The 65250-nt window shown below is 38.8% G+C and overlaps 1 protein-coding gene across 2 annotated transcripts; it reads right to left on the bottom strand.

Moving 5' to 3' along the window:
• Nucleotides 1–4576: 4576 nt before the first annotated feature.
• On the bottom strand, nucleotides 4577–46586 carry ANKRD50 (ankyrin repeat domain 50). Of its 2 annotated transcripts, none has more exons than XM_085222791.1 (5): nucleotides 46390–46586; nucleotides 44353–45633; nucleotides 21837–22066; nucleotides 9855–13402; nucleotides 4577–7618 (listed from the first exon to the last, which is right to left on the bottom strand). In XM_085222791.1, the coding sequence occupies exons 2-4, from the start codon at nucleotides 44829–44831 to the stop codon at nucleotides 9858–9860; spliced, it is 4254 nt and encodes a 1417-aa protein (XP_085078917.1). In that variant the 5' UTR covers nucleotides 44832–45633; nucleotides 46390–46586; the 3' UTR covers nucleotides 4577–7618; nucleotides 9855–9857. The 2 variants fall into 2 exon arrangements, with proteins under 2 accessions (XP_085078917.1, XP_085078918.1); XM_085222792.1 differs by lacking the exon at nucleotides 46390–46586 and adding an exon at nucleotides 46309–46330.
• Nucleotides 46587–65250: the final 18664 nt, after the last annotated feature.

Below are 65250 nucleotides of genomic sequence, written 5' to 3'. Positions count from 1 at the left end.
AAACTGCCGGAGAGTGCTCAGGACACAAATCATTAGAAGTTTACCCTGTTCTTACATTCTTCTCTTTATATCTGGTATTGGTCATTGCTACAGACAGACTGTTGGGCTGGAGAGATCTCTGATGTCCCAAAGCGGTCCTTCTTAAATTCATCATTCCATCCTGGCAAAGAGAGACTCACCCTTTATAAAAACAGGCTTCATGTAAATGAGCTAGTAGCACAAGCCAAAAAGCACTGCAACAGCAATCAAGGAGCAGATCCTCCTACCTCTCTGGCAAATGTATGTGCCCTTCATGTACTGTGACAGAATCAGCAAAACTGAGTGTAACTCCAGGAAGGAGTTTCTATGCCATGTAATTAAGAATGCTCTTGAATAGTTTTCTTCATTAATTGCACATGTAAAAAAAGTAATTAACAGAATCTTTTAAAAAGCAACTTAATCCAGCCCTCTCTCAGGAAATCTCAATCAAAGGCAAGCAGACCAAATTAGCAGGTGGGTTGCTACTGGGCTAACACCACAACAGAGCCAGAGGGAAGGCATTTCTGCCCTGTGTCTCATCTGCAATGATCACCTTTGGTGGACAAATGGGGACTCTTGCTCTCAATTACTCACCCACTAACAATCCCAAGGTTTGTACTAATAAGGAAGTTACTGGATGTGGCAACGAGTGAATTGCTTTTTTGAAGACTTCTGAGATACCCATCTTGCCCTCAGCTTTTCTCCCATGTAACCAAAGCTTGTACCTCAATACCACTTCTGCTTTCTGCTCCCCACCTTTCAGAAAAAGTGCAACTGGAAAGATATGCAGACAACTCAGTCCTATCAGGCTTGTGAAAATAACTCTTTGGACATTGTACACAAAAGATCTCAACTAGAGTCAAGATGATGACCTTCAGAAATAGACTGACCCATTAGTTTGTCAAAAGATTGACAGTTGGCCAAGGGAGACATCAAAAGTTAGCAGACAGAATCACTCACGGTGCGTTATATTCAATTCAGAACATTACATCAGAGAGCAAAAAAACAAAAACAGTACCAAATATGAAAGCTGGGATGCATGCTGACTATTGCTTTTCACAGCATTTGAAAAGTCTGAATGTTCCTACAACTGTCAATCACGTTCCTGGCTAAGACTGATTTTTAAGAGGGATTTCTGAAAGAATTGCTTGTGGCAGCATAATAAATACAACTACATACAGAGCTCTCTCATGTGCTGTGCTTCTCAAGCACATGCCAGATCTGACCTCAATGTCCCATAGCTGCAGCAGTGCATCAGAGTGCCCAACCTAATACAAATCTGCTGTCTGAGAGGCTCCAAATCCAAGCTGACTCATCTCTGATGGCTGGCCAAAGAGTTAGAGCTGGCTGTGCCCAGCTGTGTGGATAGCCTCTAGTGGGTTATGCTTCAAACACAAAGAAAGCAACTAAAAAAAAGGAGATGAGTTAATGCTAGACTACAGGTTATTCAAGGCAGCAGATCTGCCTAGTGCTGGGAGAGACACAGCAGCTTTTCCTGGCTTTGTTTTTGGCCTGAGAGAGCAGGAATTTCTTTACCTCAATACTGCTCTTGTCTTTTCTGCAAAGTGTTTTGAGATTTACTGGTAAAAAGTAACATCTTACAGAAGAGCAATGTAGAAAATCATCAGTGTAATTATTACATCATACTTATTAGAGCAATCTCAAGCACCAGCATGGCATTTTATCTAGATAAGACTGCTGAATAGGCCTGGACTGTTCTTTAGTTGGGGAAGACAAAAGAGCAAACTGAATGTCCAGTATAATGAAAAATGACAGAATAAATCATAATAAAAGTCCACTTTATCCTTATCATATAGGAACAAAGCATAGAATTTAAAATAGTCTCCCTGAGAGGTTGCTTATTGTTTGTCAAGACACAGAAACCACAGAACAGCTGTGCATGAATCAAAACGGAAAATAACAACTATATTACTTGATTTGTATTATTATTTTCTTTCCCTCTAGGAGATGCTGACTGAAAACAGGATGCATTAAAGAAGGTAAAACAAACAAGCAGCCCTCCCCACTCAAGAGCTTATTATGTTTTGTCCCCAAATCTCTCCTCTGTGGAATTTCACTATTTTCAACTTCATGGAGAAGCCTTTAATTTCATTGGGAACTAAGTTGTTTGTTTTGCTTGCACACTCCTTTAATAAATACACTAAACAACTTGCAAAGGATTCTCCTCAAATCTCCTGCTCCCTTGGCAGTTCCAAACGTTGTCTTCTCCATACTTATCTGACAGTACATCATCACCAATCTGGCAATTTAAAAATGGAAAGTCTCACTCTAACAATATTGCATTACAACCCTCATCAGCTTATCTGACCACCATTTCTCTGTGATATGCTTTTTTCTTGAGAAAACCAGCTTTGCATGCAGAAAAATATGTCTGACTGTATACAAAACAAAGTGTCTACAATCTGCCCTAGGTCTGTAAGTAACAAGATTTAACTAGAAATACAATTACCTTTAAATTCAATCCTAACTCAACTGCCAGGTTCTGAATGGACAAGATGCAATAAGTGCCCAGGAGAGCAAATTAGTTTGTTCCTAAAGTAACTTGAGAATAAAATATTTCTATCCATAACGCCTTACCTTATTTAGGTGAAACTTCAGAGTTCTGGCTTTCTGGTTTGCAAATGCCTAAGGCAGGTTCCCTTATGAGTGTGAGTCTTTATTATCTTTTTATGGACCTCTAAAATTCAGTCATGAATCATGAGAATTTTGCAGACCAGTTTGAAAATCACTGTTGATGAGGCTGCACCTTACCCACAATAAGCAAGTCAGATTTCTTATGTCAACTCTGTGAACCATCACCCTTTCAAATGGAGCAGGAATAGTAAACAGAGTGAAACAAAGGTTTCCTCACCAATTTAGCACAGGCCATCAGCAAGGAAAACTGAAGAATGTCTGTAGGAGACTGCCAAGTCAAGTTTTTTAATGGTATGCACTATAAATGGCTGAAACCTATTGTGGCTCTGTTACCCCCTACACAAATACTGGACAAGCCCCAAAAAGAAAGTACAGAACAGATTGAAAAATCAAAGATGAGTTGATGAGACAGAGAAGAAATAAAGGTTGCAAACTACAAGATCCTTTATTGCATTCTTAATCCGTGTGAAAGGGTTTCAGAACACAAATTCCTCAAGATTATATCACAGGAGACTGTTAGAAGTTGTATTTCTTTAGGTTCAAATCTACCTGTATCTGTAGTTCTACAACTCAGCTGGTGTAATACAAACTTAGTAACTGATAAGCATAAATGTGAGAACAGTGGGTCTTTCTGGGACACCAGTAAATTAAATTTTCATCATAAAGGTCAATTTGTTTGTATTATTTCCATATAACTTCAGAGATTTTTTCAATAAGATGATGTGCCAAGTAGATTTCTCAGTCCCTTGCCCTATTACTGTGACTCTTTGTAGTGTACAATAGTCAGGATTTAGATCAATGCCAAATTCTCATTGCTGTCTACAGGGCCTCTGACTGCAAAGCCTCGCTCTTGTTCGCTGTGCCAACTAGTCCCAGATTTCTTTTGGAAAATATATATAATGCACAAACCAAACTGTTACAAAGACCTCACAGAAGATTTGAAGGATTATTCAGCCTGACTGCTTATATTTCATAGAATTAGAGATTAAAAAGAGGTGTTGAATAATCATATTTACATATTCCTGTGATTATCTGAAGAAAATGTCTCTGAAACATAATATAGTACATATTTGTCTCTGCATCTGTGAAAAACAGCCACTGAACGAATGCATCTCATACTTTGCCACTTCAGACATAAAGAACTTAACAGAAGTGTGTCAATAGATACAGTGGGAAACCACAAAAATACAATACAGAAAATAAGTGAACAGTCACCGACATTTTCGTTTGTCACTCTCCTAATCTTACGAACCAGTCTGCTGCTGGTGAGCAGCAGCAGCTACAGTCAACACGAACCAGCATGTGTGGAGATAAACCTGAACCATTCCCTCAGAAAGTACAGGCAAACCCTTCTTCCACACTCCAAACTCTCTGCAGACAGATCACCATCAGTATATGATTTGAAGTAAGACGAGATTACTGCAGTGACTGGAAAATCTCTCTCTTCTCCAAGTATTTCTACTACTTCTTAGTAACAAATTCAAGAAAAGATGGTGCTGGCAGAACTCCTGCAAGTTTTTGCTTAAAGCGACAATATTACAGACACTGAACAAACAGATGATTAATAAATATCATTTGAAGTGGTAAAGAACTAAGAACAAATGAAATAGTTAATTTATTGGCCCTCCTGCTACAGCTGGTCTATGTTGTCATTTTAACCAAAAGAACATGCAGTGAATTCTCTGCTGCTAATGTTGACTTGCTTTTAATGGGGAAAAGGGAAGGTCAGTAGGGTGATAAGCAGGGCTGTAGAAACTAATCTTGGTCTCTGAGTCTTGCTACCCCAGACAGACTGACGCATACATTGTGTTGTACTAAGTACCACACAAATGTTAATCAAGTTTAATAGCCTTTTCTTGAGATATCCCAGGAAATGAGGTAGTAAAAGTAAAACAGTTAGATGTCTGCTGAAAAGCAAATATATTTATTATGCACTTTCATATACACAGGGATTTTCACTTAATATAATACAAGGAATAAAATAAAAATTTTACAATGTGAAATTCATTCAATGTACATTAAAGGCTATTTACAACCCACTCCAGGAAAAAGTCTATCTGCAAACCAAGTTAACTGAGGAGTTCAGATGGGGAATATTAAGCATAACAGACGTTTGCATAGCAGAGTAACTGAGGAGGGAAAATACCTTTTTATTTTTAAATAAATGGTAATGTTTTCAATACTGATCACAGAGAGGACAAAAATGCATCATTGTGCCTCTATACTTCCTAATGCATTTCTCTTTTGAAGAGTTTTTCCACATGCATACAGTATTGACATCGCTGTCCACAAAACAGTCTTTTCCCTAGCTTTCCCACTACTAGGAGTTTCAGATGTTTTGTGGAGATGACCTTGGAGGGAGCAGTGAAATATGATGAAGAGGATTCATGTTTTACTCGTTTTCTTGGGGGGGTTGGGAGGACTGTCACACTGTCAGAAGAAAACGTGCTGAGTCACGGCTATGCAACTCCACTGACCTCCGCCGGACTGTACAGATGTGAAGGAGCACAGAAGAACAGAGAGAATAACGGGGGAATAGCGACTTGCCTTTGGATGCAGAAACCTCACAAGCAATGAGATTAAAAACTCACAACAGCAATGTGGAATTACACAGACCTTCTGAGAAAGTAGATGTTTTAAAGCAATTCATGCTCTGTTCCAAAGCTATGTTCAAAATCTGTAAGAATTGTTATTTTCTTTCTAAAAACATTTTCAAGAGGTCTGCTTTCTGCTGATTTGGATACAGGATTTCTTCAACAGCTGTTTCAAATATTATTCACACAAAAACCGTCAGGCTATCTATAAATGGTGGTCCCTTGTGAAACTGACCACATTTTTATGTCCTCTGTCCACAAGGTGCAATTAATAACACAATAAAATTAAATAAATATAATCCCAATGATAGCCAAGGTCAGTAGAAAAATGTCAGCATTCAGGGATCCCTTTCTACAGAACAAAACATACATCTAACAACCAAGAAAAGTTTTACTCTTGCACAGCATTGCAGATGCACTGTACTTGAGGTTCAGAACAATTGTTGAGAACATTTTGGTACTCTCCCTTTACTGAGCCACTAACTCTCTTAAGGCTGTTTTGCAAGACTCTTGTTATGTTTATGTTATAATTGTCCCACAGGGACAAGAGATTTAATGCGTGAAACATACAGAATAATCAATATTGCTGTCTGTCAACTTTCAACATTTAATCTTACTATGCACTGAATGCCTGACTATAAAAGAGTCTTTTTACATTTAGTAACAAGTGAATAAGAATGGAGGTGCAAGATATAAAAAACAAAAACAACAAAGACAACCCACAAAAAACTAACTTCAGAAAATGTTCTGACTATTGTTAATTACGATAACAAAACACAATGACCTTTAGTGCTTCAGAATATGCACTACACATACATCCAGGGGCCACTGAGCAAAGTTTAACGATAGCCACACATCTAATCAATCCTCTATGAAAAAATAATGCCAGGTTTCTACCATCTTCTTTGTGGAATGATCAGAATCAGAGTATGAAAAAGACGAATCTCAAGCCTTTAGAAGAAATACTGACTTACAAAAATAGGCTTATTTTCTAAAGAGCAAGACCGTGTCAAGGTGAATAGTAGAATATAGATTACATATTTAGGAGAAAATAATCAATTGTTTCATTCTATCACTCAGAGCTGTGCAAGTAAGATACACACATTCAAGGGAAAAATTCAAAGTGTTTGCTTTCACAGCGACTGTCTTGACTTTGCTCTCCCCTATATATGTAATTCTTTTCAGCTGTGAGAGCAGGGAACCAGGTCTCCATTACCTGTAGAGGGACGAGCCATGCTGCTGATTAACCACGCTCTGTGTCCAGAGAAACACTGTCTCTACCTAATCCATCAGAAGCAGTAACCACATTCATACAAGTTTGTGCTTTAAAGAGTTACTGTCCCAGGACAGGGATAACTCAGTAATCTTTGTAGTCCACAGACAACGGTATTCTTAAGTTTTTCTTTCTCCATTATACTCTCATTGTGTATTCTTTCAGCCTAACAAAGCTTCTGTGTTTTCCACATTGGTTTTATTGACATTTTCAATGCAGTCCTTTACTTTGGAAAAATAAAGAGCTGTTTCTAATGTATAAAGACATACAGGAAAGCAGGATCAGACCTTCTACTTTAGCACCTAAGAAATACCCATATTCGGTTGCCTCATTATTGTAACAATAACTGAGGCTATTGAAGACCAGGAGTCCAAGACAAATTCACCTATCACTTTCAGTGGTCACAGTCTGCCATCCAGATTTGGCGCTGTAGTACCAGACACTGGATTTTGTTTCTTGAAAATTCCAAGGATACTGCAGAGGGCTGCAGTCCAACTCCTTTGCTACCACTGACCGGCTATTACATAGACAGAACATACAAGTACAGTATTTATAAAATCCCACTACAAGGTTTGTATTCCTTGAGACAACTTTTTGAAGCACACAGAAAAGACTGACCATACACTACATCAATGCAAATGTGACAAAGCGTTTGCATTTCTTTCCTTTAGCCACAGGAAAATAAATACAGAAAGCATGGCCTTCTCATACACAGTTCACTCTGGCACATGCACCTTTGCTAAGCATTCTGGAAGAGGAAATCACAATTCCTCGTTCTTACTATTTTCAGCTGTTGTCAGGGAAATATCACATGTATCTTTCTGCAGTTAAAAAAAAAGTGCTCATTCTGTGTATTAAATATGAACTACACAAAATAAACTTTTGAAGCACGGAGGGTAATATGGTGGAAGGCAGCCCGAAAATGTAGGCACGTTACAGTAATTAAGGTAACTGTACTGTAGTATTCACATTCTTGAGTTTTTAGGTGGACTGAACAAGAACTGTATGCTTCCATCCCAGCCCGCTGATAAATCACTTGGAGCAGAAGTGCTTCTGTTCACGGCATCATGAAACTGACCTAGAAGTAAAAAACAAACACACCAAGTTTTGAGATATTCCATAATAGATGCAGTGCTGTCAGCAAGACAGCTGTATAACTTCTAATTAGAGTTAAAAGCACACAACAGCATACCAATGACGAAAAGCATTTCCTGACTAACTCAAATCACATGACGGATTTCCTGTGCTTGCAGACATCCAAAGCAGCAACAAGGTCCCTGCAGCAAGAAAGCTTCTGAATACAGCTTAGAAGCAGCAGCAGCTGGGGAAGGAAAGCTGTTCCTCAAGGTGCTCTGGCAGAATATTGCTGATGTGATTCTGTGCAGGTGACTAATGTACTGTGGTCAAGGAAATAACTGCCTTTTTGCTCAAGACTGGGCAAAAGAGGAGGTAAATTACAGCCTGCACCAAGCAATCCATAATGCACACAATTGTTTTACACTTCTAGATTTAAAGTTATGTGAAATCATTAGAAAAAAAGCAAAAGGAATAATTCAGTTATCCATCACATCACTTGTTTCTTCCAGAAATAAGTACTTCACACAGGAAAACTGGCCTTTCTAAAGAAGTACTGTTTACTACTGACAAAAAAAAAAGCCCAGCTTGAGTTGTAGAATTGTATGTAGAGTGTTAAAAACTCCCCATGCTTTCTGTTTTAAAATCTAGAGAGGAAAAATGCATCAAAACTAACATCTTGATGACAAGTCAGGTCAAATCAATACATCTTTGGTCAGAAGTATAAACAATATGTCCATATGAGCGCCTGCACTGATTATCAGGTGCAGGTATGTAGAAGGGGGAAAAATGACATTTAAATGCTGGTTTAGACATGATGTAGAACTGCAAGAATCTGAAGTTGTTTTTACTTTTCCTAACATCCAGGGCCTGTCTCTTCTCGCTTACTCCTCTCTCTGTTTCTGTAGTTCTGCCTCTTTGCTATTTTTCCTTCACTGTTCATCCATGACCTTTTGGAAAACAACACTAGCATATGCATGTTAGGCTGCAGTATATACCTTTTTGAAACACGGTATTGTTTCAAATATTTTGATTTAACCAAGATACCAGCCTCACAGTCCAGCACTCTGCAGTTCACAAGAGACCACTGGTACATCTAGAGAGATGAGTTCCATTAAAGTGAATTCTATTCACCAGATACTTTTTTGGGAAAAAAAAGCCAAACCAAACCAAAAAACCTGCCAATACGTTTTTCCACAACTCCAGATCTCCATCTGTGGATTCTGCACCATCTGCAAATGACCTATAAACATGTAGCCTTTGATGACCAACAGCAGAACTGAGTTGGCTACCAAGAACATTCTGGTTCTAAGTAGCAGCAGTCTGATCTGGAAAAATGGCAGTATTTATACAAACAAAAAAATTGTTTTCAGAAATAAGCAAATAAGCAAAGAGAACTGCATACATTTCACAAAGATGCTGCTCGTTTGAAATTCAAATAGTACATATTAATTATTAATAATCCAAATACGCTGAGATAAACAAACTTCATCAGGATTAGGCAGAAAAATAGCCCTGTTTTTGCTGACTTACTGACAACTTACGTTTGAAAATGGTACACAACACTTCTTTCTCAGCATAAAATTCAATACAAGAGAGTGAAAAACCAAAGTGAACTAGGCTGATTTGCAGCCCATACTACAGAATGGTGAGGAAATTGATAATAACAGAGACTCTCATTTTGCTATCAGGAACGCCATCTCTTTCATAGGAGATTACGGTAACAAAAATACAAATTTAAAGCCTTACAGTACTATGCAAATTTGTAGATATATCTGAGATTTCCCATTCAAAATCCAAATTCACAGAATTTTAATGCCTGTAACTTGTGAGAACCTTTATAAGCTTCCTGAAAAACATCTTTACAAATATGAATAGTTACTCAATATAGGTGGAACTACACGAAATAATGACTATGCCTGAAAATACCACATATTAGGACTCCAGCTATTCTTATCTTGGAAAATTCCAGATTTATGCTACATGAAGCTTTGTATTTTTTTCTGTTGCATATCAAGAACAGTGGGGCAAGATTTGAGCAATCACTATTGAACAGAAAATATAGCCGTGAACCAATTCTTCCAAAGCTGACGCTTTAAATTGCAACAAAACAGTTACTCAACATGGTTTTCATTAAGAAAACAATTACAATGTTAAGCTAAAATGAAGTGCATTTTCAGCTTATTTAAAACGCATGTGATGAAATACACGTTTTACTCCTTTGTGAATGGACTGATTACCTTTTATAATGGTGTTTCTTTCTTGTAGTTGAAGCTTGGATCACCACCTTCAATCTGCAGTTTTAAGGCTTGCTTAAGGCTGAGTTCTGTCTCTGCAGAAGGGTAGCCTTCCAACACCTCCTGATGCCCTCGATCCTGCACTGTTCGTGGGACAGAAACCCTACCAAGAAAAACCTGATTGCTTTGAAGATGATAATTCGGATTTGTCATGATTCCATTCCTCTTCTTCTGTTCTCCACTCTGTTGGTGAATTAGGAACTGCTGCTGAGATCGACCGACCTCTTGCTGAGCTGGCGGCACCAAGATTTTGCACTGAGGCTCTGGTGGCATGGATTTCAGTGGCACGCTTGTCCCAGATTTGGCAACAGGTACTCGTTTATCAAACTGAGTCATTTCATACTCTAACACTTTTGGTTGGGAGGAACTATTTTGTTTGATTTTTTTTCCAGCTGACCCAGACTTGCTGGAATTGTCTGTTTTCCCCCCCTTGTTAGCTTTTGTTGATTTCAAACTAGGTTTCACTTGGCTCCATTCAAATTCACTACTTGGAGAATTATGATTTTGACTTAGGGAGTGGGTTGTGGAAGAAGGAGAAACAATAGATTGCCTGCTTCTGCTGCGTGGCAGGGAATGCTGCTGTATTTGTTCTGTAAAGGAGAGGCTGTGGAAACTATCAATGGGCACAGTCTGAGCAGTTGCTGTTGACGATGTGGTACGGAGAGAAGAGTTTTTGGAACTTTTCAGGGAATTATTTGATAAAGATGACTTCTGACGGTCAACCGTAGAATCGGGGGACTCTGAAGGAGAACTGAAGGCATGAGCAGGTCCATTAGATAAGCCCCGCATGCTAGGCTGCATATCTCCACCAGTACTCCCTGAACTATTTGACTTCATTGTTAAGGACTGCATTTTAGAAGAGACCGACTGTAAGGGTTTTTGCTCCATAGTGTGGACAGGAGATGGAGTGCAGCCATTCAGAGTAGATGCACCATATTTTTCCAGTAATTTAATAATCTGAGTGTGCCCATTTTTAGCTGCAACACGCATTGCAGTGCGCCCAAACTGATCGGCATGATTTGGATCAGCACCATGCTCAAGTAATATCTGGACAACATCAATGTGCCCTTCTTGGGCTGCGATGCAGAGTCCAGTAGCACCTTGGTTACATGTATGATCAACCAGAGCTCCATGCTCAATGAGAAGCTGCACTACCTTCACGTGACCTTGCCATGCAGCAGACTGCAAAGCAGACCTCTTCTCATTATCTGCAGCGTTCACATCAGCATGGTATGTTATCAGCACCTGTACCATCTCCAAGTGGCCCTGCCAGCAGGAAACATGGAGCGCTGTTCTTCCTTCAGCATCACTAGCTTCTACATTTGCACCATTTTCTAAAAAATACTCAGCCATTGTAAGCTGGTTTTCTAATGCTAAAATATAGAGTGTTGGCCGGCCATCAGCATCTTTATAGTTTACATCTGCTCCATGGCTGAGCAGTAGTTCAACTATCTCTCTGTGACCTTCTAAAGCAGCAACACGGAGAGCGTTTCTCCCATCATAGCCTCTCTGATCAACGTTGGATTTATTTTCCAGCAATATCTGCACACAATCATAGTGACCTTCTTGTGCAGCTAATATGAAAGGTATACGTCCATCGTTATCAATCTCATTTGTTCTAGCACCTTGTTCTATAAGAGCCTCACATATCAACCTGTGACCTTCAAAAGCTGCCATATGCAAAGGTGTCCAGCCTGCATCATCCCTGTGATTTTCATCCAGCCCCCTGTCCAGCAGAGTCCGTACTACTTCAACGTTGCCTTGTGCAGAGGCTATGCTCAAAACCGTTCTCCCTTCACTATCAATGCTATCAACAGCTGCACCCCAAAATAAGAGAGTATTTACAACCGAGGCATGGCCCATGGAGGCTGCAGCCAGGAGTGGTGTACGACCATTGTTATCTGTGTGATCCACATCTGCTCCTCCCTCCAGGAGCAGGTCAACAACATCCACATGTCCTTCGTAAGCAGCCACTAGCAGCGGCGTCATGCCATCCTTATCGCAGTGGTCAACTTCAGCACCTCGGTCAATGAGAAGGCTGACCACCGAGGCATGCCCTTTGCTGGCTGGAACACAAAGTGCAGCAACTGACAATGCCGTCCTTCCATCCACATCCTCGTGGTTCACTTCTGCACCATGGTCCAGCAGGTGCTCCACTATCTCTTTGTGCCCCATATATGCTGCTGCAATTAATGCTGTTCTGCCTTCATTATCAGCCTTATTCACTTCAGCCCCATGCTGAAGCAGATTCAGCACAATATCTTCGTGCCCTCCCCAGGCCGCTGCTCTCAATGCAGTTCGGCTGTCAGCATCTGCACAGTCCACTTTGACTCCAGCGTAAAGGAGCGCAGAAACTACCTCAGTGTGCCCACCCCATGCTGCAGATCTCAATGCTGTCCAGCCATCATGATCCGTGTGATTTACATTGGCCCCGCACCCTATCAAGCAATTCACCACTTTGGTGTGCCCCTGCCGTGCAGCTAAGGTAAGTGCTGTTTGACCATGAGTGTCTTCTACCTCTAAATCTGCTCCCCTGGAAACCAGCAAGTTAACTACATCGAGGTTGCCGCTGTAGGCAGCGTTGGCCAGGAGTGTTCTCCCGTTTGAGTCACACTGGTTGACTGATGCCCCATTGTCTAGCAAGGTGCGGATGGAGTCCTCTCTTTCCAGAGCCTGCCTCACAATGCAGGATGTACGGTCATCCTCACTGTTGACATGAGCACCAGCTTTCACTAGGAGCTGTAACACTTCTTGTTCTTTGGGAATTAAGGTTGACAGGGATTCTTTGACAGGTGTGCCATTCCATATCATCCACAAGGCCAGCTCAGAAGTCTCTAACTGTAAATTGGAGTTAATTAGATGCAACGCAAATTCTTGAGCTTCCAATGGTGTTAAGTCCTTTGCTCGGCAGGTGTAGCTCATGGCTAGCATTCTGTGCCCCTCAGCTGCATTACACAGGTATTTCTGCGTGCAGTGCTTCACATCCAACAACCATTCAGCAAAACTATAATGAAACAATATTTTTGTATTCCCAAGTCCATCAATAAGAACTTTGGACAGGACATCCAATTTGCGCTGAAAGTCTTCCATAGTCAATGTCATGTTTTTGGTCCACACCGCATGATACAGTTCCGTTGTGGTTAGCGGCCTACAGGCTGCAAGAATCACATTAAGAATAGGCTGCACCTTTGCAAATTGTTTTCTCACAAAAAGTCTCTGGCAGAGCCAAAGGTATAGGCCATTCAATGTTCCCGGAATGTCACGGATCTCTCGTAACATAATAAAATTCTCCACGACTCCATCTAGGACACGTTCCAGATACAAAAAGCAGCCGCTGCTTTTGATGTGAAGCTGATTCAGCATTTCGGCAGTTTCTTTTGTCAGATGTTGTCTCAGCGCTTCCTCCTGATCCAAACGATGCAGAATATATTGCTGCACGTCCTTCACAATGTACGCCTTCCGCAGATCATCCAAACTTATTTTTCTAAAACCTAATGGAAGAGAAGAAAGTCATTAGCAAAAAGACACATTTTGAGGTAGGAAACACTCACTTATATTTTGGATGCAAACATACTGAACGTAAATCATTATTAATAACACTTTGATACAAAAGAAAACATTTTTATTTATTATTTTTTAATCATAATCTGCTACAATGAGAAATACACATTAATAAACAAGAACATTTAAAAAAAAACTTTGAGTCAGACACTTTGTGTCTGCCATGGATAATACTAAACACCTAAGTAAGACTAAAAATAAAGTAAAATCAAAACTGCAACTTAAGATTAGTAAATCTTATATTATTACGGAATAATCATTTATCCAACGTGGTCAACAGTGAAATTCCAAATAATTTTCAGCTACTGAGATTAAGACAATCATTATCTTAATATAATTATAGAAGATATTATCCACGTGTGGTGCACATTCATGAAGAAATGAACATAAATCACTTTAACGAGATTACCTTTGCTTCTTTTCAAAACTCCTATGATCTAGGAGAGACACTCAAAACTACTTTAAAATACCTATATATCTGCGTGCAATGACTAGTACATATTTTTTCAAATAAGGGCTGATTTTTAGATAAACAGCCCAGTTCTCTAACAGCTGGCACACTGCATAAGGAAACAGGTTTTCTGAGACTCAGACAGTCCCATTGTTCTTTCAGCCTGTTTACTCTTAAGAGGAAAAAGGGAAATTATTTCATCTGTGTATGCTGTGTACATCTCCTCCCTGCATACACATTTGCACACTCCCACAGCTCACAAAGTACAAGCTCTTGAGACCAAGCAGGAATGTTATTTACGAATGATGTTACTGTGCCATGGTATACACAGCTATCTAATTTAAAACATTGGTCTCTGATGAAGACCTACTGTCTATGTTTAATGAAACATTACGTTATTTGAGTGCTGCTTTTTTGGAAGCTAGAGGAAAACTGCAGAGGATGCAGTCACAGTGTCTGGAATGACCAGGTTTATAACTATTTTAGGCCAGAATTGCTCCTCGCTTTTCCAAGGACAAGCTCTCATCTCTTCCTCTAGCATAGCAGTTTGCATAAATTTCCTTTAGAGTCAGCTCATCTAGTCCAAAAAAGCTTTGCAAACCAAAGCAGTTACTAATCCCCAAATTATCCTGAAGGAAAAGAAACCATAGAGGGCAGCCCAGTCAATGCGATCTTGGCCTTAGCTTCATGGAACAAATAATTGGAAGTAGCACCCTGAAGAACGTCATTTTCAGTTCTCTGTTTTTATTATATTTGAACATTCTGTGGATCAAACTGCTCGGTCTGGAAGTTTGCTCCAATAACTGAGCTTTGCTTTTCGTTCCCAAATGTCTTCAGCAGCGACTCTGAACAGGATATTCAACAACTTCTGCTAACCATTTAGAGTGATATTACTAAAAAAATATATATATCTTCTTCCTTTATTAATTATGGTAGCATGACAACTCTGACAGAACTAAATCAGTAGAACACTTAAAAGTATACTTCTCAAAATAAAATCATCAGACAGGATATTTTTGGCGCAGTCACTTTTCATGCTAAAAAAACAGTAAGACTCTCTACTTGTAGATATTTGCATTTAGTGTCAAGAAGGCAGAAAATAAGATTTGGAAGGATTTCACCGTTCTACAGGTGCATTTTTTTTCTAGCTTTCCAAAATACAGAACTGCCTTTATCCACTGCAATTTGTCACCACAACTTTGAGCAATGTCCTAACTTGACCCACAGCACAGCATAATTCACTGATTGACTATGCATTTCATTAAAATATTCTGTGCACAATTCTGCAGAGCCCATAATTCACACACATAAGCCAAGAGACGTTGCTGAGTAAGGATAGCTGGTGCCCTCCAATTTTGCAGATGCCAAGACTTCTTTTTGAGCTCTCAGACTATGACCATTCAGAAGACAGAAAAGCAAACAGTGAAGTTAAAAAGAGAACAATGCTTGATGTATGCATTCACAGCCATACCTATGCACAGGGCTGTCCTCAACCAAGCGTCACTTAGATTAGCCCATGTCATGCGTGCAGGGAACAGCTCAGATTTACTCAATTCAGAGCAAATGCCACTGTCATTCACTCACCTGCTAGTTTCTTAAGCCTCTCTCATATGAGAGAAGTAAGCATTCCTGATAGTCAGATCTATACCTGTCACATGGCTGAAGAAAAGCAGGCACAGAGCTCTGCAAAGTTCTTCCCAGTGCATTTAGCCCTAGGTGACTCTTCACACCAGAGCCCCATCTCCCACAGCCATCCAATGCCCATGTCTTTCCATCCAATACGTATCCACCTAAGTTACTTCTATTTTTTAAATAACTCTGCTGCATTTGCAATTTGTAGAGCAGCCGATATCATATCAGCCATGCCAGAAAGCCTCTGACAGATCCATTGGACAGCAACGCAGATACATCAGCCAGTGCTCAGGGATGGCTAATGACTGTTCCTCACATCCCTCGTCTCCCAGCCTTCCATGTCCCAAGGACAGTATGTTCCTTAAGGGCTGGGATTAACACACTTCCTTTGTAAGCGCCTTTTGAGCAGAAGTAGGCTTTATATTAAACCACCGTACCATGCCATAGTACAATAAGTAATCCAAAGAAAAGTTTTACAGATAGAAGATATTTTAAAAATACAAAAACCTAATATTCTCCTTGTGAAGGAGCAAAACAAAAACCGTGGGTTTTTTTTTTTTTTGGCCGAAGCTTTTATCTAAATGAGTCATTTTACATTTCCAAACAAAGATTATGCAAACTTGCTTTCCCACCCAACTACAATAATTTATTTTCAAGGACAAGAAGCATCAAAACACTAAGAGAAAGTTCATTTGTTTCAAATGCATTCCCATGAACTACTTCAGCTCAGCAGAACAGGAGCATAGCAGACAGAACATGCAGTCCCACGACACTGCCTTTTGCATTGTTAAGATTTTTCTTCCAGCACATCACTTTCAACCCAATGGGTGCTCCAGTAAGGATTTTCCTGATTTATTACATTCCTGGCACTTCTGTAAACAAATCAGTTCCAAATGTATTTCTTGGCAAGGTCTGTGGTCATTTAAAGGGAAAAAAAGTATCTAGGCTATATAAATACTTTTGCACTATATCAACCTTTTCAAACTTTAACAATAAAAAATAAACTATTAACAACCAGGTTCCACTAAATAATTAGAAATCTCTTTCAATTTCTGTATCTTTAATTAAATACATTTAATTACCCTGAAGGTTTAAATACTTTAATATACCTCATTTTAACTAAACTGATAACTTTTAAATAACCTAAATGATTAAGAACATGGCAACGTTTTGACATTATTGATTCACACTGGTGATCTAAACATACATTAAGTTAGGTATTTATTGGCCATTTATGCACACCCACTCAAAAAGAATAACATATGCAGAAAAGTAAAAAGCACTTGAAAACTGAAGCAGCATGCTTAGTCTGTAGCACGTTTGCAGTGTACAATCCATTACAAATTGTATCATAATGTCCATCACAGACACTAAGAGACATAGGACCAGTCTTGAAGCTGAATCCTGCTGCTGTCATTGGTCCACTTTGTTGTATAGAAAACTTGCATGCAACCTTTTACTAGGAAGTAAGAAAATCCCTAGCATCACATTCTTGAATTGGTAATCCAAAGAGTAAGAAGAAAGGAAATCTTAAGTAGAGTCATGGCCACAACAACAACAAATTATTTCACAGCTTTAATAATACTGAAGTAAAATGTACAACTACATATTTAAACGTATCTAAATAACCTTTTATTGTCAAAAAAGACTTTAAAGTAATGTGAAACTGCCTACATAAATTCTAAAGCATGGTGAAACTTAAGATTTTCTTTTTTTAAAGCAATCTCTACTAAAGCAGTCTCATGCTATTTATTCTCTGGAATGGGCAGGTTGAAGAGGAAAGGTGCAGTTCAAAATTTGGTAAGTGATTTAAGGATTCAGCAATACAACTAACCATGCAGCTTGACTTTTCTGGTGCAGAAACTGACTTGTTATTTTAGTACATTTTTCTTAGGTTTTCACATTTTTGCTCATTATTTAATTTTAAGAAAGGCTACAAGAACAATCCTCTATATTTATTCCAACCAGAGCTGGCAAACTAAAAACATCACAGGAAGACTGATGCTCTCAAGATTGTTAATTCGGAGTAAATCTGGATGAATATCTTATTATCTGCACACTTAGAGCTGAATAACAGGCAAAAGCAAGAGTGAAAAAGGACAAACGGTCTGCTTCTGCCTGTGGATAAGTGGGTGAATGAATTATAAGGTGCCCTGATGCTACAGTGAATGCTTGCATGACCATTTTTCATTCTTTTTATTCTAGTTTCTAGTATCTAATATTATCTATATATTAACTACAGCTCCCTAAGACGTGCCATTCACATGGGCTGCATGACTCTGGTGCACACGTCTTAGGTATGAAAAGGAACTATTTTGATCAAGAATGGCCGTGCTTAATTGAGTGGTATAACCAAGCCAGATGCAAAAGTCAATTTCTTCTTTTGAGCAACATTCATAAAACAAATAAGTGACTATTAAAATGCCTCTTCAGACCAATGAATAGAGCACTTGGACATATGCAGTTCTGTTTGCCTTTATGCTATCAAATGAGGAAATACCTCCTTTTATTCCAGCTTACCCAAGTAAAATTTCCAGAATTTAAAATGCCTAAAATCTTTAACTTTTATGATAGAACTTCAGTAAAAGAATTTAGAATTTAGTTTTGCAAGAATAACTGATATACTTTTAATATTTAACCTCATTTTGGAAACATTTCTATTTGCCAGTTAGCTGAAACATAAAACCTAAACAAGTTGCACGCCTATGCAACTTACAGAGGTTTTCTGAAGATATTTAGATAAATAAAATTTCTTCTACAAATAATAAGAAGGTTGGGAAGACCGTGCTTAATGCAGCTGCCTGACTGTTCACACTCGCGAGCAGATGATGTCGCAGAGGACTATCGAGATAACATGGACACAAGAAAAAGAATAGCAAACTTTAAAAAAGATGTCTGTAAGAAAAGTAAACAGGCATGATGTGACAGTTGGTGACAGTGCATTCAAGAGGAGGCAGGAGGACATGCGTTATCTGTTCTCTTCCTTTTCTCCCCAGCTGGCTGGCTTTTGCTCATTGTGGAGGGTGACCGCAGACTCATGCAGGCATCAATTTACATTTGGTTCATATTTTTGAGATTGTCTTTGCAGCCACAAGAGGCAAAAACTATTTCATTTTTAATTATTGAAAACTTAGAATCTGCTATGAGAGGAAGAAAATTTGTAGTGCTCTGTGCTATTACAGAAACTCTCAATACACCCATGAACACGGGGCTGCAACAGATGCAAGCACATCTATTCAGCTTGCATAAATAAATCACTAGCAAAAGGAAAGAAATGAAGAGGACTAGAATAAATCTCTTCCTTTGCTTGGTATCTGGGAGTGGGGATGATGGATTCACCGCTGGCAGCAGCAAGATGACAGCAAGATGAAAGGCTGCGCTCTTTCTTCCATGTCCATGACTATTTTTGGCTGGAGAGATGCCTGCAGAACTCGTCTGTATTCAACACCCAAAAAAGAACATTGTCAAGGCCACACTACTGCAGCAATCCTGCTCCCAATCACTTACACCACATGCTGACAAATGGGTTTAGCTCTTATTTCAGCACATTTCTGGAAGAAGATTTCACACATCAAAATTTTAAGTGAAAGCCAATAAAAAACGACTTATTAAATAAATACTGGCTAGTACATACATCACGTCTAATTCTAAAACTTCTAGCACAAAAGCCTACAGATGGACTCGTTTTCCTAAAGTAATGCGAAAAGTATTCCAGCCTATCTTACTAAGCGTGAAACTGATTTCTTTGTTCCAAATGGAAGAAACACATCCGAAGAAGATGTGCAGTGATTACGCTGTTACGCTTGCAACCATTTGCTGAGAAATTAGAAAGCATTAGAAATTCAGTATAATGGTGTTCCAGAGTGCATTGCGTATTATTACTGCACGCACCAATACAGGCTGGGGATGAGCTGCTGGAGAGGAGCTCTGCAGAGAGGGACCTGGGCGTCCTGGTAGACGACAGGTTGGCCATGAGCCAGCAGTGTGCCCTCGTGGCCAAAAAGGCCAATGGCATTCTGGGGTGCATTAAAAAGAGCGTGTCCAGCAGGACGACGGAGGTGATCCTCCCCCTCTACTCTGCCCTGGTAAGGTCTCATCTGGAGTACTGTGTCCAGTTCTGGGCTCCCCAGTACAAAAAAGACAGGGATCTCTTGGAAGGAGTCCAGCGGAGGGCCACAAAGATGGTGAAGGGCCTGGAGCATCTCCCCTATGAAGAAAGGCTAAGTGAACTGGGTCTGTTTAGCCTTGAGAAAAGACGACTGAGAGGGGACCTGATCCAGGTTTATAAATATCTGAGGTGTGGCGGCCATAGCGGTGAGGCCAGTCTCTTTTCAGTGGTACGTGGAGACAGGACGAGGGGAAACGGACATCAGCTGCAGCATAGGAAGTTTCGCACGAATGTGTGCAAGAACTTCTTCACGGTGAGGGTGACGGAGCACTGGAACAGGCTGCCCAGGGAGGTTGTGGAGTCTCCTTCTCTGGAGATATTCAAGTCTCGCCTGGACGCCTACCTGTGCGACCTGGTGTAGGGAACCTGCTTTGGGAGGGGGTTGGTCTCGATGATCTCTAGAGGTCCCTTCCAAACCCTACAATTCTGTGATTCTGTGATTACTGTGCATGTCATCTCTTCAGCCACAAGTGCAAAAAATGCTCCTCATCAATCTTGAATTCTGCATGCCCATCAAATAAATAACTTTAAAAACAAATTTGCTTGGCTAGAAGTAAACATCTACATTGTGCAAAGGGGAAGAAGAGTGTACCCCAAAAGAAGTGTTAACAACAGCCTATCCTTCGCAGGTTAAAAAAAGAAAACCAATATTATTTTCAAGTTTTACAACACAAGGTTCCAATATATTTGAATTTAACAAAAGCTTCAATCATACCCCTCACATCTTCGCTATATTTTTCACATACTTGAGCATTGGCTGTAAGGAGGAAAATCATCCAGTAGCGTACTGTGGGATGTAATATCACAGTTTGCTCTCTTTTTGAAAAAAAAAAAAAAAACAAAAAAAACCAACAACAAAAAAAAACCAACCAGCACCACCAAGACAGCAAAACACCTACACTACAAATAGGCCCTAAAACTTAATCTCATTTTGAGTTCAGTTACTTTGGTAATAATTCTTTTTTTGCACCTTTTCTCACAGCAAAAATAGCAAAATAACATCACAAGCCAACTCTCTTTATGCTATTCATCAAATCATTCACTGTGTAAATGAGAAATTTACTCTTTCAAATTAAATTTATTTTAAAGGCATACCATTAATTCTGCTGATTTCTCCTGTCAAGAATTCCATCTGGAAGCATACTTAGAAGACAACAACCATTTTTTAGGACTAGTCTGAAACATTATATGATTCAGTGGAAAGGAAATAAAGCTGCTCTGAAGAAAGTTTTGTCAGTATTTTTGGCAGTGACAACCTATCTAATCAGCCAAGCTCTGACGAAACTATTCCCATACGAACATCCAAAAGAGCCCTTATGAAACTACTCCAAAGCTTCCTTTAGTTCTCACATAACCCTAAATACCAACGTTCATGTCTGCTGCTGATTAATAAAGGACTACATTCCAGAATGCAATTATCACATTGACCTTTTGCCACGGTGGAAACGAGCAAGCCTATGGGTCTATGTTCTATAATCACATTTTTGTCCTAATCGTTGCCTTAATGCACGCAGGCTTTACACATAGGCCTGGAATCCAGTCTAGATATTGGCCTTTATTAAATTTCAGAGAACATTCAGAAACAAAGTGATTATAGTGAAGAAATGTTCTCATGACACTGTAAAGACTGGACGAAGAAGTTGTAAAGAATTCTTTACCAAGTAACCTTTGCCAAAAGTATACACTAAGAATCCACATTGACAGTATTACCCTCTCAAGTTCCACCTTCAAAGGTTATTCACTGTTTTCTGAATATAAGGGGAAATATTTTAATAATCTTTTGAGGTTGTGAGGAATGGGCGTATACAGCCAACATACTTATGTACTTACACATCACCTACATGGTTTCAAAGCTTTTTAGAAGCAGCAAGGCAAAAAAGAGAACTCAAAGCCACCAACAGCTCTATTGCAGAGACATAATTTACCTCTAAATGCCACTTTAGGCTTTTGATAGGTAAACCGGAATGTGAGGTTTTTAGAATTACCATTTTTGCCATTATCATTTTTTAGAACTATGCACTCATTAGTGCTTTCAACCATCACCAAGGGTTTTGTAAATACCAGTTCCTCATTGTAGACAGAGTTAACGATGCTTCCCGGGGTTTGCACTCACCTGTAAACATTTTTGTAACAGCTTTACTCTGCTTGCGGGCAGAACACAGAAGGAGCAACCAGGGAGGGAAGAACTCAAAGTGGCCAGCTAACAGCTCTGCTATCGTTCCAGATAGACTTGTAGAGGTCTGTTCACCCTCAGAGATGTTGCAGCCCTCATCAACTGAGTCTACGAGCAGGAAGAGGCTCTGCTGAGGGGGCTTCATTCCCAGAAGTGGAAGCAGAATGCACCTGCAAGGAAGGAGGAACAAAATCAATCTTGTAAATGTAACAATATATCAAATGCTTGAATAATCATGCATTTTTTGAATAATGATGCAATTTTTGCTTAGGCAAGATTACATTTTAATGAACTTAATGTTTCTAACAGTACTTCAGTACTTTAAAACAACATAACATTGTTCAATGTTCATAAGAATACTTCGAAAAATGGTGGTTTAGTATGCCAGCATCTACTTGGCCTAAAATGTAAAAAGTTCATCAATCTCTTTTTCTGCCAAACCTGCTATTATTGCTTATCAGAAGCTGGTAATGATACCAAACCAAATAAAAAGACATCTGAAGTATCAAAGCTCAAAAGTTTAATGCCGAGTGAACAAATTTTATAAAGATCTAATTTCTGCACTTGTACCATACTTAAACAAAATGCAAATTAATTTCTTAACAAACTGAGGCTTTTTATTTATATTGGAGTTGCCAGAATTATTTGCATTCTTAGAACAAGGAGCTGAATAAATGCATTGGCACAGCTAATAACCAGAGTTTCTGTCTCATATTTGCACGTACTGTTGTCATTTTTAGTAGTACTCATTAAAAGATATCTAACTCTGTGCTTATACGTAACTGCCACATGCCTTCTAGTATTTCTATGCAACACTACTGATTTGTGGGCAAGTTTCACTTAGGCCCTTAAGTTCCACTGAGTACATCTCCCATCTCCCATTCCTGGAGGCATTCAAGGCCAGGCTGGATATGGCTCTGGGCAGTCTGGTCTAGTGGTTGGCGATCCTGCATGTAGCAGGGGGACTGAAAGTAGGTGATCACATTGTGGTCCTTTTCAACCCAGGCCATCCTATGACTCTATGATCTTTAAATATATTTGACAAGTAATGTTGGCCTTTATAGCAGTAAGACTCAGAAAATGAAGCAGGGTGTGAAATGTATTCATTTTCTGAGTGTATAAATACATACACGTGCATGATAGTTCCCTCTTTCTGCAGTCTTTATGCTTCTGTCCAGATAGCACAGATGTAACAAGTATTTTTGACTTAAGGCCACAATAATCTTCTTTCATTTGTTTTACTGAACAAATTTATCTTCAGTACACTTTGGCCAATGACTTATTACCTGTCAAGCATGCAAATTAGAACAACGGCAAATCTTGCCTGTTGATGGAAAAACACACCCAGAGTCAAAAATGATTTGCAAGCACCACCAGTACAACGTTGCTTTCTGGTTTTCTGACTGAGAAAAGTGCAAAATGGAAATGTAAAGTGACGCACTGTTGACAATAACAGCAGGATCTAGCAGAGCCAGCTGGGCAATCTATTGCAGGTGGTGACATCTTCCCAAAGGAATAGAAAGGATGAGTTCTGAAAGCTTTCAGTATTAGTTGCATTTAAATAAATACTTAACTCTGGCCCCTCACATTTCCAGAAATGCAAGACTATTTTGGATTCTTTGTTACTTCCCAAAGCTGGTCCCTCTTTCAGAAGATGCTTGCAGCACAGCAAGAATCTCTGCTCCCTAAGCTAGGAAGTTAAGCAGCTTCTAACTTACATAGCAGGAAATGAGTGTAGCCATAAGGCTAAAATTACTTTCCAAAGTGGTATCAACCCCACAACGAAAGGAGGCAGCTTGAAATTGCATCATTTTCCACCTCTTTCCCCAGCAGAATGCAGTGTTGTACCCTCAGCTATTTACATTGCTTTGAGATGTGAATAAATAATATCTGAAAGCAAAATCACACCTAAAATCTGAGTGATTGTCATAAAACACCTATGAAATACCTTAGGTGAATCTGACAATGCTCTTGCATGTTAGTATTTACCCGTAGGAAATACCAAGAGAAGCTAATAGGTACGTCTGGGAAAGAGTCCCAAATTATTCTGCTGAATTATTCTACAGTATGCAGTAGTTGGCCACAGTAGGTCAAACCAAAAGGTCATCTTGCCTCCAAACAGAGTTGAAAGAAAATGTCCAAAGAATAATGTATTAAAAAAATAGTGCAAGCACTAAATCACATTCTTCCATATCTCTAAAACTGCAGTGGTTGCAGGAGCTTTGTAAAACAGATTTAGTTTTCCACTTGGCATCCCTTCCACTTCACAATACTTTCACTTCTGAGTGGTAGCATAACTTCCATTCAATTGGGGAAAAAAAAACCCTATGTATATAAACATACACATACAAGAATATATTCAATGAGGCAAGATGACTTCTTCCAGCTTACACCTGTATTACTCAAAGTGTGCCACTGACAAAACACTGATAAAGCTTTCTCTGAAAGTGCTCTTAGGAACCACTCGATAACCTCAGTTCTGTCTAGACTTTTCTATCTCTGAATTCAGAGTAGTGCCAGATAACATAATAGGGAAATTTTTCAGACGTTCAAGTTTGAGGCCAGAATTCCCATCATGTTTACCTCCATAACATGACCTAGTAATTCCCACTTTCCCATAACATCTTTCTTGCATATGGAAATCACATCAATCAACATGGACTAAATGTCTCAAATGGACTTCTGTAAATGGTGATTCCTCTACAGAGCACTGTAACAGATTGCTTGATTTGCAGTGTGCCTTTTGAAAGATGAGGAGTTTTCTTTACCTTCTGAAAGGATAATAGCAAACAGCCTTATCTCCAGTACTTTTACAGCCAATACAGATATAAAAACGGTTCTCATTACATAGTAGTTCCTTATTACAAAATAGTTCTGAAATAGAAATTGCTAAGTAAATTACAATATCTTTTAAAAAAACAGCACAATTAGGTATCTTAAATGATAGGATTGTTAAACAGGAATGTAATGTAATGACTTATTTATGCAGAGCTAAGATGTTTTGTATGCTCTCAAACAAATAGAGAGTCCTTACAACAATGAACCCTCCCACAAAATTCTTCAGACTGCTACTGAGTTGACTGAACCCATGCAAATATGATTTTCCACATATGGAAGAAATATATAACAGCAAGTCTGAAGTTCTGCAAATGATTATCCCTGAGATTTTTAGATTGGATCCGCAAAAATGCTGAAACATGACAGAATAAAGTAGAGGGATAGCAGCAGTGTCCACAAAGACTGAAAGTCACAGTGGAATGCACATACTTGTTAAAAAATAAAAAAAAGCAAACATGCCATATAACAATGAATGAGCAGTGCTAGAAGCAGAAGGATGACAAAGACTACTTTGTTATAAACGCCCCTCATGTGACTGATTCTGGTGTATAGGAAAGTCAGAGTTACATCCCCAGTTAAATTCTCTGATGTCTGTTAAGCACAAATACAGCTTACCCCTCAAAAGGGGTCCCTTTCCTCTAGCCAGCTGCTGATGTTCACTACTGGCAAACACACAGAACAATTGTATAAAACTCTCCTCCTAGACAAAGTAGCATGAAAAAAACAATTAGGAACAGAAATCCAATACCTGTCCAAGTCCAAGCACTGCTACTTTTAGGAAAATGCAAAATATTTCAAATTTCATAATGATACAAATGCATTTGGAAACTGTTTAATTGCTACTACTGTTCTTGCATTTCATTTTCTATATCAGTAGGACATTTCTTTAACAAATTGCCTTTAAGCCACTTTCTTGCCTATATATTACGGTTCAGCATTTGAATTACAGTCACTGTTGTCACAAAGAACTACCACAGCAATACGTGTGACATATATAATACACATTACATAACATGCTCATTATACATTTACAATGTTTGTTCTTTTAGAACAGAGTTGTTTTAAGAAGCAGGCAATAGACTTATCCTTCAAAGAGAGCAATGACTGGGCACGCACACTGCCCCCCAGCACTATAAACTTACTTCTGTGCAGGCTAAACAAACCTACTTTTCACGAGGGGTAGAGAGCCTCCTGCTTTATCCCAGGCTTTGCTGCTACTTTTGCCAAGTGTGCAATGAGCCTCCAAAATGGTGCAAATGACATTAGCATAGCACTGGGCATCTTTTGCTCAGGTGGAACAGCAGGGACACAGAGGAACACATGCATACACATACACAAAATGACACTACAGGAAAAGAGTACAAGAAAAAGCAATTCTTCTCCAAGTGATGCTGAGCTAAATGCTCAGCAGTGATGTTTACTGTCACCTGGCAGGTAAGACTTATCCGCTCCTTTAGCAAATCTGTCTCCTCCATTCAGTTAGGAGTTGTAGAATTTTTGTAATCTGTCATTCTCCTACATGAAATCACCAGCACCTCACTACAGAGATCTCTGCATACTCTTCTTTACCAAAGATATCTGACATTTCAAAAAGGAAGACGACAGTCATTGCCACTGAGGTGGTTTATACGTGGTACTTACAATTAACACCAATGCCACATTACTTGCAACTATTCTGAATTGCAAGAAACCACACTCCCAGTAAGTGATCCCACTAGGTACTGGAAAATACCAGCCAACTTCAGATAAACAAGTTTGAGAACTGCAAACATTCATTGAAAAAAACATTTAATCATAATACCACAGAAAAATAAGTTTAGTAACTACAAGCAACATAATGGAGCTGATTATCTGGTATCAGCAATCAACATCACGTTGAATTTCACCTGAATTTATTGTTATGTTGGCGAAAAACATACCAACAGAAACTCATAAAATGTTCTCCTAACATGAAAGAGACTACACAGTGTAGTCCTTCGCAAGAGATAATACTGCCTTGCATATTTCCTACAAAATTGCACATGTGTACATTTTATCTGAAGAGTTATTGAAGATTGAAATAATTATAAAGGATGCCTATATATATATAGACAGATATATACAGATATAGATATACATAAACTGGATGGATATATACCTCCCTATACAAACACACACTTCAATAGCTAAGTAGACGTTTCTTCAAACATTAGCGTTCATCTCTGGAAAAGCGAAGAATCATCATTCTTCTTATGGATGACTTACTACATGGTATACCACAGCAGTCTGCTATGCTACTTTTAAGACACTCATTTTCATTTATGCCGTATCAGAAAATCCAGGAAGACAAAATACATAAACGAAACTTTAAGTAAGCCAATTATGCTTACTAAGTTAACACTATAACAATCTTTTCCAGCAACGTAAGAATTACTGGAATTTTTGCCTAAAAATCACATGCAGAAACCTGGTAGGCATCCCAGCTCTGCTCCTGCTGGCTCTATCTGGTGGAAGAGAAACTCCATCCTCTCCAGCTCACAGCTGGAAGAAATTATTTTATAAAATCATTTCAGGGAGAATCCCAGGTCAATGCACCATACTTAAGGATAGAAGTACCAAAAGACATAAAGCTCTAGGCAATGAGGTTTTTATTAGTTCATTGGAACTGGAATAATCATGTTTTAAGCACTCTGATTAACAGTTTCAGAATAGAAGGCAAAATTCAGAATTCCAGATCAGTATTCTTTAAATTTCTACTTAAAAAACGTTCACATGTGACAGCAAGTGTCCCACCTCTCTTCCCACTGTCTTCTGTACCCACTTGTATATTATATTTCAATGGTCAACTAGCAGAATGTAAACTTGCGAGGTTGTCAGTATTCTAGTTTCTAATTTGCACTTACAAGACTGAAGATAGGGAGGACAAATATTATATATGTTAAATATTGCTAGACACCTCAGCAAATGCACCCATAAACCAGGAGCTGAGTTTTTCTTTTTTTTTTTTTTTTTTTTCTCCAAACTGTATAGGGGACACGGGTCACAATAAAAGAGGCAAGGGGAAATTTCACTTCTAGTCAGACAGTTTTAGCCGTTCAATTGATGAAATATTAACCCCTTCCTGAAAATACTTACAGCAGTTGAACTCACTCAGAAGAAAAAGAGTATCTTCCCAAATCACCTATGGTGTTATTTCTAGATCAGTGCACATTTTCCTCTAGGTCCTACGGATCACAACCAGCAGCAGCTTACTTATCTGGATCATCACGCCTGCTGACTAATTGTTATATGGTTTCTGAATTACAGATTGAGGCTCAATCTAATGGTAAAGTTCAACAGCTGCCTTCCGTAGAAGTAAAATTACCTGGCTTGATTTTGTATGCACACCTGTGTACATACTTATGCACGTGGTCAAGTTATTGAGGTGGCTGCTCAGCCATATTTCAACGTGATAAAATTGCATGCCTGCAACTGATTATGACTTTCTGACAAAGCACAATACTGGAATTATACACACCAAGGAATGATAGTATAATACACGTGATTGTTTCAAGTGAATTGCTAATTCACAGACTGCACAGAAAGATAAACCAGCCCTAGCGGTTCTAACCAACTGAAGGGAGACTTAAGAAGGAAGTCTTATGAAGCAGAAAGAAAGAAAAAAAAGTGCCGAGAATCACCCATTAAGTAAGCTCCAATGTTTGCGTGTAAATTTCAGGTTCAGGCTTTTCAGATTGGCAAATTAGAAATGGCAGGCAAAGCTTGCTGTGCAATTCAGCACCTGATCCTGCAGTTACTCAAGAGTAACCTGAGTTCTATCTGCCATTGTAAAGCAGAGCTGCAATCCCACAAGGAGAGCACAAAAGCTAGCTCCAGGGTACAGAGCCAGACAAAAGCAGAGTTTATCATACAACCAGCACCATCACTCACACAAACACAACATGCTGGACCCCTGCATATTCATTAGAGACCTCCCACTGTCTCATACAAATATATAGGCAATTTTCTTCTACACAGCTCCCAGGTGGATCTACTAGTAGATTTACTAGAAAACTCAGAAAAAGAAGTCTTAAAAGCAAGTATTTTGGTTCTAATAGCTGAACTGCCTAGAACAGTTTGCAAACAATTCAGCTGTATTAAGGAAAGACTAGTGTGGCTGAAACCCACTCACACCTGCTGCTAGGAGCGGGTTGAGTCTTTACATACTTTTTTTTAATCTGAAGGTATTTGCCTTATGTTCTTACCTACACAATATGTTCTAACCTCTCAGAGTCTAACATATAAAAATCTGTGCCTCTATAAAAGGGAAAGAGGAGGAGAGTATGAGAACCCCTACAAAGAATTTCCTGAACAAACAGTATAGAATTGTTATTTATCCTACGCAAATTCTCCCGGACAATGGTTCAGTGACTGAGGTCACTTAACTCACTGAAGGGACGGATGCAGGCCAGATGGCAGCAATGCCCAACACGATGTGCAGTGTCACTGTGAACTGCTCGTAGTTACTCCCATGGTACCCAAACTCCTCTGAGTGGAGCCAAATGCTGGTCTACCTAGAGCACTGCCTGTTTGCAGCAGAATCACGTAAACATCCCCAGTGCCTATCTGAAGTAAAATGACATTCACGGTTACCCCTTACTCACAAGTACTATTATTGTCTTTTACAGCAAGAAATTAGTTAGATTTGTAAAAAACAAATCATATCATGCCACGTTAGCTGTCATTTCACCTCTTATTTTCCAGCTGCTTGCAGATAGCTTGATTATTTGTTCCAGCATTTTTTATTCAACTGACAGGCCTACAATTCTCTAACATCTTTTTAACCCTTTATAAAGCAAAACATTAAGTATCTTTTTCTTTCAAGACCACATTTTCTGCCATCTTGAAAAAGATAACCCGTCCTTTGAAGACAACAGTGACAACTCAGACTGTTTAAGGTCATGTCACCTACTCTGTTTTTTTTGTTGTTGTTTCTTCCAGGCTGTTTTTCTGCAATCTTAAATTCATATTAAGTAGCTGATCTACTTTCCTGATTTTGCTCTTAGGTTTAACATATGAATGATGAGGAGCTTGGTCTCACTAAACCGGCTATTTAATACATTGGGATTTGAGACCTTAGTATTCTTTCCAGCTAATTCCTTCCTTTCTTTATACTTGCAGTCACAAGACCTCACCCACAAATTATCTGAGGGCAAAGTCCACTGCTTTTAGTTTGTTCTTTCTCTTCTAAAAATTGCTCGTTTAAGATTATTTCACAGTCATCATCAACAAAAGCTGCTCTTCATCTTCTCATCTGATTCTTTCCAATCTGCTGGAAGCAGATTTCTGTCCTTCTATTCATTATTTTCTCCTCTCTCACACTAGAGATCTAGTCACTGACACACTCTTGTTTCCCAAATGATGTTCATCTCCTACCTATTACGACAATCCAATATTTTCCACCACATAGACATTCTCATCCAAATCCAATGCTATGGACAACCCATTTTTTTGTTCTCTTAAAGAAAGTCAGTTTACTTGATCTTGCTGGTTTGATAGAGTAAAACGTTTAGATTTTAGAAAAACACAGTTTAGAGGTAAGGGAACTTTTCAGTTACTGACCACAACTACACTCTGCCAGTACAGATAATCTTTAAGATAGACAAGATTGTCTAATAGGGTAGGTCTATTCTTTCCAATAAAAGTGCTACCTTAATCCTTTAAATAGATATACATATGTACAAAAATATCCCCACGTGCAATGCATTTCTACATTCACAGACTTCACAGTAGTTTTAAATTTAGTTTATTCTAGAACTCAAAGCAAGTTTACAATACAGAAAGCAACTCCTAAACAAGTTTTTTTTTTTTTTTTAAAACACCAGTCACACAAGTTATCCTGAAAGATCTTTAAAAGCATTTAAATCAACCTTGACTCTGTGTACTAAGATTTCCAGTTCTGTCTCTTTATACCCCATACCTTTTTTTCCATTAAAGATATTCATGACAGTTGATTAACGGCCTCATCCTCTTTGTCTGTCCCATGACCCTACCTGAATACCCTTCATTCCTCCCCTCCTCCACCTCCAGTTTTTGAACTATTGTCCAAGTTACTGTTACTTATATTTATCCCCAGGATTTGTCATCAATTGTGTGTGGTTTAAAAGACGTCTCTTGTTAGGGTAGAAAATCATTGCTTTTCTTTCTGAAGAATCAATTATACTCTCATTGTCTATATGAATAACTCACTATTTTATTTTTTTTAAGTGTATCAAAGAAACTGTGTTTTACATCAAATGCATGAGAAGAAAGTATCAAATCAGGCTCACTATAAGTTACAAGTTGAAATGAGAGAATTACCCATAAGGCACATTATTTTTTTATACCTGTGAAGTTATGATAATACATTTGTATATACTCAAATCTCTAGTTGAAATGCAAAAGGTAGCTATAGGGTACCATAATAACAAAAACTAACAAGCTCATATATGCAAGAGAACATATTAAAATTGCAAAGTAAGATTTCAATCATTTATGAAATGAAAGGTACAGCAAAGTAAAAATATAGTCTTCTCAGTTCTTCTAATTAATCATTTGGTTCTTTAGTCATATAAAAATTAACCTCTATTTGTTAATCAAATCTAGCTTCAACTAAAAGTAGTGTTATCTATAGAGGTTAATGTACAGCTGAATACAAATTCTTGCAGCCTAACAGGCATTTTAATTTGTTGGCATTATTCTGTGTTTTGGAAGCAGACAAAATCCATTTCTTCCTTGTACATCAACTTACGTAGAACAAAAACAGCTGAAGATACAGACTTTGCTTTCCATGTATACAATTTTATCTGTTGACATGAGAGAAGTGTTATCCCTAAAAACTGAAACAAAGAAAACAAGAGGATACAATTAGAAAACTAAACTGGATACACTCAACTGAGTGGCTTTTGTCAGGCTACATCCTAGTTTACCATCCAGCCAGATTTATTTTCTGCTACCCCATGACTGTGTGACAAAAGACAACAGCTTAGCATGGACAATACAAAACCAGTCAATTACTACTATAGCTAACAGTCACCCTGACAATCCCAATGTTATTTTTCTTACACACCTGATTTCAGAATAAAAAACGCATTATTAATTGGGATGCACAAAGAAAAGGTGCTGCAAGGGCTGTAGGGATGAGCTTCTAAAAGTGGGGATCCTAAAATGGTGGAAACTGGACAAACAGTGAAAACTTTGAAGTCTCTGCCATTCCCTGGTACGCCTGCTATATACCCACCTTTCTCATTTCTTGCGTCCCATACTTCAGATCATTGTACTGATCACAGGATAATACTAACTTATTTTGAGAAAATACTCTGCACAAATATTAGATGAAAAGCTGTTTTTACCTTATGAGTCATGCACTTAAGACAGCTTTCCTTCTATACGTGCATTATCGTGCATCTTTTTTCCAAATTATTTTCTCAAGTTGAAGGGATTGTCCTAACCTTTAATTGCAGTGTCTTATCTGAAGAGGCAGCAGATGGAGCAGCTTTCATGTGCCCCAGTCAAAACTACTCTACCCGCACTCCCAAAAGTAGAATACAAAGCATATGTGCCTCCTATATCACTCAGAGTCCATATTAATAACAACTTTACAAGGTTAGGGTTTTGTTTTTGTTTGTATGGTTGTTTTTTTTTTTTTTTTTTTTTTTTTTTTTTCCCTTCTTTCTCACCCACCATCCTCCAAAAGATACAGCTTCTCTTGACTTTATGCCTCCTATGGGTCCTTTCTAGCTCTTTGTAATTTGCTTTAAAAACACACTGCCAGATTAACACCATGTTCACCTGACTCTATTACCTCACAGCAGTGGTGCATTTAGCTTTGGAACCAATTCTGGAGCTGTATATTTAATTAGATCTATTTTTAGTCTTAACCACAATAGATCAAGTAAAATAAACTATATTATCCTCTTTTATCCATAACATTCTATACACCAAAAAGAGTTTACTGTCAAAGGTATCTTTAACACAAATTAAAATACAGGGCACTAAGGAAAAAAACAAAGTACACCTGAAGTTTTAAAAATTGAGGTTAATATTAATGTGTAGTACATGCTATAAATCTACTGGAGGAAAAAACATCCTTCTTTAAAAAAAAAAGAAAAAAAACAAATTAAATGGATCAAAGCCAAAGCAAAGAACACGGCAGCACTATCTAATACGAAGTAAAGCTACTGAAACCAAACTGATGCATACAATTGGCAAAGGAATGCTGTAAAAGTTGGGAAAGTTCACCCAAGCTTTGGCAGGTTTGTCAAAGCTAGGATGTGTTGGTACAATTCCTATAACTTACACCAAGATAACTATAAGGCAACTTAACCGAACATTTTTTGCATTGCTGACTACTTAAGTGTATATCTAGTAGAGAAGGCAGAGTTAACGTTCCTTCACTTACATAGCGTAACATATAGTCAAAAGACAATTCCTCTTACCACACATCAGCTGCACTTGCCCTACAAATACAGCTTTTTTCCACTGTCCTGCTGAACTGCACTTCTTGAAAGCGCAGAAAAAGGATAGACTAATGATTTATATCATTACAAGAGAGTTAATCCAGTTGATCCAAGATTTGTTAATTAGCTGCTTTAAGACTGAAATCACGTTGTAATCCTTTTCTCAGCAGTTTTCCCTTGTGAGGTTCATTCATATCTACTTGTTAAAGCCATCTCTACACAGGCACTATTTTCACTAACAAAAGTTTTCTTTTTCCAAGACAAATCCATGTCCTGGATGCTGCCATAACCCCTTCCTACAAACTTTTCATGTATCAAGACAACCACAGAATTTTAGCACACAAACTTGCTTCTGTTCAAGGTCGTTGGCACTTTTTTGTCCTCTGTATGTGCACCACTATAGCCAACTCTCTATAGCATATGACAAAAGAGAGAGGAAAAAAAAAAGGAAAAGATGCCACGATGACCACTGACCTGGAAGTCTACGCACATACAATCCTTAATTCCCACTTCTGTCCACTGAAACAACAGCAACCAAAACTGTGTGTGTGTTTTCAATCATTATTTTTAAATCACTTTTTTCCTTATTTCTTTCCAACCAGTGATTCATCAGTCCTGGAGTGTTTCTGCATTAAATATTTAAAAGATACCTTCTCTTAGCATTTGGAAGGTTTCTGAACATTCCCAGTGCATTGTACACATCATCGCATAGAAGAAACTGAAACCTCTTCAATGCACTGCTTCACTAACACTTTCAAAAAGAGATATTTCAATGCTATCTTTTCCCAGTATATTAGACACTAAATCCTTTCTGCTCCTCAATCCTCTAAATCCTTTTCATTTTTTCGTTAGAAAGGAACAAAAAAGAAACTTAAACCCTTGCACAAGCTATGAACATGTGCATAGAGAACAGGAGGGAAGGGAAATAATTAACAAGTGAGAATTGCTATGAAGGTCCATCTAACTAAACAGCTTATAGGGAAACCTGCAAGGTTTAAGACTGAGCCACATAGATTAAAGGCAAAATGTTAATGCCTATAGAAGTAGAAGACAAAAAGGCCTATGTAAGTTGTCATTATTAAAATGCCTTAGGGAAACTTTCTTATGTTAATTCAAACTGAAAAGGTTAAAACCTTAAATGGTATTACGTTCACCTTATATGCAGTGCTTCCATACAGAGAAAGAACATACAACTTACTCTTGCAGAAACACCAGCTGTTGCTACGTGACCCACTAACTCCACAGATTTAAGAGAAAAGCCTAAAGAGAAACATGCCACAAAGTACTTAAGCTTCAGGCAATGCTCAACTTTCTAATAGTGCGGAGCATGCGAACACAGCATTTCCTATGAAACCCAGTAACAGTAAAAGCCCAAAGTATCAGTTAAACACGACATGGACTACAAGAATCAGAAATACTTTTAACAGACTGAGCTTCCGAAACACCAACTAACCTTCCAGAATGTCAATTTCAATGGAAATGCAAGCTGAGTTAGCAGACTGTTTTAACCTCTTGTGCATGTTCTTAGAAAAACCTTGTTTCTCCCTATACCCATAAATTGCTACCATTTTCTGTTAGCATTCTGCCTATAGCATTTTTGAGAATAAAGTTGTGCTACTGAGTAACTGAAACATAGACAGATCTTACCTTTACTGTAAGTCTCCATAAGGTACATGACGAAAGTATGTAAATACTTCTAAATTAACAGATTCTTACTACACAAAACTGATAATTGGCACAGAAATTAGTAATTGCTTGAACTGCTGTAACCAGTAAGCCATACACAGAAGACCAGCAGCGTTTTACCACACATTTCACATTCATTCATTGTAGTTGCTTACATCTTCAAAGCACACCATCACACAGGAGATTATACTAAAGTTCCGCCTAAGATTTTCTTATGCTGTTCCTTACTTCTTTCATACAAACTGTCTTGTTCACTATTTTTCTTCATTAGATCTCAAAAGATCTTTTAATCTCGCAGATATCAGCTTACATGCAGCTGCTTCCTATGAAGAGTAATAAAAGACTTCGGGCTGTGAAGGCTGTCTGCTGTTTTTAATATTTTACGTCTCCTACTACACAATCGCTAAGTTTAAGCCCCCACAGTATGAACACTAACCTACTAGGGAGCTAAAGTCAGAAAAAACATCCAGACTTTCTGATGAAACCACAGAATTTGTGCTGTTTAAGCAGATCTTTAGTAAATATTTTAATTAAAAAGTCCCTTAGCTACTTGATTTTGAAGTTAGATACTTCTGACATTAAGTTCCTTCATCAGAAATCAGGTTTTAAAAGCAAGATCTAATTATGGAATCATAGAATTGCTCAGGTTGGAAAAGACCTTAAACATCAACAAGTCCAACCACAACCAACTATAATATCCTAACTCTAACAACCCTCCACTGGGAGGGTGACTCAACCACCCCCCTGGAGAGCCTATTCCAGTGCTTAACAACCCTTTCTGTAAAGAAATGTTTCCTGATATCCCACCTAAAGTTACCCTGGATCAATTTGAGTCCATTTCCCCTTGTCCTGTCACCAGTGAGAAGAAACCAAGCCCGCTCTTGCTGTAAGCACCTTTCAGATATTGGAAGAGAGCAATAAGGTCTCCCCTCAGCCTCCTTTTACCCAGACTAACAGCCCCAGTTCCTTCAGTCACTCCTTATATTCTCCAAACACATATTCTCCAAGCCCTCCACCAGCCTTGTTGCCCTTCTTTGGACCTGCTCCAGCACCTCAACGTCCTTTCTGTATTTATTCCGTTATGGTCGAGTACAAAATACCAGCAGTGACAAAACAAGGCATCTTAAATTTCAGCATAATTATATTTGGTAGTCTCATAATCTTCAAAAAGTAGAAAGACTTAAGTATTTTCACTAATTCAGCCTTTAGTCACAGAGTTGAGAACCTGTCATTCCAACACCCAACTTTCACAAAACTTCAAAATTAGACTACATGGGACAAACCACCAAATTTAAATTTTAAAAAAGGATAGAATTCAGAAGGTTACTCCAGCTGCCTTCCTGCATATGCTTTGCAAATTAGGAATTCTTAGCCTAGAACTCTTTTCCAGTCTTTAAGACCTAATACCTATATTTTGAAATACATAGGGGGAGAAAGATGTAACAACAGTAGTGATGCCTTCTGGGAAAAAAAAAGCAAAAAAAAACCTTCTAAAATGCTGGAGGAGCAGCAAGGGAATACATGACTATCTGCAAAGACTCAATGATTAGCTGTAATCAGTTAGAATCAATGCAATGACAGCACAAAGGTTTCAGAAGACAATGTTTTCCATCACATTTATAAACTTTATCACCATTAATTAAAAAGTCTATATCCCTCATGGCAGCAATCAAAATTAATTCTCCTCCAAATTCTCTGAAAAGTAGATAGAAACAGTGCCATATTGTTTCCTCTAGTTGAATGAGGGAAAAAGGTACAATTTCAAAAGAAAGAAAATAAATTTGTTGAGCTCCACAACTCTTACAATCACTGAATCACCAAGGTTGGAAAAGGCCAAAATCATGTAGTCTGATTATTCATCTACCACCACTATTTCCCCATGTCCCACATCCCCATGTCCATCCCGAAGTACCACATCTCCACATTTCTTGAACACCTCCAGGGACGGTGACTCCACCACCTGGAGCCTGTGCACCTGAGCCAATGCATCACTACTCTTTCTGACAAAGAATGATTCCTACTATTCAACCTGAAGCTCCCCTGGTTATCGCTAGTTATGAGGGAGAAAAGGTTGACCCCCACCTCACCGCAACTTCCTTTCAGGTCATAAAGAGCAATAAGTCTCCCTTGAGCCTCCTCTTCTCCAGACATACAATCCCAACTCCCTCAGAGACTCCCATAAGACTCATGCTCCATACCCCTTGCCAGCTTTGTTGTCCTTCTTTGGGCACGCTCCAGGGCCTTGATGTCTTTCTTACAATGAGGGGCCCAAAACTAAACACAGTACTCAAGGTGCTCTTCTTCCACTACCTCCCGGAAGGCAAAAACATAGTAAGAGGGCATGTAGTGACAGGACAAGGAGAAAAGTTTTAAACTGGATGAGAGTAGATTAGTTATCAGGAAGAAATCCTTTACTATAAGGTGGTAAGACACTGGAAAAGGCTGCCCAGTGAGGTTGTGAATGCACCCTCCCTGGGAGCATTCAAGGCCAGGCTGGATGGAGATTTGAGCAACCTGGTCTAGAGGTGCCCCTGCCTATAGAAGGGGCGTTGGAAATAGATGATTTTAAAGGTCCCTTCCAACCCAAACCATTCTACAATTCTGTGACTCTTTAGAGACTTGCTTCTCCTTTGGCAAGTTGCAGGTGCTAAGATCTTGAACAATTCACAGATGTATCAATCCTTAGATGATTACAAAAGGTACCTAGGACAAAACAAATAATCTCTGAGATGGCTTTTAACTGAAAATGGTTATGGCCACTATTTTAAGCGGAATTCAATCTTGTACCAGTTCAAGCTTCTCTGGGCTAGGATCCAACTCACTTCAGGATTCTAGTCAAGCATAAGGGAATGATATAGGAACAGACATAATTCTGAGAAAGTATAGAGGTAATATGATATATATGTACACATCTAAAATTTTGTTAATGACATTTCCATCCAGATACAAAAAAAACCCTTAAATTAGCCAAGGAATTTTTTTTTAGTGTCATATTCTTAGGTGTGACCTTTGAGGAAGCTCTAACCCGCGAGCATTATGGAACTTAATTATGAGATAAAAGAAATTAAATGGTATTCAAATAGGTAAAAAGCTGTCACAAAAAGAAGGAAGAAGGAATCTATTCTCCACATCTCTGGAGAATACCATAATTAGTAACATTAGTAACAAGCTCAGATTAGAGCAAAAAAAGCTTAAGTTAGGCATATGGGAAACAAGCATATCTCTCAGACATGGCTGCTTCTGTCTGGAACAAAGACATGGATTTCATTTTCTGAGGTCACCTCCAACCCTCCCTTCTCTATCTAGGTGGAAGTCAGTTACTTTCATGTTTGAACTTTACATGTGGTAAATGAATAAACACACTGTGAAGTTCCTAAAAGGATCCTGTAAATTAATTCATTATGCATTCAGATTTTCCACTGAAACAGGACACAGTTTTTGGCTTCGTTTCTACAGTTTATAGCTCCACAAAATTAGAGTCTGACAAGATCCACGTTCATGGTACCTTGCAATTGCGGCAAAGCTATAGCTACAAAACTGTACTGGTGCCGCAGAGGCAGCAGGAAAGCCTGTGCAGCAGTCCCTTGCAGCCAGCAGGTGATCAGAGCAAAAACGCAGATCACCTCCAGAGAGTCTGAAACTTGGATGAAAAAAGTCCAGCAGCTCTTTTACTTATAAGGATTAAGACTGAATTACTAATGTTTTACAGAATAAATTAGCAGAAATTCCAATAGGTTCAAGTCTCCCAAAAGATGAGCTCAGACACCCGAAACTGTCTCCAGTATGCTGCCTCTCCACGTACCTCCTAAGCTCGTGGTAGAAACATATTTTTACTAAATGCATTTACAAAAAAACCCCCACAAAGTAAGTACCACACTACCCCCCTCACTACCTTCAGAGTAAAACAAATACTGCTTATTTGAACAGGCTGCCCAGAGAAGCTGTAGATGCCCCATCTCTGCAGGCACCCAAGGCCAGGCTGAATGGGACCCTGGGCAGCCTGATCCAGCGGGGGGCAACCAGCCCACAGCAGGGGGTTGGGACTGGATGATCTTCTCCAATCCAAGCCATTCTATGATGCTATGATTACTTCCACAGAAATCACAAATTTTGTTGTCAATAAAACTACAATAAATTACCAGCTACCAACAGCAGCAGAAGCATATACTTACCACTAGCAAGAAAAACACAAAGTTTAATATTTTAGAAAGAGCAACTCCTCTTGTTTTCATGAAAGTTGGGATGCTCTAATTAATCTCTTGCCTCAGCCATCAAGGTGGATTTGAAACTTACTAGCTAAAGACAATGTAAAAATAAATAGATAAAAGAAAAAAAAGAGAAAGTAAAGGAAAGGAGCTGGCCCTCAACTTTTCCGATTTACTAAAAAAAAGTTTTTACAACTAAGAATAGGCTACTCTGAAAAAGTGGCCCACTAATTAATTGCTCCATCAAGTCCACACAATCTATGATAATTTTGATTATATTACTGGCTTCAAGGATCATACACGGAGTTTCAAAAAGAACAGCTTCTACACGGAGTTTCAAAAAGAACAGCTTCTACACGGAGTTTCAAAAAGAACAGCTTCTACACGGAGTTTCAAAAAGAACAGCTTCTACACGGAGTTTCAAAAAGAACAGCTTCTACACGGAGTTTCAAAAAGAACAGCTTCTACACATTTCATCTTATCACATAAAACCCATTTTCTAAACCTTTACCTTCATCTATTCCAAATAAATTGCAAGAAAAATCGCATTTCATACTGCAGATTTAAAGACCTTGGACAACTATCATAGAATATTGTGAAACAAACCTGTGTTTTTCTACAACCACCTAGAATTTCCCCTTATTGAAAACTCTCTTGAACACCTGAAATTTACACCCTTCCAACCATACACAACTCTTGGCAGAAAACAGAGTGGTAGAAAGAAACAAAATTGGGAACAAGGAAATCCAACACAGGTAAGGGAGTGGAGGGGGGATAAAAGTGCCTGTTAGCTTTGACTGAGACTTCCAGAACTTGGGTTGGTATATGGTATGGGTGACTCTTTTCAGCTACTCAATTTAGTTAACTCTTCACAGAGACTACTTTTCAAATAAGTAGAACAGACGAAGGTGTAAGAAACACAGAGGAAGACATTACTATGGTGTACTTTCTGCTACATTCATTTCTTGGTGAAGATACAACATGGGCTTGCATATGCTATCGCATAAAAGCTTCACAGAAGCGTACTCAACATCTTTTAAAATTATTGTTCTTTTCTTGGGTCCCTAGTGATCTAGGACAGCTATCTACATGAGAATACCATTTCAGCAATGCAAATAAGTAAAAATCAGAATTTTCAGCTTTACTTTTCTAGTATGTACATCCCTTTGATCAGTCCATCTTACATTAAAGTAGTTGAATAGATATCTCTTAATACTAAAAGTTCTAGGGCAAATAAAAAAAATCATAACAGAACTGTAACATGATAGACCAGCAATGACAGCAGAGTAGCAAGGTGCCAGGCTACAGCAAGTAGGATTTGCTCAAACACAACAGCCATGGGCACAGAAATTAAGAAGCTGTTTACCTTCAGAAGGCCTCTAGCAGAGAACGATCTCCAGCAAGATCTCCTTGCCTCCAATGCCAATCCTCAAATGAGGGCTGGGAAGGGATGGATCCTGGCTCCATCCCTTCTGGTCACTCAGATACACTGCATGCACCTGAGCTCCCCTGGGTTAGCCCTGCCTCTCTGCCAGGTGCTCAGTCACTGTTTCAAGCCATGATTCAGCATTTGTGCAAAATCTCACAAGACTTGACTTGTAGTCCCTTAAGAAGAGATGCAGAAGACAGCAAGTAACTTCATTATGAGAGTAAAACAGCTCCATCCGCACCAGCCTTCCAAGAGACACGGTAATTCACCATTTTGAGGTATTTATTCATTTCATCAATTCACCCAAACATTACACAACATCCAGACTTTTCCTTAAGTTCGTACCAGACCAACACACACACTACAAACTTAACGATGTGATGTTATTTAATACACAGATGTTCTCTCTCTGAAATTGACTCATGAGCTCTGGTCCTGGATGTCTTTCAAACTCAGAGCAACAGGTTGGAAAAGAAATCAGCTGTGTGGTGTAAACTGGCCCCACACTTCCAGCACAGTCCAGTTTTATGGGCTGGGAGCTAACCAATCCCATTCTTCTGTCCTTAATACCAAATGCAACCCAACACGCAGCAGATGCACATCCTTCCCTACTGCCTGGTTTAATGCTATCCCTTTTTTCTGAAAAACAAACTAAGACAAGTGTTATTTTACACCGAAGCTTAAACCATTTCCGTACTATCCACGGTTTGTATCTGACTTCCACTATTTCCTTATGGCTTTGAACAACTGACAGCTGCCTGTATTCCTACCAGTTATTAGAAATGTAAGATTGCTCTAAAATAACTGAAAATAACCCCCATTCACAACTCTAGATGTAGTCTGGCAAAATCTGGGGGTATTCTGGTACTAATTTTCCTATTCATACAGGGAAGAGTAACTTAACAGACATTTTTTGATTAAATTTCTTCAGTTAAACATATTGTGCCGCCTGAATTTTGGAACATGCAGTATTTTTTTTCATTTTCTTTATGCTTTCTTCTTAGTTTTCACTTAAAATTTGAACATGAGGTTTCGGCTTTCTCCCTCATGTTTTTAAGACCACTTCATGCTTCAGAACCACATACATGGAGAAATGCCTCAGAAGCAGTGCCATAAGTAGCTCTTCTTTCTCTCAGCTGTCAGGGTAGCAACAAATGCCAAATACACTTGTACATAGCAAACCTTCCAGACCTGCAATTTGGTAAGATCCAATCCTGAAAGAATTTTTAGAGCACTTAAAGGTTAAAAAAAAAAATTCTCATGTATTTATAAAGAGCAGAGATTCAAATAAGGAGGAAAAAAGACTTAACTCTAGGGCACTAGAGAGGTTTGCTTGCAGAGGGCACCACGAGGTTTGCTGTAAATCTGTTTAAAAATGCTCAACATTAGCAGATTTAGTAGTTTGACTAAAGAATTACATGGTTTATAAACTGACACTTCACAAGGCACCAGCAAGTTATCTTTCTTACTACTTCTAGGAAAATTAGCACAAAAATAGAGAAACGTAAGCTTGCATAGCACTTACAAGATGACAACTTTCCATTTTAGGCAATGAAGGCATAGCTGGGCCTACAGCTGCTGTGCAAAGCAGCGAAAAAACTGACAGTAACTTTAAAGAAAGGTCTTTGCCATCTCCTAATGAATAAAGAAAATTAAAATAAGGTAAAGCCAATGGAGCATTGAGATGGGAGCTTTGTGTCATTTCAGGGCCATTATTCAATATGAAAGGCCATCAGCTGACTGTTAAGTCTTCCTAGAGCTCACATACAACTTGCATTTACCAGGAAGTGTACATAAACATACTGGACTGGGATATTAGAATATTACGTCTTGGAGCTTGTGAACAAAGCTTGTATTTCTGATAAGTACTTCTTCCACACTTTATGTATTAGCAAATCACTGAGGTACTTCAGGGTGAGGAGGCATTGCCACGTTCCTTATGTCTGTGCACAGGGACTATACCATATGGGCAGCAGAACCAGCTCCCTGCACTGCTGTCAGCAGCCACCTGCTGGTCCCCTGCCATAGCACTCAAAACACACAGCACCTCAGTGCTAACACCTCATCTCCTTTAAATCTGAAGATGAATACCAGCTACCACAGCTGCTTTTGGGAGCGGGAGACCAGAGTTGGTGGACAGCAAGAGACAAAATAAAATTGTAATAAAAATAAACCCTTCACTGAAGCTGTTGTACTATGTTCAGTATTTTTAGCTTAAGAGGTTACAATCACTGCTGAAAAAATTGAGACTGCTAGCAAATGCTGTCATCTCATTTTTCCAATACAAAGCCAAGAATCCTGTAGAAACACCTAAATTCTCAAACAGCCCATCATTAAATCTTGCATTCATAAAGCAGTCTTATCTCAAAAGAGAAGTCTAAGTTACAATTATCTTTTATATTTCTGTACTGCATTTTTGTCTAAGGACACTTAGCTCCTGTTTTTCTGAGCAAGCTAGTTGTGCTTAGAATAAAGGCGAGGTTCAGGTTCTTAGAATTTGCTCTAAATTGGTAAGATTTCTTTGTAATGGATGTTTAAATGTAAACAAGCTTTCAATCACCAGATTAATCCACTTCCATGACTTTAAAGACTGCTTAAAGCCAGACAGAGTCTGTTATTCTGTTTATAGACAATTTTTCCACTTTTTAGCCATTACAGACTGAGAAGACTTAATAGTTCTGGAAGTAGCACCCTAAGAGTTGCTAGAAGTTGCATCATTTGTTAGCAACAACAACAATTCAGAATTAGTCTCAGTTTAGTCTGTTTATTCCAAAGACACTACACTGGGAACAACGTAGATTTGCCTCCTGTTTATTAATCAGGCAAGGATACCACAGCCACCAGAGCTGGAAGGCTCTTTTCCAACATCATGACATTACGCTCAAACACTGTGGTTCAACCTCAGTATTTGTTTGACCAGTCTTAGTCCTCAGAGAAGAAAAACAACAGTTAAACCACCACATTACAGTAAGGAATTTCAGGTTAGCTAACAACCAGTAGAAATTCTACTGCTCAACCTTGCTGGATTTTCCTTCACTGTGATCCAAAGGAATACTGATGTGAATGCCATGCTCAAGATGGCAGACTATTTTAAGGGATATGGATACACACACACACAAGTACTCTCAGAAATACAATTCCCAATAATATGCTGGGAAAAACTTTGGTAAATTAATATTTTTATTCAGCTTAGCTGACACATATTCTGTGAAGGGTGGAAGGTGAACTCTCTTGATGAGTTTCTGATCCACCTACTACTTTAAAGCGTTTATTTTATAAATAGTGATAAAGATGACAATTCATCCACACTGTGAGAAGTAACATCAGGAGTTAACTGACATTTTCCTACCACATGTTTTTAAACAAACATAAAATGATGTGCTGGATCAGACCCAGAGATCCATTAGTCCAGTTTCCTCTCTGACAAAGAATAGTGTTGGAAGCTTTCGCAAGGGTCCTAAAAGGTCTGTAAAAGGTCTGTTTCACATCTGTGAATAACTACCCTACCTTTTACAGAACATGAAGGCCACCGACTTTATCCTAGCTATTGTCTACCCTTAAGTCCATTACTTTAAAGTAATGTAAATAAACTCACTATCAGTAGTAAAATTTATTTTAAAAGCAAATATTTATTTATATCAGCTATAAGGACAAACTTCATTTTTCCACAGTAGGTCTGAAAGCTCTGAGTAATCCACAGAGATAACAAACCAAGAGACAGGCATGTAATAACCCTTTGTATTGTAGACTCTTTGGAAGCAAAACCCAAATAGAAACAAGGGTTTTTTTTAATTATTTGGTTTTTGCTTTAGGCAAGACTTTTTTGTTTATTAGTTTTTTACCTTTTAAATGCTTCAGCAGGATTCCTCTCACATTCCCCGGGTTGCAAAAGGCTTTGAATGGCAGGATCTCTTAGTTTGTCCTCATATCCCTGGATCAGTCCACTGCGGCAGATTTGTGCAACTAAACCTCTAATAAACCCTCCAACACACAGCGTGTCGGAGTCCTGGGCTCTGCAGAAATGGAAGGCTAGGGCTTGCCGATGTAAGCCTCTTTGCAGGTTTGCAGGTGAGCTTGGCCAGAGTAACTCAGTACAAAGGGCTGTCTTCCCACTACCAGGCCCTCCTACCAACAATACACCCCAGGCAGCTCCTCTCCCAGAGACAACACCGGTATTATTCCCAGAACTTGCTGCAAGAGATGGTTTGTTGGCAGCACTACCGCTGCAGTTAGCTTTCTCCTGGAGGCAGTGCTGAAGCTTGTGGAAAACCCACTCCCTACAGTAAAACTGCTTTCCCTGCAGCAAGCTGGTTTGAGCCATTTTACAAAGCTTCTTCTCTTGGACTTGTCATAAGCAGCAGTACACCTTCAACATCTTAGTGCAGGGAGGCATGGGTTCATCTTGCACAGAAAGATCTTCTGCTCAGAACTTGAGAACGCGTAACATAATCAGTTAAGTGTTATGGGGAAGGCTAACAGCATCTTCTCGCAAAGGGTGTTACTCCATTCGAATGTTGTAAGAAGTAGTGAAACACAATCACTGCTCAACTGACATCATGAAGCAGCATCTGATACCAATGCTCAACAATACTTCTCCTACGGCTCAAAAGTCCATGCAGCTCCATGGCTACATCTGTAGTTTATGCAGTTATGCACGTTCCCAGCATACAGGGGAGACACTACATCTGGAAAAACTGAAGGGAAGCCAGATTTTCAGTGTATACTAAATGCCTTTCAACTCTAGGCATTAGTCTCTCCGGATATAAATCCAGAAAAAGCTGTCCATAACAAAATGTTCCTGCTGGGAATTTTATACAGAAAGCAATTCTTCTTCAGAGTACTATATACATATCCCAAACATGTGGATATGCACGACTTACTGAGAAACGGTCAGTTTGGACAAGAAACTTCACAGACTTCACGTATCTGGGCATGCGTTTCAGAAGTGCTTTGGATTATGGTTTCTTAGGCAGTAGAGATGAAAGGGAAAAAAAAAGTGTTTACAACTTCTCATTTCAGTACATTCGTAAGCGTCTTCTTCAACAACCTGGATTCTTACTGAACCTGTTCTCAGGTATCTTAATCGAGAGACGTCAGAAGAGACAACATCTTCCCCTAGAGCTCTGAAATAAAGAAGACAGCACTTTTAACCCTGCATGCAAGTCGTAAGTCAGTCAGCTGCAAAGCAGACAACAAAGAGTGAAGTCAGTGGCTCTTATCTTTAGTTTTGCCCATACTATTCATCTAAAAAGCTGCTTTAAAGGGAAAAAAAAATGTTGTTCCAAGGTACAGTTGGCTATACAGAAAAACATAACAATAGACAGCTGTGACAGTGGCCTCCGAATCACAGCACAACGAGCCCCGCACTTCCTCCCTACAAGAGCTGAGCGCTCCCTTTATCTAAGCTCACTCTTTCTCCCACGGCTCCAGCGCCGAACCCTCCTTGCGCGCAGCCTTCCAGCCGCTGCCCACGGCTTTCTCGGGAACTTTATCCCACAGACGAGCCGTGCCCACGGCTCCTCGCACACCCCTTTGTTCGCCGCCCGCCCGCAGCAGGACGGGGGCTGCCCCGGCTGCCGCTCCTGTCAGCCCCGGCGGCTCCCCGCCCGCGCCCTCAGCCCGAGCTGCGCCGCCCCGCACGGCGCGGCTCCCCGGCCGGGCACCCGACTCGCGCCGGCGATCCCGAAGCCGAGCGAACGGCCGCGTGCCCCCCCCGCTCCCCTCCCCTCCCCCAGCACGGCTCCGCACAAAGCCCCCGGCCGCAGCCGCCCGCCCGCCGCTGTCACTCCGCTGCCCACCTCCACCAGGTACCGCCCAACGGCCGCCGACCGCCCCAACTGCCGCCGGGCTGGGGGCCTCCCTGCCGCCGCTCAGCTTACCTCCACCATCGCCCCAGCGGCTGCTCCAACCTCCCAGCGGCGCGACGCGGCGCGCCCCTCCTCTTCCTCCGTGCCACTCGGCTCCCGCCCCCGAGCTCCGCCGTGCCAGGCCCGTGGCCAGCCCGCTCCGCGGCGCCTCAGCCCGCCCGTGCTCTCCTCCGCGACTCCTTGACCCCTTCCGCCAGACTCCGCCCCCTCGCCTTGCCCCCGCCCCTTCCCGCCTCACGCCCCGCCCCCTGCCCGCCTGCCGGCTCGACATCTGGCGGCAAGTAGTCCTGGGCGGAGGGAGACGCCGGGCGGACGTTTCACCGCCCCTCCGCTTTGTCCCGCTGCCGGGGCTGCTGAAGAGGGGGCGTCCAACGGCCGGAGCCCCCCGGCAGCGGGGCCCTGCAGGGGGCGGCAGCGCGGCTCCCGACGCCGGGGCGCGGCCGCGGGGTTTGCCCGGGTGGGGCGGAGCGCCCTAAGGGGAACTGCGGGGGGCGGGAGCATCGAAACTCGAAAAATAAAGGTTCTCGGCGAACGGTTGGATTGATGGCCGGTTGTTTTACTTACGGGCAGAGCACGGTAATTGTACTGTGTAAATCACGTATGCCATCTCTTTAGTGCACCGTTTCAGCTTTCCTTACTTTTGTTAATCTAGAGAAGAGTAGGCCTAATAGCTGTTTTCCCTTTGCCTGACTGCTGCCTGTTCCTATTTCACCTAAACCAGCCCATCCCGGGCAGGGTTTCGCTACGTGCACTGAGGAAGTGCAGCTTCATAGAACGTATACGGTGATTCCAAGTAATTTTCCCCTTGCTCCTTACACCTCACATACTGAAAAACACGTTTTTCCAAACTTGTCGCAGGCCTGAGTGTGGGCTTAGCAGCACTCCAGCCTGGGGCAGATGGACTGGTGCAGACCCACGTAACACAGCTAGCTGCCTTCCTGCACCCTCCTTCCGTTTGTATAGCCCTGAAAACTGCTGTGAGATCCCTTTGACAGGTCTGGAAACATCACTGGGCTCAGCAACACTTCACAGTGCAGCCTACATGCAGGGAGAAAGAGAGTTCACCCTTTGGCTGCCTGAGAGCAAGGAGGGGAAGGGTTTCCATTAAAATTTCATCTCTTGGGCTGGCCGTGTTATTTATACTAAGACTCTTTCCTATTAGCTTTCTGATCAGGGGTTTTATGGTTGGTAAAGAGAGCTTTCCTTCTGTACAGCTTTGTACACCTGGCAGTTAAAGCACTGCTTTACACCGAGTACATCCATACAATATGGCACACTCATTTACTGCCCTCCAAGGAGTGTCCCAGGATTCTCTGTAGGAATAAAATGAAAAAATAAAGAATAAATTCATTTGGCATACTGAAGAGCTTAGAAAAACACGTCTGCCTACTTCTGGAAACCAGTAGAACAAGTTTGAAGAACCTTTGGAAGCACTGAATTACAAATTTGCAAAGCAATGGGGAGTGGGGGAGAAAAAGAAATAAGAATAGTAGTTAGAAAAAGTGTTGGTTTTGTTGGTTTTATATATATATATATATATGTATGTATTTGTTTTCTTTTTTAGACTACATACTTCAGGCAAATAGTCTTCTCTAAGCTTTTTTCTTTCCTAGCAGCACCTCCTCATGAGAGCCTTTGAACTGCTAAATCTCTCCCCCTCCACCTTCCCTTTGTTTTTCTCTTAACAGTAAATGAACAGTGATAGATAACGTTTAGGATGATGAAACTGTAGTTCTGGTCAGCTGAGTTGGCTGCAGACAAAAGGTTGACAGAGAGAGAGACTGCAAAAAAACAACAAATAAAAAACTACCAAAGAACCCCCCTCAAAACAAACAAACAAACAAACAAAAAAACGAACACACACAAACACACCAAAAACATCAAGATGCTGAGGGTCACATCTTAGACACAAGTATTTGGCTGGTGGGTGTTCAGGAAAACAAAACAGAAAAAATGAGATTTGGCCATGATGAAACCCAAGGGAAAATGGAGCTCCCCCTTTCCTGTTGACTGGGATGCAAAGACTGATTTACATGAGAAGTTGCTGTTAGATTCCACAACATCCAACATGAACAGTAAGAATTATAGTGTGGTTTGCTAAAATTAGATATTTAAATGTAATTAAGATTGCATTATAGACAATGACTAGAAAATACTAATTTTTCCATGCTCATATATAAATTCTACAACTGAATAGATGACAGTAATTTGATTTTAGCATGAAACAGAAGATACACAATAAGCATTCCCTCAGAAGTTACTTATGTATTATGCATTTGAGCAAAACTTCCATTCAGATCAGTTCTACAACTAATGTGAATGGAAACTACTTGTGGGAATGGCAAGGGGAAAGAAGAAAGGAGGCAGAAAGGAGGGAACAAAAACCAGAAAAAATGCAGTTGGTCTAGAATGCAGTTATACCCTTCTCAGTGGGGGGATTTTTAGTTTTTCAGAAGATGACAAAATATTGCAAGGTGGGAAGTATGACCTGCATGCTTCTTTCCAAAAGGATGCATATATGACATATATGACCTAAAAGTGAATTTTCACAGTGCCCTTGCATTGACTGCCTGAATTAGTTCGGAAACAAAAAGCATATAGATACTGAAGGTGATAAATAATTAAAATATAGATAAAAAATCCTAAAAAATGTTGGAAGCATTAAAAAAAAAAAAAAAAAGGACATTGCTGTGAAGTAAGAGGCACAGCTGCTGAGGTTGGGAGCTTTCATCTGTATGCTAAAGAGTAAGACCCTGAAGTCAACTTTCAAAAGCAAGGAAGGAATTTTGTTATCAAATGTATTTGCATAGCACCTCCTATGTCTAATGCGACAGCCTCCATGACATCATCTTGGTGAATTATTATAGCTAAGAGTCAGATATTGCTGATACAATTGTGCAATGTTGTAGTTAATGAGACAGGATAAGAACCAAACCTTATTTTGTGGTTTTGTATAACTCAGCTTGACATAGATAGCAAACCAACCACGATATAATTGGGTTCAACCTTGCAGACTCCAAGACTGACAGATAAGACCTCAAGCAGACACAAAGAAGATGAAACATATCAAAATCTCCCATCTGAAAAAAATACACTCTTCTTGTAGCTTCAGTGGTCTGAGGTGGTAATAACCTGGCTGCTTAAATGAAGACACATTTCATGTGTTCAAGGACCTGATCTTAAGGTATAGTGGGAGGTTTCTGCTATGCATTTCCAGGCATAATTTTATGGTTACAAATACTAGTTAACACTGAGAAAATGAGATGAAACTTTAATAAAAAGATAAAACAAAAAAATTCTAACTTTATGAAATCTATACTGACTTTGGAAAATCCAAGGGACTGATTAAAGAAAAAAGCCATTATGCATTCTAAATAAATTGCAGCATCTTTTCTCAGAATGGTAGAAAAGACCGCTAATGTGTTAGCAGTTAAAATATGATGCTATTCAGATAGGAAGGTTTGTTTTAAGATAACAGTCATCTCTGATAGGCCAGAGAATGTAATCGATTGTGATGGCGAAGGTAGGACTAAGGCTGATATTTAAAGTAATCAAAACCTGAGTAATCGTGTTCACATAAAAACATTTGCATTGTACGTAGCTTGGAGCAGTGTTATCGGTTTGGCTGCTTTCTGGTTTGTGTATGACTCACTCCCAGCCCTGGTCCTGCTGTCTAGGTGCTGCATGTCCCGTCAAGTCAGTGCCATGTCTATGCAAGAAGGGAGTGGAGCTGCAGATCCCAGGAGCTTGTAAGAGCTTTTGGTAAACATGCATTCATATCCCCAAATAAACAGTTTTTAGGGGTGGATCTGAAGCATCGTTGCCAACTTACAGCAGTCATTTTAACTACTTTTCTAACTATAACTTACTGATTTTCATGCATAATTATGCATTATTAATTCAGATACTTTCTCTGACAGGTGAAATTAGTGAATCTGATGGTAAAGAAAGATAATGTAGACGTGATATAACACAGGAACATTGACATAAAAGCACATTATAATTTTCCAAGCAAACAGTGGAAGCTTTATCATATGAAACAATTAGGCAAAGGCGTGAGTGTCTAATTTCAGTGATACTGACATTTAGATCCCAGCTTGAAAACCTGCCCAGGGTGAGATATCCCTTAGGCCTCATGGTATCATACAAAATTCCTCCACAGAGCAATTTGGAAGTCCTGTATGCAAGGGAGCTCATGTTCAACCTGACGCCTACTGTCATGTTTGTGGATCCTCTTCAGTTTGTGCTGGCACAGCATGATTTGCCTGACTACATGGAAATTGACCCCAAGAGGTGCTTTATGAGGTCTTGGCCTGAATTGACACTGACCACACAGTTCCCTTGATACTTCTTTTTAAAAAAAAAGAGGAACATAATGCTATTCATCATGCTATTTTATTCTAGCTATCTGGGAGTTTCCCTCATCGCTGTGGGTTTTCAATAGGTGAAGGCAATAGTGTTATTTTACATAAGAATTTAGTTAGGAAGTATAATAGTTCCTTTCAGTTCCTTCCTCATTACCCAGTAATTTGGGTAGAGGTACTATCTATCCCATCTATTGAAGCGGGATCTCTGTGAACAAAGGATGCGAGAATGATGGAGCTGAAGAAAAATTAAACGAAAGATCCTGGGTATGATAATGCAGTAGTTCAAACACTTGAATGGGAGAGGAAAGAGCTATATCCTCATTCCTCTTGAAAAAGAAATTGTTCCCACTTCTGGGCTGACAGCATTAATTTATAGGTTATTATAGAACTGCTGCTACAATATATGCTAGTTGCTATTTGGTGGAAAAATGGCTACTATACTTTGGATTACCGAAGATAACTTGCCTTTGATACATACTGGTCAGCATTCTGGCTTACTCTGGCTCTTTAAAATACTGCATCTATCCTGCAGCCACCAAAAGGGCAAGAGGGAGGCTCTCACACATGCATCCTTACTTTTCGGGCATGGTCATTTTGGAACTCAACAGAATCAGGACAAACTCAAATGCCATGCTGCCCATGCCTGTAAAACTTCATGGGCAGGACAAGAAGGGGGGTGTTGGACTAGATGATCTCCAGAAGTCCCTTCTAACCTCCACGATTCTGTGACACTATCACACCACTAGTGCAATCGCTCATCACTACTACACTGTCAGGAAAAAAAAATAAAATATGGCTTCTTCAGGTAGCTATTGTGAACAAGAACCCAGTTTAAATGCTATGAAATGGTTCTGGAGAAGCCTTTCTCTTGACATGAGAGCACCATCCTTCCAATTTAGATTTGGGGATCACACACTAAATTTAGTCAATGGACAGAGTGACACTTTCATGCCCAATACTTCAGGCAATAGCTTCCAGGGTTTGCTGCAACATTTTTTTAGTATCTGAATATGCATCTGCTCTATTTGCATAGAGGCAGATTTTCTCTTTAAAAATTGACACTCAACCTGTGATATTTATTGAGTGCGGGTTTGGCTGTTTGTCTGCAAAATACATTGCAGTATTTGGGCAGCTAAACAGAACTAAAGTCTAAAACGGTGGCTTAGAGAATCTAAGAAATGCATGCTAACATAGTGGCCTATGTCATTCTAACCTCAAATGTTGCTATGTGTGCAGGTTTGGAATACACTTGAGCTTCCTCCTGCTCTAGAGTAGCATATTTACCAATATTTGTGCAATGTGAATTATGGTATAACATTACTGTTCTATTTAATAGGAGTTGACAACACATGACGCCAGTCAAACTTAATTATTAAGTATAATATTCTGGAAAACAGGTGCTGCAGTAGATAACTAGTTCTGTTGGATAAAAATGTATGAGGATCTGCAGAGAATTTAAATGTCATTAAATGATGGCATGAAAACTTCTGTGGAGTGGAAAGAAAAAAATCTGTCAGCAGTAAGCCATAATAAAACCAAATCAAGAAAATGACCTTTTATGTGAGTTAGACCAGAAATATATTTGTCAAAACATCATTGACTGCGCATGACAAAACATAAACAGAAGTCTAAGAATAAGAAATAATGCTTAAATGAAGAATCAAAATTACTACATACAATAACGGAGGAATTTATACTGAAGCAAGATTTTATATAAACTTAGTGAAATCTGATCAATTACTGTTTTATTTATGTTGGAAATATTTAAGCTGTAAGCATTAGGAATGTGTGTGTAAATAGCTTATGCTCTTTCTATATGTTGCTCATGTAATCTCACTACTTTCATCAGCACCTGAATGCTTGTCCTGACCCGTTCTGTGATCTTGAGCAACTCCTGTAACCTTATCTGCTTCTGTTTCCCCATCAGTACAATAAGGATAGTAAATCTTTCCTATTTGCTTTCTTATGCCTGGTCTAACTGCAAGCAAAAGCAAGATGTACCAAAATATTTTGTACTGTTTCAGTAACACCAGGTAGCAATGCTCTAACTGGCCAAGTCTGACTGACGTGTTGTTGAATCAGTGTGAGCTATCCAGACTAAACCATAAGTAGTAAAAAACCCAAATCCCTTCGACTGTATGGGCTCTTGTAGACCTCTGCCCTAAGCCCATTGTAGCTCATATTCTCCTTGTGTGAGAAGTCATGCTGATATACTGTATAGTCAATTTAACTCATTTCTCTCTCAATGTAGTTTACTCTGTCTCAAAACCATTTCTTGGTATTTGTGAATTCATGCATTTTAAACACTATACTGCAACCCCTGTGGAGACAAACTGCCCGTTTGATAGAATATCCCAAGTCACTAAGCACTTCCTGCATTAAGCACTAAGCACTTCTGCTGTTTTCCCAAATTTGTAGTACTCCATAAGTCTTTGTTTTAGGAGTAAGATCACAGGATTTAATTTTGCCTGTCCTTTTAAGCTTTGCCTAGCTGGCTTCTCCTGAAGTAGCTATATCTATGAAATCACTTGATTAGCCCTTTTCTAACACATTTCTAAACATTTGCTTAGATTAATTACAGATCTTCTAGATCTAGAAAAGGAAGCTAAAATATATTCCTCAGAAAAGCTAAAATATATTCCTAGGCATGTACTGTTAGACTTTGAAAATAAAATGAGAGAAATTAATGTTGATTGAAAAAAAAAATGTTTGCATTTAATGTGGAAGTCAATTTTAGTTTGATCGTGAGCCTACTTTGATAAGAAAATTTTATTCCCTTTCCCTAAATAAGAAACTCCCATTTTCCAGACAATATTAATAGATTTAATAGAAGGAATCTAAAATCATTCCTTCTATAAAAGAAATGAAAAGAAAAAAATCAAATTGTATTTTCTCATGCAACACTGTAAAATGATTCAGAACATTCTGTGCATATTGGAAGAGAAGGCTATGTCAAAGTAAGAACTTCTCTACTTTCTTTGTCCCGGTCAAAAATTGCTATTTAATGGGCTAAAATGTACCCACAAAACACAGTAGTTGTATGTTTTACATATAACTTCACATGCTGAAAATAACATGGGAGAATTTCAGCAAGTACATAATGCTGAACAGAAAGCTGACATTAAATTTCAGGGCAGTTACAGACTTTGGTATTAATAGCATTTTTGGAGGAGTCCTCAAAAATTGTTCTACAAATGCCAGCAGAGACGTGGATAGTATGAGGGAAGATGCATGTAGAGCTGCAGTAAACACTGTATTATGAAATAACAAATGCAAAGCAGCAATCAGAACAGAAGATTTTTTTTTTTTTTTTTTTTTTTTTTTTTGTGCCCGTGGAGTGTGTGGGAAGCCACTGCAATCTAAATAAGAGTGAAGCTAATAACCCCTGCAGCTTCTACAATATCCTTTTTAACTGTAAGTGGCAATGTACTTTCTGAAATTGAGAGAGGCAAACCGTCCTAAAAACCATAGACGAGTGAGTGCATTGGAAACCTGGAGAACAGATGTGAAAAAGGCCTTGAGGTGGCTCTACTATCTATCTGAGTGCAAGGATACCTTACTGAGCATCTCACTGATCAATATTAGTTCCTTCTATTCAGTGTATATTATCAAATACTCTGCTTTTTCTCATTTGCATTAGCATGCTGTAGACATGCATACTGAAGTCAAAATCCAGGCCATATCTTCAAAGCATCAAGGGTTTGAGTTCAGGTTGTTTCCATGACTGCCTCATCTTCATAAAGTCCTGTTAATACTCTTAGGAAGCAAACAAGGAAATTGAATCCTGTGAGGAGTGGTGAAGATCTGGCTATGCAGCAGAGGGTTTATAACCATGAAATACTCTGTCCAAAAAAGAGTAATGTGTATTTAGATGAGGAGAAAGGTTTGCCTTTTTGTCTTTGCTGTCTCTCTAAAGCAGGTCTAGTCAGAAAGGAAGAAAAAAGAAAAATAGAAACAACTAAAGTTGAGGTTAAAAGAAAAAAAAAATTAAAGATACAATTCTGAACATGTTAAAGATGGCCTATTAAATTTAGCAGAGTACCGGTCTGAGCTGTTCACCTCCTTATGACTGAATTCTTGAAATCCTGATCTTGCAGGTAGAAATGAAAAAAAAAATGGAAAAAAAGCATAAAGCCTTTTATATTATATAGTCATAAACAGCAGACAATGGGCAAAAGATAAATTGTCTTTACTTTGCAGGCTCTGCTGAGTCTCAGCAAGAACACTCCAGTAGCTTTGTGCTGGTTATCAACACATTAAGAGGAGACACAGAGGACACTGAAGCTGAGGATTTAGCAGAAGAAAGAAATAATGGAAGGATTTAAATGGATTAAGTGGGCGATGGGACTCAGGCAGAGGGAGGTGGAGATAACTTTAGCTATCTAGTAAACGAGAAGAGGGAGAGATGATAAATAGAGTCCTGAAGCCTCCACAGATTAAATTATCTGGGTGGGAGGCAGGTGTGAATTACTGGGGAAGTGCAAACACTAAGGGGATATTTTTTTTATTTGCTGGTATAAGTTAAGTTCCCATTTACATGACATGGTCACAGTAGTGCAACTGCTTAGAGCTGTGTCCACCCATACAAGTGTTATCTAAGGATTGCAGGATAATTCTTAGCACAAGAAAAGGAACTTCCAGCATTTCACTGGAGACTTGGAACTGAAACAGGAGAGCAGAGAAAGGTCAGTCTCCACAGACATATGAAAAGGGCATTAATCACCATGGTAAAAACTTGCTGTAAGGGCAAAGATTGAAACTAGTCTGAAGAGAACCATACAGCAAATAGACATGCTGCAAATGTTGGTAGAAATCAATTACATGTTATTTCTGTATTCATAACATCAACAGTTTTGCAGTCTCACTGCTACGAGTCTCATTTTGAAATACTTTCACAGTTATTTTCAGATCTATCTGTATTTCTCAAGTGCTAAGCATCTGTTTGGTGGATGAGAGTCCATTATAATATCTACAATGTTTTGTTTCAGTTTTATAATGTTTTCCTTCCCATTTAATCTCTAATAGAGAGATTAATCATGATTACCCTTAGAGTGTATGCAAATGAATAGTTAAGTTCATTTTTTTCAGAAGTTGAGTCAGATTCTGTCAAAAACAGAAAATAAAAAAAAATCAATGCCTTGCTAATTTAAAATGATTAATTATGTCTCTCCATTAATCCCATGCTAATATCTCTGTAATAGACTTTTTTTTTCCCTACTTTTCAAGCATTCCCAGTTTCAGAAATCACTATTCTACTAAAATTTCACAGACTTTCATTCAGTAACTTGGACACGCTTTCTACTTTGCAACTCTTATGTGAACAAAGCAGCTATTTTCAAATGTTAGCTTCATCCAGGTACTTTCTTGCACTATAGTCAGAGCATTAAGTTCAGTGAGAGAGGATTAAGTGTTTTACTACTAATTCGGAGTCTTATTATTGGAGGTAACAGCATTCATGTGTATCAACTGCTAGACATAGATCAAAGTCAGGTGCGAGAAATATATAAAACCTGCGTAGACAACAACAGTTGACCCAACTTTATCATCCAGGAAGACTGTATACATTCATTTAGTAGAAATACTTTTTATTTCCAATTTTCATACCTGCTACTTTCTTGTGTTTGATCTGTTCACCCTAACCACCTGCATGGGCTGGTCACATTCTTTAGCATTTTGCCTGCATTCTCTTGGGTTTACAACCACCAGCTCCACTGCTAGTTAGCTTGATTTTTCTAAGCGCTCCTTGAGACCCACCCACACCATGAAGAGTAAATCTCTCCAAAGGAAATCAATTTATATTTAATTGGGAAATATAATTATGCTATGGCATTAGGTCCTAACTGAGTGGCATAGATTAGATAGGTTAACCAGATGCTCAGAAAGTAGGCTGCTGGTACTGGAAGGGCAAAATTTGTTTGCAGCATACAGACAATTCTGAAACTGCTAGTTGTATCAAGAGCGATTTGAATTGGTACTTTCAAAGAGAACATTTACTAAAAGTTTTAAGCCAAGCTGAAGAACGTAAAGTAGTATAAAATCTTAGTAAGCACAGCGTCACCAGATACTGAGTGACAGCTCAAATATTACCTCTGTAAATTTATAATTGTGTAATTCATCTTTGAGTATCACTATTAGATCTATTAAAATTGTAATCAACTCAGGTTATCAGACTCCTAAACTCCTTGAAACCAATGTTTTTGTACACAAGATGTGGGTAGGAGAAGAGATAAGGGGAATTATGACAATACAAAGCAAGTGTTTTAAGAACACTGGATCCAGATTTTCCTTAATATAGCTGAGGCCTGAGAAGGAACAGTTTCCTGCTCTGGAAGAGGACAAGACCCCAATGTGAAATCAGTCCTCACCATGTCTGTCGCTTCCCCAGGGAGGAAATGGCAGCAGCAGCCCTCGTAGGTATGGAGTCAGAGAAATGTGTGTATATAATTACGTTCACGTTCTGATTATAGAACCAGATGACTCAAACACATGTTGCTGCTGTTCCTAGGAGCATAGAATGTTTAGACCTCACACAAAGAGATGCATGACAACTGTCAGCATGCTGGTTTGTAAGCAAGGCACATTGTCACCTGTATGAAATCTGCTTCATTAAGAATAGCATCAGTGTGACATTTACATTTAATCCTAATGGCTGCATAAATATTAATTACAGTAGCTACAGAAGTAAAATCCCAAGGAAGCAGGAATTTGTCATGCTCTTCACAACTGCCATCTACTTTCAGAGTACCTTACCCAGGGAAATAAAATCATTTAAGCATTACCTTTGGAAAACTCAACATGAATGTAGAGATTTTGCCAGCGTTAGTGAGTATCTGTCAAGAAATGCTAGGTTTTAAAAAATAAAGAACGTTCATCTGAAGTGTTATCATGATTCACTTAAATCCAAGCATACTTTGAACTATCAAGATGTTTAATGTACATTAGAAAGACTTTGCTCAACATTGGACCAAATCCTGTTTCATAGAAATCATGATTTCGTCAGTAACCATTACAGAAAATTATGTTCTGTTATTAATAGTACCTATGCCAATTTAAGTTAAATCTTATTTATTTCAAATATTCCATATGAATTGGACAATGAAATAAAACTAAAATGTTTTTTATCAGTTTCAGATTTGAGCTGTGCTCACTGCAATTGGAAAAACCTCGTATTAGCAAGTCAAGGTAGAAAAATTGAAACTGCCAACCATGCAAAGTAATTTTCACAGTGAGCTTTTCAGAATGATAGAATACTTTGAAGAGTTCCTGATGCATTTCAAAATTGTCAACATTTACACACACTATTGCTATTTCTTTGTTCTTTTTGCTGCATTAAACAGGTTATATACTTAGAGTAGAAGCTGAAGCAGTGGGATTGGTAATTCAGTGTTTTTTTTCATGCTGAAGTCAGGAGCCAGATAAAAGACAAAAAGATAGAAGTGAATACAAAATGGATTAAGCTATATTAATTGTTCTCAGAGTGGCAGTCTGAAAAACATATAAAAAGTACCATAGTGCCATTTTTAATAGACTTTACATTAAAATTGGTATTTTAAAACCTCTGTGAAGTTCTTTGATTTTTAAGAACAGCAGCTGTATTCCAAGGTAACCTTCAGTTAAGTTTTACACTTCCACTTGCATACATTAAAGAACCATATTTTAGTAGCCTGTGTGGTTTAATCCATGCTCACCTGTGTAACTGTGAAATGTTACACTATCCTATTGGACTGTCAGTTTTTTAAAAGCTAAATGTAAAAATCTGGATTTGTATTCTAAATAACAACGTGCATATTCATGTGTACTTGTTAACATCTAACATATACAAGTGCATATGTACATTTGTGTTGGAGGGAGCTATCTGCAGACAGGAGCTTAATGTATGTTTATCTACCCCACAGAAATGTTTGTCTCTATTAGGACCCAAGTTATTCTGTGAAACAATGCCTGCATTGAAGATACCCTGAAACACAGTTAGAGATACCTACTATAAATGTGCTCATAGATTTTAAAAAATATTTAGCTATGTAAAAATACTACGAATCTTTATTGAAACATAGAGCCCTTTAAAACTTCATTTAATATCAAATTTTTTCTACCATAGTCTGTTAACAATAGAAATAGGAAAACTTTGCAGACTGCTGGGTAGAGAGAAAAGAGTGCTAACCAACAAATCTTTGCTTAGGAATTGATTGCTCAGTAACACACTCACATGAGCATTGTAAAATTGAGAAATACACATGAACCAGCTCGCAGAGAACATCCCTAGGCATAGTAAATAAATGCTGGTAGGCAAAAATATATCATTGAGGAAAAGGATGCACATCAGTCAGGCATCATACAACCTTGCAGTTTCAAGGACAAGGAATTTTTAAGTTATTTTTATTTTCTTAAAAGGTATTAAGGCAGCTGTGGGAGAGATAGGCGAGTATTTTAACGGGCTTTAGATAACACAAACAGGAAAATCTGTTTTTTTGTTTTTTATTTTTCTTCTGATGGTCATTAGAAGATCAGAACACTAGTTATACACTCTGTAAAGAGTTCCAGGACATGAAAGACAGTATGGTGAAAAGGAGGACAATGTAGGCTTTAATTAAACACAGAACATGGAACTGGCCCTCTAAATCAATCATTATTTCTAGGAGGCAAGAAAGAGCACTGAGTTGTGCAAACGTGTGAACAGAATTTCGGGTAGCAGCCACACAGATTTGTCTGAGGAAACACTTTGACAGATGCCAAGTAGGCCTACTACTCCTTATGTTCATCCCAAAGGGAAAAAAAAAAAAAATTATGTTACTTGGCTGTATCCAAGAAAAATAAAAAAAATATCTTGATGTATAAAGCTTGGAATTTATATTTTCCCTGGGATACAAGTAAGGTATTGGGGAAAAAAAACAACTAATGGTCTGGTTCAGTTGGAACTTGCACTACTACTGACAATTCAGGATTGTTTTCTTCCCATGCAAAGAGAAGTATATAGCAAGAGCAAGAGAAGTAAACTGCAGTTAAAACATTGATCCAATTTTTCATGCCATTTAAACTTGTCTACATCTACAAACATGGGCAAAAACATTATTACTTCACATTAGCCAAAGATCTTAGTCCATCACCTTTAGTGCTCTAAAATGACAGTATGCCAAAGATTAGAAAATATGCTCATCTTTTAGCAAAATCATATCAGAACAGAATTTTTCCTGGGTGGTAAGCCATCATTCAGTTTTCTCAGGGAGTCAAAGAGGCTCTTGGTGATGACATTTGACAATGCTTGTTTTTTAAATAGTTGAAAAGGGAATACTGAGAGGGTTTGGTGTTTGCTGGTCAAATCTCTGCATCTCCCTGATTTTCAGAACAGTATTTCTGTTAGCTTTGTTTTCCCCATGAGCCCTGTTCTGGCATAAAGTGGCAAAACCATGATCAAAAAGTAGCTAGAAGTCCATGACTGAAGAACTCCAATCATGCCAGGAAGAGATTGGATTGGGAAGCAGATGGAATTAAGATCAGACAAAATGTTCTAGTAATGGCAGCAGGAGACTTGGCAGTTCCCATAAAATACATTTTATGGGATACAGTTATATGGATTGGGCTGTAGTAATAAGACATTAATCATCTCTAATCCAACAGAACAAAGATCCTCTATGACTGGAACATATATTTATACCTCTTTTGGGTCTGCTCCAGAACAAAACCGCCCTAAGATGGTGTTAATGCAACTTCCTGTGATAAGCAGTACTGGTAAAAGAACAGTTCCACATCTGAACTCACATCCACCATTAGTTCTCTCAGCAGATTGTTGGCTTTGCACCTCCTGGATGCAATGAAAGTTGTTTGCCACTTTCTAAATGGATTGTTAAGGCATCTAGAGAAAACAGTTGCTGTTTAACCTCCTCATGTTTCATGCTGCAGGGGACATAGAAAGACATACATGTATAAAATCACATCTCAATTACATTGATCTTTCACATCTTAAGTTCTACTTATCTAATGGCAATAGAATTTGTAAACCTATCACCTCAGATCAGATGAGTAGCTATGTGCTGGATCATGCAGAAGTGGAGGATAATAATATGCATTAGTAAGTACAAACACTTTAAACAAGTAGCGACTGAAGTTATATTAAAGCAACAGAAGGATAAAACACTGTTTCCTGCAGCTCTGCTTTATTAAAGAGTGCGATAATCAAAGGTTCATACATCAGCTACATTATCCTGTGTGGACTGTCTGGGGTTCAGTTCACACTATAACACTTTCCTTCAGCCAAAACATTTTCTCCTTTTTCTTTTTAAATAAAAAAAACTGTCATCTTCTTCCACAGAACCTGCAAGAATTTTGCATTACTAGGGCTATTATCATTCAATCAGAACTGATTTAAAGTGGTTAATGGATTTACAAGTACTGAACAGAAGACAGGCAGACATGCATGAAGGATGCTTGATTGCACAAGATAGGAATATTCATTAAAAAGAAAAAGCATACTCATAGAAAGTCCTCCTTTTCAAGGAAAGTATCAATGCATATTTCCCAGTTCCAACACAAGTAAAATATCAGAAGATAAGGCTGAAGAAGTGTGAGATTACATAACATCAAATGATCATTCAGGGTACTGAATCCACAGCAATAGGTGGAAGATCAATGGAAGTATTTAAAGGAACAGGTTAAGAATTCCTCTCAAATCAGTTTTTTTACGTGACTTACTGGCTTGTCAAAGAGTTCTAAAATATAAACTTAGATTTTTACATTTGCAGAATTTAAAGATCATACTTAAATCTTTTGATTACCTTTTCCCCTAAAGAATGCAGTACTCTTATTATTGTGCAGGATGTGAATTGAGCCTTTATTGAGACTGTTATGTCTCTGACACCACCACTAGACATCCCAGCTTTTTTAAAAATAGTAACCAAACTTTTTAACCTAATGAGTACGTCATATAATGTCATTTTGTGAAATGCAATAATGAGATGAGCTTTCTAAATCATTTTAATGGCTAGCTGTCATAAATCAAACCTTACGACTACAGTTATATCCAGTGGCTTTTAAGGAGCAGAGGATGACTAAAGACTGTCTGTCAAGAAAAAAACTTTTCTTCCAAAGGAAAAGTCTCATACAACTAAATGAGTAGTAATTTGTGGAAATAATTATGATTTTCTGCTTTCCTTGCATAATATGGGGCAAAGAATTTCAGCCAAAATGTTTGAAATTAATTTTCTTACATTTAATTGAATCAGTGAAATAAAAGGAAAGAAAAAGTTTCTTCCAAAACGATCAACATTACTAGTTGCTTGGGTTTTATGAGTTTTCTTGCAGGGACAGGTGACTTAATGAAATACAGGTTAAATAACTTTTCCAGGATGTAAAGAATATTTGGAGAACAAAGTCAAATTACCTTCTTTCCATTTGTCTTGCAACAACAGAAAATTTCACTTTTCAAGCAAGTGATTGTAGGTATTCTCAAGACATTAAATAAGACACAAGACATTAAATAAGATTATATGCTCATATATGCTTTAGAAATTATATATTTCCACTATTTGATCTCTTCAGAATCTTCCTGGAGAATACAGAAAAGCCTTCTGGAAAAGTAACTAGAAGAAAAAGTATTTTGAGGATCTAAAATTCCCAAGTAAAACAATGAATTGTTTCTCTATCTACAGAAGTAACTCCTGAACATGACTAAGAGACTTAAAGCTTGATTTTTATTAATCTTTCTGGCAATGACTTGCTTTATATTCTACAGGTGGTTCCACTGGAGTGAAGTATTATATACTCAGTCCTAACAGGATGGGCTTTTTGACCTTATCCCTAACTCAATTTAAAGTTATTTAAGTAGGATATTGAATATATGAACTCTTATGCAAAAGAAAAAGTGGAGAGTTGCAACAGAATTCAATTTGGCTTTTTCACTAACAGCAGAAATTAGTGAAACAGATTTTCATATGCTGTATGTGCCCATCTGAATGATTTCCAATTTTAGGGATTATGTTGTATGGCTCATGTGAAAAGACCAAATTAAAGCTCTGTTACAATACTCCTGTTTCCATGAATCCCAAAAACTTGCTTAAAATTACAGGCTTCCAAAGACATGGTCTTTCATTCTCAGAAATGCCTGGCAGAAACATAAGTTAGACTGTTTTTATATAAACATCTGCCCTCCAAGGAAGTTACTGCATTTAAAAGACAAGCTTCTAAACTAGTACTTTTTGGTTCAAGAAGTTGCTGATGTACCTCAAAAAAAAAAAAAAAAAAAAAAAAGCACATTGGATTTTTTCAGATGCCTTACCTGATAGGCTGAAGAAGATAGTTTATTTATCATAAGGTATTGCTTCTAATTCTTGAATCTAACCAGTGACATCAGAAAATTAATAAGAATTATGTTAATTATATCTCAGAGGACAGTACAAGGCATTATGTGCTCCTTCTCAAACTCTTAGAACTGTGGCAAGAGCAAGGGGGCATACAAGATGGAGACTCCTCTTGTATGCACTATTGGATCTCAGGAAGGATGAGCCCTTAGGTTGGTGTAGCTCTGTACACCATTCCCTTGCAGACACCAAAGGTCATCTCTTTCCTTATAGAAGTAGGCAGGGAGAAGCATGATTTAGATGAAGACTGGCTGGTTTGGTAGGTCTTCCAGGTTGAGATAGCCAAGATTAGTAACTCAGCCCTAGTTCCCCACTCTCCTGCTGTAATCTCTCCCCCAGCCTGTGGTTTCACAAAATTACAGAAACAGCAAGTTTGAAAAGACCTACAAGATCATCCAGTCCAACCATCCACCTATCACCAATAGTTCTCAATTCTCCCGTGTTGGCTGCCTTGCAGCATTTTTTCAGCAGCAACATGACTGCCACTTTGCAGCCTTGCTGCATAGTGTGGCACTCAGCAGAGGCTGGTGGGAGTCACGAATATGTTTACATCTGCACCTACAGCACTGGCATCACCAGCCACAAGTAACTTGTGGTTCCTTCCTACAGTTTGGCCCCCTCAAATTCTGATAAGCAGCAGCTTTTGTTAGGCTGAAGTGCTGCGCAGGGAGCAAGGTCTTTCAGGGGAAAGACTAGTGGCAAAGAAAACACAATTGTGCTATTCAAAACATGTGAGGAATGAAGTACAATGGTCTGTTCCTCCCACTCCCCACAGGATTTCATCAGAACTGCAGCCAGCTCAAGGCATTGATCTTGGGCTGCAGTCTTGGAAGGTAGTGTTAAGAGTAGATAATTCATTTCTTGAAGGATTAAAGCCTCTTTCAAACCTCTGTGCACTCCACTATTCAAGCACCTTTGACTTTTTTTTGGCACTCTTCACTTCCTAGAGCCACACAACCTAAACAAACTCATTCAAACATTTTCTCCTGAGGAATGCTGAGTGAGATGCTCATTACAGATGTTATCATGCAATTTTACCTTCCACTGAAATACAATAATGTATTACGTGTATTGATGCACAAGTGATTAAAATTGTCCTTTATTTGTTAGGTCCCAAAGTTTTGTGAATTCAGTCATGCTTTATAGTCATGCTTTGCAGACCACAAAATATTTAATTTCTAAATTTCCATGGCTCCTTCCAGAAAAGCTTCATAATGATGCTCAGCTGATAATGTTTTGCATTAGGAACATCTTGAAAGAAAAAATATTTCCATTACATTTTCTGTATCTTTTCTTTGCCCTAATCAACCATTTTTATTTACCATCTAAATAGTTTATCTCTCAGATTCTTTTATCATGTCTTATGGCTTATTTAGATGAGCAAGTGATGATATTCACCTCAGAATCTTAGCTCATTTCTATGATAGCTAGCAAAGAATCATACTTACATAAGATTTTAAATAGTACTTTTCGTGATTCATCAGTTCATGACATCCATATGTCATTACTACTTAAAATAATTTGACAATAAAGATTTTAATCTACATTAGAAACTGCAAGTGAAAACAAAACAAAACAAAACAAAAAATTAAAAAAGAATGAGAAAGAATCTTAAAGCTACATATCCTACATATTTTCCAGACAGAAGATTGGAAGATCTCCAGTGGAATCTTGATTTAATTCAAATAGTGGAGACTGCAGAACTGCAGTTGCTATTTCTCTTTCATACAAATGAATATCTGACCTTGAAAAAAACAACATCTAAAGGGGCTTTTTTTTTCCCCCTTAAAAATACAAATAAATAAGCGTTAGTAACTTGTGATTGTTTTGCTCATTAGTCAGTCTTAAATTTTAAAGTAATCAAAGCTATAACTTTTCCTTTGATGCTTTTGAGTGAGAAAAGAAGATAACAAAAATAATTCAATAATGTACTTGTCAACATTTTTCTTCATGTTGTTGAATCTGTCTTCAACATACTTCGAGATGAGATCTAAACAGTCACTATTCAGATCTGCAGAATTCAATGTTTGAATTCCCAAAAGCTTTTCCTTGTGCCAACAAACATACAACTCACCCAAAAAGGCAAATGGTACATGGCAGTACTTGGAAGATATACAAGGTTCCAGGGAGAAAAACTGGATAGAAGGATTTATCAG

This window comes from Meleagris gallopavo, chromosome 4 (genome assembly GCF_905368555.1).
Source record: "Meleagris gallopavo chromosome 4, MGAL_WU_HG_1.1, whole genome shotgun sequence".
NCBI lineage: Eukaryota > Metazoa > Chordata > Aves > Galliformes > Phasianidae > Meleagris > Meleagris gallopavo.
Note: the sequence above shows the minus strand (reverse complement) of the source record. Positions and strands in the feature narration are given on the sequence as shown.

Bases quoted from the DNA above. Each gene is read 5' to 3' on its own strand.
- ANKRD50 (XM_085222791.1), bottom strand. From the start codon at position 44,831: ATGGCTCAAACCAGCTTGCTGCAGGGAAAGCAGTTTTACTGTAGGGAG. The intron at 22,067-44,352 runs GTAAAAAACTAA...CCTTCCTTGCAG, and splicing joins CCTGCTGAAGCATTTAAAAG to GTGCATTCTGCTTCCACTTC. The intron at 13,403-21,836 runs GTGAGTGCAAAC...CTCTTCCATTAG, and splicing joins TGTTACAAAAATGTTTACAG to GTTTTAGAAAAATAAGTTTG.